Source organism: Armigeres subalbatus, chromosome 3, assembly GCF_024139115.2.
Source record: "Armigeres subalbatus isolate Guangzhou_Male chromosome 3, GZ_Asu_2, whole genome shotgun sequence".
Taxonomy (NCBI): Eukaryota; Metazoa; Arthropoda; class Insecta; order Diptera; family Culicidae; genus Armigeres; species Armigeres subalbatus.
Genome location: NC_085141.1, coordinates 396,127,023 through 396,196,574, shown reverse-complemented (window position 1 = coordinate 396,196,574; position 69,552 = coordinate 396,127,023). Strand labels below are relative to the sequence as shown.

Genomic DNA, 69,552 nt, shown 5'->3' with positions numbered 1-69,552 from the left:
TTCCGGTCAAGATATTTTTCACTTTTCAGCATTTTCTACCGGGAAAATACAGGCAACAATTTGGTAATAAGCTATAATGTTACCAGTTTGGTCTTGTTATGCTACTGTGTTTGAAATCCAGGGCAAATTTTCACTTAAAAAGGCTTAAATATTATGACAGACGTTCTTAGCAAGTGAGTTAATAAAAACAGTCAAAATGGCGCTCGTAGTGACGACCAACAAATTTTGTTTAACAATTAATTGCATATTATTCGGCAACTCGGCCGTACGAAAACCATTTTTTTGTTAAATATCTTGGCTGTGCATATGCACAGCATATGTTTCGAAATGGACAAATTGATATGAAATTTGCGAAAAAGAATCCACGTGTCTTGGAGGGACTCGAACCCTCAACCTCCTACTCTCTAGATAGGCGTGATAACCCCTACACAACAAGACCACTTAAAGGTCACGTTTGCGGAAAAGCCATCAGAATCCGAGTACCAACCTCCACCGCGGTTAGCTCTCTTTTTTGCAAATTGAGCACAGCCAAGATATTTAACAAAAAAATGGTTTTCGTACGGCCGAGTTGCCGAATAATATGCAATTAATTGTAATCAAGTGTCGGTCTTTCACCGTCATTAGTCGTCTGAGTACACGCGACCGTTTACGTAAAGGCAATCAAACTCATCAAATGCTTTAGCCAAGCAAGCCTTTGGCACAGCAGAGTGCGATTGAATTCGCATTCTATACCGTCCCGCCCAGTCCGTTGCTGGGGGCATGGAGTGCGATCCTCTCGTTTAATAAACAATGTGCACTCGCTTGGCTGTGGATATACAACAGTAAAGCAAATGTGGAGATTGGGCAAATCAAGCATCCGAAAGATATTCAATTTGCAAAAAGAGAGCTAACCGCGGTGGAGGTTGGTACTCGGATTCTGATGGCTTTTCCGCAAACGTGACCTTTAAGTGGTCTTGTTGTGTAGGGGTTATCACGCCTATCTAGAGAGTAGGAGGTTGAGGGTTCGAGTCCCTCCAAGACACGTGGATTCTTTTTCGCAAATTTCATATCAATTTGTCCATTTCGAAACATATGCTGTGCATATGCACAGCCAAGATATTTAACAAAAATGGTTTTCGTACGGCCGAGTTGCCGAATAATATGCAATTAATTGTAATCAAGTGTCGGTCTTTCACCGTCATTAGTCGTCTGAGTACACGCGACCGTTTACGTAAAGGCAATCAAACTCATCAAATGCTTTAGCCAAGCAAGCCTTTGGCACAGCAGAGTGCGATTGAATTCGCATTCTATACCGTCCCGCCCAGTCCGTTGCTGGGGGCATGGAGTGCGATCCTCTCGTTTAATAAACAATGTGCACTCGCTTGGCTGTGGATATACAACAGTAAAGCAAATGTGGAGATTGGGCAAATCAAGCATCCGAAAGATATTCAATTTGCAAAAAGAGAGCTAACCGCGGTGGAGGTTGGTACTCGGATTCTGATGGCTTTTCCGCAAACGTGACCTTTAAGTGGTCTTGTTGTGTAGGGGTTATCACGCCTATCTAGAGTAGGAGGTTGAGGTTCGAGTCCTCCAAGACACGTGGATTCTTTTTCGCAAATTTCATATCAATTTGTCCATTTCGAAACATATGCTGTGCATATGCACAGCCACGATATTTAACAAAAAAATGGTTTTCGTACGGCCGAGTTGCCGAATAATATGCAATTAATTGTAATCAAGTGTCGGTCTTTCACCGTCATTAGTCGTCTGAGTACACGCGACCGTTTACGTAAAGGCAATCAAACTCATCAAATGCTTTAGCCAAGCAAGCCTTTGGCACAGCAGAGTGCGATTGAATTCGCATTCTATACCGTCCCTGCCCAGTCCGTTGCTGGGGGCATGGAGTGCGATTCTCTCGTTTAATAAAGAATGTGTACGCGCTTGGCTGTGGATATACAACAGTATTGCAAATGTGGTGATTGGGCAATTCAAGCATCTGAAAGATATTCAATTTGCAAAAAGAGAGCTAACCGCGGTGGAGGTTGGTACTCGGATTCTGATGGCTTTTCCGCAAACGTGACCTTTAAGTGGTCTTGTTGTGTAGGGGTTATCACGCCTATCTAGAGAGTAGGAGGTTGAGGGTTCGAGTCCCTCCAAGACACGTGGATTCTTTTTCGCAAATTTCATATCAATTTGTCCATTTCGAAACATATGCTGTGCATATGCACAGCCAAGATATTTAACAAAAATGGTTTTCGTACGGCCGAGTTGCCGAATAATATGCAATTAATTGTAATCAAGTGTCGGTCTTTCACCGTCATTAGTCGTCTGAGTACACGCGACCGTTTACGTAAAGGCAATCAAACTCATCAAATGCTTTAGCCAAGCAAGCCTTTGGCACAGCAGAGTGCGATTGAATTCGCATTCTATACCGTCCCGCCCAGTCCGTTGCTGGGGGCATGGAGTGCGATCCTCTCGTTTAATAAACAATGTGCACTCGCTTGGCTGTGGATATACAACAGTAAAGCAAATGTGGAGATTGGGCAAATCAAGCATCCGAAAGATATTCAATTTGCAAAAGAGAGCTAACCGCGGTGGAGGTTGGTACTCGGATTCTGATGGCTTTTCCGCAAACGTGACCTTTAAGTGGTCTTGTTGTGTAGGGGTTATCACGCCTATCTAGAGAGTAGGAGGTTGAGGGTTCGAGTCCCTCCAAGACACGTGGATTCTTTTTCGCAAATTTCATATCAATTTGTCCATTTCGAAACATATGCTGTGCATATGCACAGCCAAGATATTTGAAAAAAGGGTTTTCGTACGGCCGAGTTGCCGAATAATATGCAATTAATTGTAATCAAGTGTCGGTCTTTCACCGTCATTAGTCGTCTGAGTACACGCGACCGTTTACGTAAAGGCAATCAAACTCATCAAATGCTTTAGCCAAGCAAGCCTTTGGCACAGCAGAGTGCGATTGAATTCGCATTCTATACCGTCCCGCCCAGTCCGTTGCTGGGGGCATGGAGTGCGATCCTCTCGTTTAATAAACAATGTGCACTCGCTTGGCTGTGGATATACAACAGTAAAGCAAATGTGGAGATTGGGCAAATCAAGCATCCGAAAGATATTCAATTTGCAAAAAGAGAGCTAACCGCGGTGGAGGTTGGTACTCGGATTCTGATGGCTTTTCCGCAAACGTGACCTTTAAGTGGTCTTGTTGTGTAGGGGTTATCACGCCTATCTAGAGAGTAGGAGGTTGAGGGTTCGAGTCCCTCCAAGACACGTGGATTCTTTTTCGCAAATTTCATATCAATTTGTCCATTTCGAAACATATGCTGTGCATATGCACAGCCAAGATATTTAACAAAAAAATTTTGTTTAAATTTTCACTATTAATCGCTAAAAATGACGCTGGTTTTTATTTCATTTCATGCAGACATAACCATAGAAAAGTACAAGGATATTTTTCTGTTGTTTTTAGACAAAAACTCTTTATTATTTATCATTTTGTCTTGCGTGAACGGAATTAGGCGCTGATTGGAATAAGGGCACAGCACGGTACCTGGAAATCGCCACAGTGCTCGATACGTTCATTGATTGAAGCTGTTAATCACCACACATTAATGCTAAACTCACGCACTTCAATCTTTACTATTTTTTCGTATCACTAGAACTTATATAAATACAGTCCCATCCCAATTTTGACAACACCCGTTTTTGTCTACCCGCGATTTTGGCAACATTTTCTTCCCGATTTTGGCAACAACCTCGAAAATATTTTTTTTGCAAACAATTTCTATTAAAACTTTTCTGCTCTTTTTATTCACGTTTTCCATGTCCCTATTCACACTACCCTAATCTAACCAGTCCACCGTAGAATGTCGTATTTTTTGGCGTTCTCACTGATTTTGTCGTCGACAAGCTGACTCACACCGTTGAATATAGTACAAATACAACACCTATTAAGCGAAGCACTTTTTACATCACAATGCAAACGTTACTACATGAGTGATCCAGGAGCAAGGAAGTCCCAGTATGTTTAATTGCTAGTGATTAGCAAATTCGATTTTCTAAATATATAGCCACAAACAGATACAATTAAAAAAATAATATAAATAATATTAAAATTAAAAATTCTAAACTTAATAATGTACATAATAAATGAATCATTTGTTTGAGAAACTGCATAAGTCCATTTTACACTATTTCGAGAAAACAACAAAAAACTGTTTTTGAACAAATTTGCACCGAATCTTTCGATTTCTTCGATACAGATCAATAGTTTTTGGCAAAACTCAACATCCTGGGGCACTTTCAGTGCAAAAAATGTAAGCAGTACTCCACAATTGCTTTTCAAAGTACGTGGACATATGTAGTTTCTCAAACAAACGAAAAAAATTTCATACATTCCTGAACAAAAAATTTTTTTTCGTATTTTTTGCCAGAATATGTATTTTTGGACGAGGATTCAGAATATATAAAAATCTCATTTTGGCCAAAAATGTCACATATGCAGTTTCTCAAACAAACGGTTCAAATGCTTTCAACTAAAACATCAAGTCGTTTTGCTTATTATGCGTCTCTTTTCTGGTATCAGACGAGAAACGGCCATTTTATCATGGATACCTCACCACGGCTTGGCTTGTTAGACGGTGGTGCTCATTGTTTATCACAGCAACGATCGCTCCTACTCGTTGTTTGGCATCCATCTGAGCGAGGCAGTTCACTCATTGGTTATGGATGTTACGATTGCAATAGAACAAGGCTCACTCACATTTTCAATGCCTGCTCTCGATTGTTCTGTTTGTGATGGCAAAGTATCAGAAGTGAAGTACCTCCTGTGAAGTTCCCATGAGATCGCTGGTGTAATTCTAGCTGCTTCGATAGGCGAGTGATGCGTCACAAACTACGTTTAAAATCAACTACGTTACGAAATCATGTGAGATTTGTAACGTTAATAGGTTCTTTATCTTTCGTTAGATTTTAAAGATTTGTATATCAATCGATTCGCAAACTCTCCACCAATTTGCCAGTAGTATTTAAATTTTTGTTTATCAACGTTGAACTATTGAAAATTTTAGTTATTTTATGCATCATTCCCCTACACAGCGCGTTCCAATCCTTGATAATTGCCTTCTTTCAGGGAATTATCAATTATTGAACTGAGGTGGTCCATCCGCTAGACAGTAGGGTTCCTAGTCCCTCAAAGAGTGGAAGGTGCTGCTTAAACTGGGTAGTAGTTTCGGTGGAATGGTACCCCTTTCTATATAGAGCGGAATAATTGGTTCAGTGTACTATATTTGGTTTTATGTAATTTACGTCGAGCGGTCGTACCTTGTATACATTTTTTTCTTTTAAATTATGTACTTGCCCGGAATAAGATGGGAGAGTAAATGTCACCTTTTTTTAAAGCACCTGCTTGTCCGGAATAATGCAAAAGAGTGAATACTTCCTTCTTTTAACGAACGCATCTGCCCGGAAAAAATAGGGAATACAAACGACCTTCTTTGAAAGCACGCGCTTCACTATGGGGGATCCCCATACAAGCGAGCGGTCAAAAATAAAATTGGACTTTTAAAGTGATTTTCCACTTAGTTTTAGCTGTGTATGGTCGAAATAGCATGAATATACAATTTCAACCCCCCCTTTGGGGATCGTCTATGAATTACGTAATTATTTTTTCATAGGTTCGATTAACGTGACAAAGCAAACCTATTTGGGAAGTTGAAATTTCGTGCGTTTTCTTAAGGAGAAGGAAGGGGCTGTACAAAACTAAGTTCAGCAATTTATGGACATTATGGCGGCGATCATGTTAAATGACATTAATTTCATGACATTCCGTGATATTTTTTGTTCTCACTCTCATGCCTCACAATTTGTATTTAGAACAATTTGTTTGACAAAGTACTAGGATCTGAAGGATCATAAAGCATTAAATGTTAATCAAATAATCAGAATTGAAAATAACTTTTGAAAAAGGGTATTAGCAAATTAGAAATCGCAATCCCATGACATTTTTACGTGTACAAGTTATTCAAAAAATGAGATTAATATATTCTCAAAAATGTGGACATTCATTGTGGAATGTAAGAATGCTCCATTCTTCCGAAAAGCAAAATTCTTTTAATTTAAATAACAACACTATTTGAATTACTTTTGATTTGTTTTCATGATTTCTACAAGTTATATACAGCATCATTCTTTTCTGTGTCAAGGTTTAAGTCTTCAATGATATTTTCTTCAATTCCATCAACGATGGAAGATGAGATAAATTCATCTAAAGTATTAGAAGATAAAGAACTTTTGAAAATCTTCAAATATTACAAAATTACGCATGGCATAAGAATAACTAAGTGAAAAATTTTTTCCAACGTCTCCTCGTTATCCAAATCGAGCTTAAAATGGATCTGATTCATGTAAGGCACGAAGGAAAATGTCAACATGTGCCTCTCTTGATCATTTTCTTGCATTATGAGTTCTAAATTTCTTCAACTGTTTATATTGACTTTCCGCTGGTTGTTCAGCCAGTGAACCTCAAAGTGTAGATGAGTGAATAAATATTTCCTACCATTAGCCAGACATTCATGAACACTAGCAGGAATTTCATACGCTCCGTTCTAACTAAGATATTGTTCGTCTTTACTTTTGCAATAAACATGTCGGGAATTATTGATTCCAGGAGATTTATAAATATTTACATATTATGAAATCTCATATTTAGTTCTCCATCAGTAGCTAATGAATAGCTCAGAAAATTAGGTTTAGAGAATGACTCAAACCACTCAAGCCCCAAACGCATTTCAGCGGAATGGCGACGGAAACGGTAAAATTTGACAGGAAATATATGAGCGAACTGTTAAATCCTTCCGTTACCGTTGTGCTGCATTGCATTGGGGGTTTTATTCATTTACTCCTTTGAAAAGTTAATTAAATGAGCTCAAATGGTTATAAATAAAGTCGAAGTTATTACCAATAAATGTATTTTGACCATACCCTTTGAGCGCATAGTTCAGTCTGACCCATTTTCAATAGGAAACGATGGGACTAGATTTCCCGTCGAATGAAACTTGTTGCGAGAAAATCGGACACAAATAAGTGTCTAAATGGCGATTGCGTTCTTTTGCGCACATACATACAGACGCGCATGCACACACATACAGACATCACCTCAATTCTTCGCGCTGAGTTAGTTGATATATACCACTAGGGGTCTCCGGGCCTTCTATCAAACATTCGTTTTTGGAATGAGCATTAACCTTGGAGTACGAGAGAGGCAAAACACGGTAAAAAACAAATGAAAAAAAATCAGAGTGACTTAACTCTGTTAATTGCAAATACTGGCAAGAAATTCTTTCGGGACATTTTAGTCGAAGCTTTGTCCTTGATGTGTATCATAAAAGAACCCGGGGATTCCTGAGGAAAAAAGTTCTTCACTATCAAAGTTGAAAATAGCGTCGTTTTTGAAAAATATTGCTTCCGCATTTGTAACCATTAGTTTTTGCACACCATTTAAAAGCTTATACAATAACCTTTGTAATGATGTATTAACATTGAAGAAAAAACATTTAAAAATATTTCAATAAATAGTTGAAAATAAAATATTTTTTCAGAAAATTTGCTAACTTTTTTACCCATTTCTGACTTTGCCACCTTATATCTTTGGAACTAGTGCACCTAGAGACTTCAAATTCAGAATTTCTCTTAATTAGAGTATTGACAATGGAGAGAAAATATTTTAAAATAATTCGGAAGACATGACATTTTCGATTAATGACCGCCCGAAATCCTATAGTGGCTTGCCCGGAATAAACCTCCCATGGGAAATGTGTCTGACGCAACGCAAACGTATCCTATGTGCGGGGCTCTTAATGCGAAACAGTGAATGCCTCTTCCGTTCAAAGCACGCATTTGCCCGAACTAATGTGAAAGAATAAATCAATACCAAATTTTCAAAACGACTTATCTGCTTTTGTAAGCAAAAATGCGAACGTCGATTTGACGAATCTGAGAGCACGCCCACGCAAACCAACACCATTCATACGTAGGTGGAGGCTTCTGTTAGCTGTTGATGGTGTTGCTTTGCGTGGGAGTGCTCTCAGATTCGTCAAATCGACGTTTGAATCTTTGTTTACAAAGGCAGATAATTCGTTTTGAAAATTTGGAAAATGACACCTTCTTTTAAAGCATCCGCTTCTCCGGAATAATGCAAGACCAAATACTCCCTTATTTAAAAGCACGCATCTGCCCGGAATAAGGCGAGAGAGAGTAAATGACGCCTTCTTTTAAAGCACGCGCTTGCCCGGAATAATGCGAAAGAGTGAATGCCTCCTTTTTTTAAAGCATTATTTATGCCCGGGATGAGGCGAAAAAGTAAATGTTTCCTTCTTTTTCGGTAGGTCTTCGGTAGCGCGGAATAAGACCTGTGAGTAAATGACTCCTACTTTAGTTATTTTGAATATGTTATTTTTGAAAGTGAAAGTGAGTGAGGAAGTGATTACAAGTTTTTTTTTTACATTTTTGACATATTCGGGGTAATGGGTTATTCGGGGCAATAGCCTTTCGGGGTACTGTCGTTCGGGTTAGTGACATTCGGGGCAGTGTCATAGAATCGACTGGGAGATGTGCGGTAGATATTTCGAAAAGTGGTAGCGAAGAAGATCAATGCAAAAGATAGAAACAGCCATCTGCAGCATGAAATCGTGCAGGTCGTTGCAAGGTCAAAGCCCATTAAGACAAATTAATCTCGATTGAAATGCCTTTGTATTGAAAACCGATACCATTTAGTTCTAATAAATATGTTAAGCCAAAAAATAGGAATAAACCAAAAAATATTTACTCAACTTCTAGGCCTGTAAGAAATTTCTTTTCTGTTCTACATTATCCAAAACCCTTCAAAAATTATTCTTACGCATCTATTCGCATATTTCATTCAATACTCTAAAGTACTAAAAAAATGAACTGTTTGTACCTTCTAACTTTTAGCTAAACCTTTTTTACCTTGATGCCAACAAAATCACCGTCCGGCAGCTTTCGACTTGGCGTGCGCAACATTGACCGTCCTCGTAACACCGGACATTCCGTCGATAAACTTGGTTCGGAACAGCACGTTTGCGTTGTTGAACATACCGTCCTTAAGTGACACGATAACGAACTGGGAATTGGTGAAATGGGCCTTCAACATGTTGCCAATGTTCTGCGTGTGGGACAGATCCAACGCAGCATCCACCTCATCCAGGATGTAGAGCGGAGCCGGTTTGTATTTCAACATGGCTAGAATAAGGGATAGGGCAACCAGGGACCGTTGGCCACCGCTCAGTTCCGTGAGCGATTCCTTCCACATTCCGTTGAAGCCGACCTTCACCTCGAGACCCTTCATGAAGTCAACGCCGTCGGGGGGTTTCAGCTGAGCTTGCGTTCCCGGGAGCAGAGTGCTGAAAATGCTTCCAAAGTTTTCGTTCACCTCGGTCCATGCCACTTTGAGTTGTTTCTTTTTCTCCTCGTCGAGATCGGTGATGATTTTCTGGATCTTTTTCTTATCATCTTCGACAACCTGTTTGCGACGCATCACCTCCTTGTATTGTTCCTCTTCACGTTCGAGCAGCACCATCGCTTTCTGGTTGATGTTTCTGCTCATCTTTTCTTTCGAGTCCTGCAGTTTGTTTAGCTTTCGACCTGCCTCCTGGGGGTCTTCTTTATTATAATCGTAGCGGGTGTTCTTCACCCCGAAAAATTCTTTGTCTTCGCTGATCCAGGGATATTTTTCTTCGAGCGCGCTGATCTTGTTGTATCCATCCTTGTTCTCGTTTCGAACTTTTTGGATTTCGTTTTCCTTCTTCTTGATATCCAACTCCATTTCTTCGTTTTGCTTCAACAGTTTGTCCCTGTGGTGATATTTCGCTTTCAGCTCTTTATTCTGACTGTTGATTTTGTCTTTGTGTTCTTTGATCTTCTGTTTAACGGCAGCTACAGCCTTGGTCATTTCTGCACTATTTTCGTTTGCACCTTGAAGCTTCTGCTGCAATTCCGCTATCGTTTCTCCCAGTTTGGTGGCTTGTTCTTTCGCTGTCGCAATACCTTTCTGCAGTTCTTCGATTTCTAGCCGAAGCGTTTCAAAACTTTGCTCGTGCTTTTTCCAATTCTTTCGACTTTCATCGCTCTTTTTCTTTGCCCGTTTTAACTCATCTTCTGCGGCTTTCAATTCGCGTTCGCGATGCCCTTTACTGTCGGCAATTTTCGCCGTTAAGTCCTTCACTTTAGCATTTGCTGCTGTCTGTGCTTGGCGGGCGTCCACCATGGTTTGCTTCAAAGTTTCTGTTTACAGAAAAATAAAATTGTTCTTGTTATAATTTTAATACTCATCAGCTACAATTATAATTTACATCCCCTGAATCATGATTGATATTGACAATAGAAAAACTAATTACCGGATACTGAAATAACATAAACAACCCAGAAGAAGATGCTCCGCTTCACGGAACTTCAGTGGAATACTTACCAATTTTTGTTTTCAGCTCTTCAATTTCTTGTTGAGCTTGTTGATACGAGGTTTGAGCCAGACGCTGCTGTAGTGTCTTCAATTCGTAATTCATCATATCCAACTGCTCCTTCAACTGATTATATCGATGAGCAATGCGTTCCAATTTGCTGAAATCAAAATTCGATCGATAAAACATGATATTCAAAGATTTTAAAAATCACCCACCTTATCTCGGCACAAACTTGCTGATATTCAGCCTCCTTCTGCGCCAACAGCTTCTGAATCTGATTAATCTCTTCGACCTCGAGCAGTACGGCTGCTCCTTTCTGTCTGGCACCTCCGGATAATGTTCCACTGGGATCAACAACGTCACCGTCCAAAGTTACCGTTCGCGACATAATCTGGGGATGGTAGGTCACCTGCTTCGCCACATTCATATCGTCCGCTAGGAAGGAGTACCCAAAAACGAACTTCATTGCCGGTTCCAGCTGGCGGTCGTAGTTTACGCATGACAGAGCAGTGACTGCCCGACCTTTGCCAACCAAATTGTCCGCAACCCGAACAGTATTGTTATCGATCGCACGGTTCGTGATCTTGTTCAACGGGATCATGGTGGTTCGGCTTTGTAACTGACCTTTTTGGAGTAACTTCTTACCGATTGTGTCCGTGTCGACGACAACACTGTATAAGCTACCTCCAGCTGCCGTGCCCAAACTGAGTGCATATTTCTTGTCCCGGATCGACACCAGTTTAGCGACCATTCCATGCACTGCCGAGCGGTCAAAGTTTGGTTCTGGGTCACGATACTGGAACTCCCACCGATAGGCATTTTTTCGATCCAACTCACCTTTGAGATTGCGGATTTCGTGGGACAATACTTGCTTTCGCTCGTGCAGCTGTTCGATCGTACCCTCTTCGTAGTCGATCTTCTGCAGTTCCGCTGTGATGGATTGGATTTGAGATTCGGTTTTGGTCAACTTTTTCTTATCTTCCAGATAAGCAGCGTCACTGGAGTTCATATCACCCTGTTTTGTTTTTAAAAGTTGTTGACAATGCTTCAACTCCATCTCACTTTGCTTGATAGATGTAGCAGATTCGGCAGCTTTCTGTTTCGCGGATATCAATTGGTCCTGCAATGTTGCAGCTTCACCGTCTTCATTTGTTGACAAGCCGGCGCTGACCGCCTCGAAACGCTTCTGAGCGTCAGCGAAAGCTTTTGCATCCGCTTCATCTGCATCCTTCAAACTTTGAAACATATCTCCTGTTTTTTGCATTTCCGCTTCTTTCTTCTGTAAGGCATTTTCGTCATCTTTAATACTCTTTTGGAGGTTTTTAAGTTTCCTCTGTTCAGCTCCTATATTTTCCTTAGTGCTGTCTCTTTCTGCCGAAGCAGTAGCCTCCTTCTTACTCTCAGCGCTCAACTCCGATTCCAATTCCGACAGAATACCACCTCCTTCGGTATCTATCAATTCCTGCAAAGCTTTTGCACTATCCTCGATCTCTTTGCTCTCCGTAATATGTGATTCGATCTTTTTCCGATGACCATCAATCACGCCATTCAAACCCGCGATAGCTTTTTCAGAGTTTTCTACGGATTTCACGTGTTGAATGTACTTGTGCGAAATGTACAATCTCGTCAGATACTCAATATCGCGGCATATCTTCTGAAACTCTATATAATGCGCTCGTTCCTTCCGTAGCTTTTCCAATTTCGGTTCAATTTCTTCGCGCAGAACTGTGTAAAGTTCATTCAGTTTGGCGTCTTTCTTCTCGATCAGTTTGATCGAGTGCTCTCGCTTGGCCTCATATACGCTCGTCCCAGCCGCCTCCTCAATCATAGACAGAATCTCTTGCGGTTTCATATTCAACACTTTGGTGATACGACCCTGCATAATTAGAAAGTTTGGGTTGTTCACGTTCAGCTGCACCGAACAGAACAGATCTTGCACTTTCTTGTTCTGAACTGTCTTGCCATTGATGAGATACTTGTTCTTTCCGCCGACGACAATTTGGCGCGTGATGGAAATTTCATTGCATTTCTCGTACCCGAGCGGACACTGCTCTTTATCGGTGTTATCAAATACGAGCGTGACCGTTGCCTTTGTGACTCCCGCTTGACCGCTCTTGTAGACCAACTCCTGGAGAGACGTTGCTCGTACCTATGGAAATGGAATTTTAAAACTTAGGAACTATCAACACCGACCGCTTCGAAGCATTAACTTCTTTGAAATTATTATTAGAATAAATTGTCCATCCTTGTCAATCTTTGTTGTAGAGCGGTTTACGTTTCACTTATAAATTGTAATTGTAATTTTTAAATTACGTTATAGACCTTTTTATAATGTTACTCTAGATTATTAGGAAAAAAATATAATCGCATTTACCAGCCCTGTAATTGATAATTAGAAACAAAATTTAATTTCATACTCACATGAACCAAATTGGAGATACCGAGCACAAAACAGATTGAATCAAGGATATTACTCTTCCCGGTCCCGTTCAGTCCGGTGATGGCGTTGAATTCCGGATCGAAGCCATGGATTTCGGTACGCTTGCCGTACGATTTGAAACCGTCGATGATGATGGATTTGATGTACATTTCTGGATGGTTTCACTTACCAGCGGTTCATTGTCACGAGATCTTTCTGACAAATCAATCAAATTCACTGCCAATCCACCGTAAAATCACATAAATTAAATTCGGCACAACGAAAGCGTCGTTCACTGCTTGCGATTGAATTTTGTTTGCGTGATTGACAGCAACGGCGGTTGGAGAAAACGGGAAAACAATCAACAATGCGAATGTAGTGGTGTGGCAGCGGCGTTTTCAACCGCTGTCATTTTCAAGTTAAACCCACGTGCACACGGCGGTCATCGGGATTAGGTCGATTTCACTGTTAGGTCAACAAGATTTAAAAAGACAGTTTATGCTTTGCACCTCGCTTTGCACAGTGGTTAAAATCCCGAAAAACGTGATCGTCAGCTTTTTCGGTATGAAATCGTGTTTTAAATGGCATAGTATGTTCAGCAAGTATGTTGCATACATCAAGGAGTATCATTTGAGAAAATGTTATTTTTGATTCATTCACCTAAAAGTGAGATAGAAATTTTATTTTTTTTCAAAATTTGTTGAAACAAAATGGCGTTCTTGGGAAAGTTGTCAGAAATAATGTACAGAAAAACTTTGTCAAAGACACTATGGGTCTACATCTATTGAAACGAACAAAATATGACTCAATTTTAGATAATAGGTCATTTAACCCAACAAAAAACTGGTACACAATGAATAACTTTGCATGGTCGAATTTTTGAGTTTAACAATGTTCTAGAAACATATTCAGCACATAAAAATACAGCATTCAACTACTAAATCATAACAATATTTTCAGTTGTAAGAAGGAAATTCGAGATTTACGAACAAAATTACACATTTTTCGCACCAAAATTTCTCGCAAGGTGGCAAAAAGTGGCAGCTAAATCAATGCACAACAAAATTACACATTTTTCACACCAAAATTTCTCGCAAGGTGGCAAAAATTGGCATTCAGACATTTGTTATTGAAAATAACAATTTTTTTTAACATGTTTGAGTCATTCTTAGATATAAGATAAATATTTATAATAAAAAAATCAACTGGTCTTAATTACTATGTCTGAAACACGATTTATGCATATGCGCAACATGTGATAGATTTATTTCGAAAAATGTATTGGAGGGTAACCACTTTCTTCGGTGGGGTTTCATCCCACGAAACCAGTACCCCAGAAAAAAAAATAGGTAGGGGAAATGACGGCTTTTGCAGGTTTTGTTGTATTATTGTCAGGGTGGCTTTCTATAACTAATTATGCTCGAATGTGGTCTTAACATTCTTTGCATAACATTCAAAGAATATTGTGGCCAAATTTAATAAAATTTGGTCAACAAAAACCCCCCTGACAATAATACAGTGAACTCTCCCTAACTCGATATTGAAGGGACCATCGAGTTAGGGAGGTATCGAGATAGAGAACACATTTATATTTTTTTTCCAAAAGTTTCCATAACGTGTAGAAATATAGTTTAGGGTAATTTGGTAGAATTTTTGGACGAAAGGGTCATTTGGTCGAACGCCGTTTGGCCGAATAGTTTAAATTCCTTTCCTTATTCAGTGAAATCAGAAGTGACATACAGAGTAGTGAGAAGTGAGAAATGAGATGTTTGAAGTGAGAACAGAGTAGTGAGAAGTGAGTAGTGAGAATGAGAAACGAGAAGTGAAAAGTGAGTAGTGAGAATGATAAATGAGAAGTGACAAGTTAATGGTGAGAAGTGAGATGTGTTAGTTATGAAGTGAGAAGTTGGAAGTGAGTAGTGAGGAAAACAGAAGCAAGAGATGAGAAGTGAAAGATGATAATTGGGATATAGAAAGCGAGATGTTCCGAAGTGAGACGTGAATAGTGAGATATAAGACAGAAGAAAGAAGACAAAATAAGAAAGAAGAAAGAAGAAAAACCCAGATTAATCCACCTAACGGTGATGGCGCTTTCTCGTGCATTTAAAATTAGTTTTTTGGCCACTTTCAATCCCATAGTCCGATCCGGCCAATTTTCAATAGGAAAATGGGATAGAAGTCTGCGTCGAATACAACTTGTTGCGAGCAAATCGGTTAAGGATAAGTGCCCGAAAAATGAGTGACACTTTTTAACACGATTATTCCGTAAAATTTTTTTTTGTCCATAACTTCCGAGCCCATAGTCCGATCCGATCAATTTTCAATAGGAAGCAATCGGAAAGAAGTCTGCGTCGAATACAACTTATTGCGAAGTTGAGGATAAGTTTCCGAAAAATGAGTGACACTTTTTTACGCGATTATTCCGAAAAGTATTCGAAAAAGTATTTTGGCCATAACTTCCGATCTCATAGTCCGATCTGACCAATTTTCAATAGGAAACAATGGGATAGATCCCATAGTTCGATCCGGCCAAATTTCAATAGGAAATAATGGGATAGAAGTCTGCGTCGAATGCAACTTGTTGCGAGGAAATTGGTTGAGGATAAGTGCCCGAAAAATGAGTGACACTTTTGCTACATTTTGGTACGTGGGTCGCACACATACACACAGACATCACCTCAATCCGTCGAACTGAGTCGATCGGTACATAACACTATGGGTCTCCGGGTCTTCTAAAAAAGTTTGTTTTTGGAGCGATCATATAATTTTTACGTATACTTAGGCTGTGAACCATTCCACCGATTCGTTTAACTTTTAGTTAAAATTTGACAGTTCGATGGTTATTTCGCCGTGGTTAAAAATAACCCTGCTCCGGAGCATGGTTAGATTTGACAGTTCAATAGTTAAACTTTGTTCGCGAGAAAATTGGCGCCAAATCCATTTCGTTCCGAATAACTATCAATCTGTCAAAACTCAAATGGGTCGGCTCCGGAGTAAAATTTTAACCACGATGGGAAAATAACCATCGAAGTGTCAAATTTTAACTAAAAGTTAAACGAATCGGTGGAATGGTTCACAGCCTTAGTATACGAGAAAGGCTAAAGGATAAAAAATTAGAAGAGAAAGAATAAAAAAGAAAGAAAAAGAAAAGAGGAAGAATAAAGAAAAAGAAGAAATGAAGAAGAAAGGCCGAAAAATGTAGTAAAAAGAAGGAAGAGAAGAACAATGATAAAGGAAAAAAAGGAAGAGCAAGAATAAGGATGGAAGAAATAAGAAGAAAGAGGGGGAAAAACAAAAGAAAGAAGGGAAAAAGGGAGAAGGAAGTTGGAAGGAATAAATGTTGGGCTGAAAATTTTCAATTTTAACCTCAGTTTTCACTTCTCATTTCCCACTTCAACATTCTCACTGTTCACTTCTCATTTTTCACTACTCACTTCTCACTTCGCAATTCTTCCTTCTCACTATTCACTTCACACTTTGCTCCTCACATTTCACTCTTCACTTCTCATCTCGAATTTCTCATTTATAACTTCTCACTTCTCGCTTCTAACTTCTCACTTTTTACCTTTTACTATTCACTTTTCACTTCTCACTTTTCATTTCTAACTTATCACATCTCAAATTTTTCACTTTTAACTGCTCACCTCTCACTTCATACTTCTTACTTCTCACTTTTCGCTTCTCATTTCACACTATTCACTTCGAATTTCTCACTTTTCACTTCTAACTACTCAAATCTTACTTCTCACTTCTTACTTTTCACTTCTCATTTTGAATTTCTCACTTCTCACTGCACAGTTCTCATTTCTCAAATTTCTTTCTTTTCACTTCTATTTCTCAATTCTTACCTCTCACTTCTTACTTCTCACTTCTCACTTTTCTCTGCTCACGTCTCACATATTACTTCTCACTTTTAAATCTCTATTCACTTCCTATTTCTCACGTCTTATTTCTTTTAAGATGTGCGAAATCTAATTCTTTCTACTCACTTCTCATTAATCACTTTTCACTACTCACAATATAAGTTTTTCAACTTTTCGGCCAAATGACATTCGACCAAACGGCATTCGTCCTAATGGCCCGACATCATATATGTTGTGCATGTGAACTAATTCTGACAACATCGAGTTAAGGTTGGTATCGTGTTCAAAAGAAATTTCTTTTTCTATCTCAATCACATGTTAAATTCCGTTCACTGAATTGGAAAAGTAAAGAATCGAAACAAAATTCTTACAACAGTATCCACATGAAAAGAACAAAAAACAAAATTGGCATTTGTAAGGTTCCCACGCAAAGTAATGGAAGCTGTCACTTTACTTTCGGAAAAATATTCTGCTCGATTATTCCGTAAGTAAAAGTGACAATTTTCTCCATGCAGATCAGTTGTCAAAATTCCTCTTGGTAATATTGAACAAAATTCCGTAACCTCTCTACTTTTTAAGTCGATACTGGCCTAAAAGAACAAAAAACAGAATTGGCATTTGTAAGGTTCCCACGCAAAGTAATGGAAGCTGTCACTTTACTTTCGGAAAAATATTCTGCTCGATTATTCCGTAAGTAAAAGTGACAATTTACTCCTTGCAGATCAGTTGTCAAAATTCCTCTTGGTAATATTGAACAAAATTCCGTAACCTCTCTACTTTTTAAGTCGATACTGGCCTTTAGCGAGGTGAAAATGCTTTGGGAAATTACTTCGACTTAGAGAATATCGAGTATAAGGGAGGTATCGACTTACGGAGGTAACGCAGTATGTTAAATTCAAGGGACTTTGTATTTCATCGAGTAAGGGAAAATATCGAGTTACAGAACATCGAGTTAGGGAGAGTTCACTGTAAATTAAATTTTAGGCCATATGTAACCATAAAATAGTAGATTACTTGAAAAAAAATTAGAATTATTTAATTCAATTCTTCAGGAACTCTAGAAACTCGTTTTTTTTAGGCTCGTTTATTTGGAAAGCTCAGGCGTGTATAACACTTCACGGAGCCACGATTCTTTTTCGATAGTCTAGGAACTCGTTATACAAGAATTGTGGAATATTCCTACATTAGAATTTTTGTAGAATTTCTCCTTCAGAAGCTTCAGATTTTAATCCATCACCAGCTGCTCTACAACTACTTTTCGCAGAACTTTTCGAGGTACCAATTAACACAAAAAACTGAAGATTGCTAAGTCCTGTATTATTGCATTGATGTATTTCTTATGTATTCTGATTGCTGTATTATGAGTATATTTTATCCATGTTTGTATAATAATTAGATTAAGGTGACATTTTTATCCTTATAGTCATTGAGACATCAGATGTCAGATGACGATTAATCTTTCATTAATATTTCACCTACAAGAATTCCTTCTACAGAAATTCTCTGGAATACTCATTCAGGAATTTTGGGGAATTGCCCCGCAGAACGATCAGGGAAATTCCTCTCGCACGAATTCTGTGGAATCCCTCCCCCAAAAATTAAGATGAATTCCTCCTTAAGGAATTTGGAGGAATTTATCCTTCGAGAATCCTAGCAAATTACTCACATCTCGACTCACATTATCCTAGAAATTCTAGATCATTCTCTCTCTAATGACTGTGGGGAATTTCTCCCTCGTGAATTATGAGAAACTCTTCTCCTATGAATTATAGGAAATTTATTCCCCTTGTATTCTAGGGAATTCTTTCGATAGGACTTCTAAAAGTTCCTTCTACAAGAATTCCTGTGAAATTGTGGAGGGAGGGTGGTTTATACTTCCAGTTGCTCAATTCACTCCAAGAATTCCTTATCTATAAATTTTAGGAATTCTCTTATCCAGAAGTTCTGAGGATTGAATAATACGTGTCCTAGAATTTCTGAATGAGAAACTCCTGGAAAATTTCTTTCATCAGTTCCCGTAAATTTGTGTATGGTTTTCACTATTTTCAAATGCGCGTTCCAAACGAACAGGAGACCTGTCAAACGTGGAATATGACGTTACTCTTCTTATAGGACTCTAGTGCTCACATATGTCCTGCAAGAATTCTCTCATCTGATCTTTTTTGTAGGCATTACATCTCCATTTGAATATTGCCATATCGCAGCTTGGTGTTCATCATGCACTTCTACAGTTTTTATCACTACTTTTGCATTCCTGTGTCATAACACCAACACGATGATGCTCATAGCCATAGGGAAGTACGAAAAACTTACAGTGTACCGTGAAATTGATCCAGTTACCTTCTGCATGGCCTTGCTTTTTGGTCACCAGGATAAGGAAGGCGTAATTCAGGATTTTTGATAGTATTTTCATTAGAAATTATAAACCCTCCCGGACGAACTGTTGAAGAAATTCATGAAGAAATTTCAAAAAGAATTCCTGGAGAAATCACTGGATCAGATAGTAAAGTAATCCCTGAAGAAATTTTTAAAGTAATCTTTGGTGAATTTTCTCAAGGTATTCCTGAAGGATTATTTAACAGCATACAATATAAATTATGCTTATTCCCATTAATGCACGATACGTGCAAATAATATTTATAAAAATGTATTGTTTGACGAAATGATAATTTTGAATCGCGCCGGTCCGAGCCGCCGCCGCCGCCGCCGAGAACAACCGCGGCGTGGCGCCGGCTAAGCCGCCGCCGCCGTTAGAAAATTGCGCTCACGCCGCCGCCGGTTCAAAGTGCGTCGGCACTACGCGCAGCAGCTGGAAGTGGCACTCCCAACGGAAGAGCAGCTAGGCGCAGCGTCTCTTGGAGATGGCTGGAGAGATATTCGATCCGCCATTGGAAGCACCGCAACCGCTGCACTAGGCACGGTGGCTCCGGACCAGAGAAACGACTGGTATGACGGCGAATGTGAGCAGTTAGTTGAGGAGAAGAATGCAGCATGGGCGAGATTGCTGCAACACCGCACGAGGGCCAACGAGGCACGATACAAACGGGCGCGGAACAGACAAAACTCGATTTTCCGGAGGAAAAAGCGCCAACAAGAAGATCGAGACCGTGAAGAGACGGAGGAACTGTACCGCGCTAATAACGCACGAAAATTCTATGAGAAGTTGAACCGTTCACGTAAGGGCCACGTGCCACAGCCCCAGGAACCTTCTTACAAACGAGCGTGAGGTGATCCAAAGGTGGCGGCAGCACTACGAAGAGCACCTGAATGGCGATATGGCAGACAACGGTGGCGGTATGGTAATGAACCTAAGAGCACGCGCACAGGACATGCGACTTCCGGCTCCAAATCTACAGGAAATCCAGGAAGAGATCGGCCGACTGAAAAACAACAAAGCCCCTGGAGTTGACCAACTACCAGGAGAGCTGTTTAAACACGGTGGTGAGGCACTGGCTAGAGCACTGCACTGGGTGATTACCAAGGTTTGGGAGGATGAGGTTCTGCCGCAGGAGTGGATGGAAGGTGTCGTGTGTCCCATCTACGAAAAGGGCGATAAGCTGGATTGTAGCAACTACCGTGCAATCACATTGCTGAACGCCGCCTACAAGGTACTCTCCCAAATTTTATTCCCCCGACAAAATCTTCCACCTACCGCAAAAATAGTATTACTCTCTATGGTAAGTAAACCGGAACCAGTCAAGCATTTTGAGTGGCGGCTCAGCTACGTCATTCTTATATCTAAAATAGTAGGAAACACGTAGATCTAATTTCTCTGAATATATTTAGAAGGCATACTAAGTACGCGAGGAATCAAAAGTTGTGTTGGTGGTGGATGCGTCAAAGACCCAGGACACTCTAGCCTAGCCAGATACTTCTTCTTCTTCTTATTGGCTTTACATCCCCACACTAGGACAGAGCCGCCTTGCAACTTAGTGTTCATTAAGTACTTCCACAGTTATTAACTGCGAGGTTTCTAAGCCAGGTTACCATTTTTGCATTCGTATATGATGAGCACGATGATACTTTTATGCCCAGGGAAGTCGAGACAATTTCCAATCCGAAAATTGCCTAGACCGGCACCGGGAATCGAACCCAGCCACCCTCAGCATGGTCTTGCTTTGTAGCCACGTGTCTTACCGCGGCACGTCTTACCACGCTAAGGAGGGCCCCTCTAGCCAGATACATATTCTTTAATTTAAACCTCGCAATCGCAGCCTTATTTCGATGACTATTCCACTTGAGTAAACCCCATAGTTGGGATAAGTTGAAGTTTTAACTGCATGACATCGTATATCAAAGTTGAAAGGGTGTCTTGGTACAGTTGTAATTAGTTTGTCACCCGTTAGTGTGAGAATTTAAAGCAAAAGAGTGTGCCGAATTAGTTGTGATTTGGTCATGGAGTATGTTCAAACATGAAAAGATTAATGTGTGATATCATATACCTACATATATAGAAATCGAATAAATGAATCATTACTATTAAAAAAAACCGCTTTGTCCAACAAACTTTATTTTTTTAATACTGAATCGATAGGATATTCCTTGCAATCACCATCGTCAGTCACTTCGGCGGTAATCGCATCCTGGGCCAGTTCAACAGCTTCTCTTTCTTTCTCGAGCAACGCCTGTTCCACGTCCAGCTTCAAGGTGACCATCTCACGTTCATTACCTTCGGTATTCCAGGGTTGAAGTGTTGCATCCGCAAACATTGTGTAGAGGATTCCGCCTACTATGAGCATCCCGGCTGAGATCAGGAACACATATTCCCATTGTTTTACTGTTTGCTGCTCGACATGAAATAAAAAATAAACTCATGAAGGCGTTGAGAAATATTAAAAGAGTAGATGCTTACGTTTCCCAGAGTAAGAATTCCAACCAAAATTGGTGAAACAAATCCAGGAACGACGCTTATCATTCCACTGATTCCGAGAAGGATGCCGGCATATTTGGGACTTATATCGATGATGTTTGCTAGCGGTCCTGTGGATACGGCTCCGTGAACCATCGTAGCCAATGTGAGGAATACGATTGCGGATGTTGAGTTACATCCACTGTAAGCCAACGCTACCACGAATAGTCCGTTGACTAGACAACAGAATACTCCGCCCATTTTGCGTACGTTAGTTCGGGACATGAGGTTATGCCGTAAAAGGTAATCTCCAATTATGGAGAAGAAGTACGCGAAAAGCATTCGACAGAGATGTGGAATTCCGGATAGAATTCCTGTCTGAAATGTGGAATGTTTGTAGAATTTTCAGGAAGATCATATTTAAAGAATATTACCATTTTGACGTTCCACCCATGGATATAATTAAAGTAGCTTGGAGCTTGGGTCATCACGGTAAAAAGCCCCCAAATCCCAGCCCATTGGGCAAGTACTGTCATCCACATTGGTTTGGAAAGGATCAGTTTCATCCAAGGTGTTTTCTCCTCACGTGCCTGTTCCTTAGACTTCTCCGTAATACCTAAAGAATTTTCAATGTACTCCCGCTCTTTTGGATGGATTCGTGGGTGTTCAGCGGGTGAGTCGTACACGAAGTACAGCCATGCAAGATACCAAACTGTACCGAAAATTCCACAAAAGTGGAACACATACTCCCACGAAGTCCATGAAATGATATACCCGAATAGAGGAAAGAACAGGGCAACTCCAATGGAGCTACCTAAATAAGCAGTTACAAACTTGCTTCGCTCGTTCGGTGGAATCCACTGGCCCGCCATGTGATGCATTGCTGGCCATGATACTCCCTAGATGAAAAAAAAATTAACTGTTAAAATACTATCTTAATATTTAAGTAATTAATATTCTGGATACCTACACATATCACTCCTTGGAGAACACGGAGAAAAATAAGTATCCGATAGTCCAAATAGGCCGCCAATGGCATTAGAAAGCACAGCCAACATCCGATGGCGTTGGCCACTCCAAATACTAGTTTAGTGCCGTATTTGCGTGCTAATACCCCACCGGGCACTTGAGTCAACCAGTGCAGCCAGAAGAAGGCTCCCAACACTAGTCCTTGCTGATATTCGTTCCATTCGAAGCCATCTTCCTTAGTGTCGAGCTGTGAATGGGAGAAAGGAATTTTTTAATAAACACATTTTATCTTAATACATGTGCTGAAAAACGCAATTTAGTTTTATCATAAAAAATCCGGTGCTGGAATATGATAGAAATTTTGTTATCAATTAGTAGGGGAGACTGGGTAGACTTGATCCCCTTTTCTGATTTCCGATGTATCACAACCAAAAATAAATAAACATACGCGATTTCCACACCGACTCTCTAAGAAGTATTATAGTATTTAACTTTATTGATGTATGACAGTCCTTAAATTATTGTTGTTATTGATACACAATCGATTGTTTGGAGTGCTGTCAAAAATCGACTTTTAAAATATTCTGGGGAAATTGATCCCTCTCCAAAAACTTGCTTTGATAAAATTAGAAAGGTGCCCTCAGATTTTTTAAATATTTTCCCTTCAAAATACGTAGAATTATCGAATTGCTGTGCGTATACATGAACGCACAATGGTCGGATTCGTCAAATTTCACGACATAAATCGATAACTCAAAAACCATCAGTGCTAGAGTTTTGACGCCTTCAGAAGAAATGATCTACAAGAAGAGATCTATTTTTGGTATATGTTGTCATTAGGGTGGCCCTTCGGTGAAATTTTTTTGTTAATGTATTTTTTTACCCTTTTGAGTTAGGAGTTTATATAATTCTACAAAGTTGTAGAGAATTTAATTCTGAGCATTTTTGTTTAACAAACATTTATTTTATCTCATATGGGTGATGTTGTATGACAAAATTACTAAATTTAGATAGGGTGGTCCCGAAAAAAATAGTTTTTAGCTTCCACTTTCATCAATTCAGAATATTTTCAAAAACTGTCTTAGCATCGCTTCACGGTCTTTGGATGGCGCATCTTTTGGTTACATAAGATGGTTGATAGCTTCATTTTCAAGCATATTATAAGCGTTTTTTCATGAAAAAGTGATATTTTTCTGAGCATTCTACTGCAGCTAGTAGCAAATATTAGCAAAAATTTCAATCGTTATCTGAAAATATACAAGCAGGCCCATCAAATCCATGGTATTTTATTTGTCCATGTTTGTCCACTTTTGTTTGATAATCATATTAGTTTTTGTATGAAAAATCAGCTATTCGATGGGACACACATATACCATATCTCTGATTTTCGCAATATTTGGTAGAATCATTCTTTTTCTGAAATAAATAAACTCACTTTTTAATTTTGTCCGATTTCGATCCAGGGTGGTCGAAAAAATCAACATTTTTGAAAAAAAAAATTTTTAAAACATGATTTTTGAACTACTGGACCAAATATCAATGTTCATGGAATCTCATGTAGTCATTGGCGACCCTCACTTAGAAACTGTGAAAATGAAATTATTCTGCGAATTAGCCATGAAAAACCAACTTGAATTTTATGATTTTGTATTTCGCTACAAAAGTAGCGCTCTTAAGCATTTATTTCATGAGAACACCTTGAAAATCGTTCCAGTAGTTAAAATGTCAAAATGATTTTTTCGACTTCTTTTTCACACGAGTTGATTTAAATATTTTAGATAAAGATCGGTTCCTTGTGGGCTTTGTGGCCGTGCGATTAGCGCCATCAATCGTCTAGTGGCAAGGACTATGGAGCGTGGGCTCGATTCCCGCCTCGGTAAGAAGGAAACTTTTCGTGATCGAAAAATTCTCCACCGGTCCACTGGCTATTATGTGTCCTGTCAGGTGTCTAGGTGTTAAGTGTTCAGTCTGTACGACCCCCGGTCGAAGACGGTGTTCTTGTATTTTATTCTACCAAATATTGCGAAAATCCAAAAGATGATATATGTGTTTCACCCTAATTTTTCGTACAAAAATAATACTAATATACTATATATACTATATAATGAAATACCATGGATTTGATGGGCCTGCTTGTATATTTTCAGATAACGATTGAAATTTTTGCTAATATTTGCTACTAGCTGCAGTAGAATGCTCAGAAAAATATCACTTTTTCATGAAAAAACGCTTATAATATGCTTGAAAATGAAGCTATCAACCATCTTATGTAACCAAAAGATGCGCCATCCAAAGACCGTGAAGCGATGCTAAGACAGTTTTTGAAAATATTCTGAATTGATGAAAGTGGAAGCTAAAAACTATTTTTTCGGGACCACCCTATCTAAATTTAGCAATTTTGTCATAAAACATCACCTATATGAGATAAAATTAATGTTAATTAAACAAAAATGCTTAGAATTAAATTCTCTATAACTTTGTAGAACTATATGAACTCCTAATTCAAAAGGGTAAAAAAATACATTTCCAAAAAAAAAAATACTGGAGAGCCACCCTAATGACAACTTACACCAAAAAGAGATATCTTGTTGTAGATCATTTCTTCTGAAGACGTCAAAACGCTAACACTGATGGTTTTCGAGTTATTGATTTATGTCGTGAAATTTGACGAATCCGACCATTGTGGAACGGGGAGACTTGATCCCCTTTCTATGAGATCTACGCAATAAATAATTTTTCCTGCCAACCCTTCATCAAATCCGTCAAATCTACAAAATATTAGAAGCCTAAGAACAGATTTATATTTTTTTGAATTTTTTCACCAAATTTTGTATGGGTGACTAACGGGGATCAAGTGTCCCCATATTGAGCCAATAACTTCAAATCCAAATATCCTAAAACTTTGATGGAATGTTGACATTTTCATCAGTTCAGATCAATAAGCATATTTATGGCTTGTTGCTGTGAAAAAAACGAAAGACTTTGGTCATTGTTATGAAAAGTTGTTCAAATTTTGCGTGGTCAATTAAAACATCTTTAGGAAGGTAAAAACATACAAACCGCCCTGCAGAATAAATAAGGTTGTCAATCAAAAAATAACTCACCATATAATGGTCATTTGTCTAGAGGATCTATACAAAAAAATACGCTAGAACAAAACTACTTTAGTTCTCGATAAAACAGGGGGTGATCAAGTCTCTTTCCCGTAACGCTGGGTAGATACCTCTTCGTGGTGTGTTACGGGGTAAGTTCTACCATGGTCACATTGCCAGCTACAGGCACATCCTGACCCAACGAATACCTTCCCAATATCCAACTCCGTGGTACTTATTCCTTCTCTTCCTAGTGACGGTACAGATAAGCGTGGCCAGGAATAGTTATTCTAATGCTTTTGTCATTTTTGTCATAGATTGAAATTAAGGACTACACCCACCTTGATTTCTGATAGCAATCTGGACAGAGATTTCAAAGGAAACATGAGTATCACTAGTGTCCAGTCCACGAAATAATTTATAGTAGTTTATTTATTTTCCATATTTCATTATACCTATTTTTCATATTTCACTCTATTTATTTTTCATATTTTTACATTTTATTTTTTTAAGTTTCCATATTTTTATAATTTTATATTTTTACATTGCATATTTTTTTAGTTACGTATTTTATACCTTCCAAATCTTACACTTTTATGTATATTATTTTTCTGTATTAAAAGTTTTATTTTATTATGTTTTTATATTATCATATTTTCATATTTCTTTAAATTCAACATTACACCTTTTTATTTGATATTTGATGTTTTAATATTTTTAAACTTGTAGATTTTGTATTTTTGTATTGTCATATTTTTATAATTTTATCATATTATATTATTTTTATGTTTTCCATATTCTTATCTTTTATATGCTCACATTATGATGCTTTTATATTTTTATATTTTCACGCTTCAAATTTGTTATTCTTGTATATGATCATATTTTTATACTTTTGTATTTTTTAATTTCAAATTCCATATTTTAATCTTTTGTATTTTTATATATTTATTTTTTTTTCAGTATATTTTGTATTTTGTAATTCATATATAATTTGCATATTTACATATTTCCATATTTTCAAATTTCCGTTTCATATGTTTTTATACTTTCATATTTCCATGCTATATATTTTTGTGTTTTAATATTTTTATATTATCTTATTTTCAAATCTTCATATCGCCAAATTTTCAAAATTTTATTCTTCTATATCACTTTTTATATTTCAAATTTTCAATATTTTCATACATATGTTTTTTTTGTACTCATATTTTTGAATCTTAATTTTTTAATTTCATGTTTTCATATTTTTATATTTTCATATAGCAATTTTTATTCTCTTATTACATTATATTTTTATGTTTCGTATTTTCATTTTAAAAAATTTGCATATTTCCATGCTTTTATATATTTATATTACTGTATTATGTACCTTCATATTTTCATGATTTAACACTTTCCTAGTACACTACAAAACATCCCAGGAATGAAAGCTTCACATCCTGCCATGTAACATTTATGCAGACGACGTTCTGGCACATGACCTGCTATCTGATACACATAACATTCTAAATAATAATTAAATTTTTTAAAATTAAATTTAAAATCTCCCCGGGGATCAAGTCTACCCACCTTCCCCTATAGGTTCTTGCAACTCATGGTTGTTACGACTACGCGGACTCTGCGATTTTCGCGGATTTGGCACGGATTTACATAACAATTTTTTAGCTTCGCGTGGATTTGGCGCGGATTTAATTTTAGGTGAAAATTGAACAAATAAAATGCTATATCTAAAAACGTTTAGGAGAAGTGGGGGTAGCACGCCCATAGGGGTTAAAACGCGCCACCCCTGAATACGGTTAAATATCCCCATTTTGATTATTTTCAATAGTCTATACGATAAAGCAATGAAAAATATTGCCATTGGATACATATATTTCATGATTTTTCTCTAGTTATACATGAAAAACTCGAAAAAACGATTTTTGCGTGTTTTGATGCAATTCTAGCTCGGTGGAATTTAGTCTTTCTGTCGCTGTTATACATTGATAAATTAATAATTGAGCCATGAGCCATGCTGCTTACTCGTGTTCTTTATGTTCCACACGAAATCGTCGTCAAAATGGTTTTAAAACGATTTTATGGGCCTTCAAACTTCTGAGGTCGGTGTGGGGCATTACGCCCATGCTCATTTCGTATGACCGAAACAGCTGAAACATTCGGTTAATTGCCTTAATGTAGGCAATTAAAATGAAAATCAGTACGATAAGCACATGCGCGTTTTAACCCATCCACTGGCGCATCTCACCCCGCATGGTTTCAAAATCATTTTTTCGGGTGCTTTTTAAAAATCAAATTTCTGTGCAATAAAATGGACAATTAGATATCTGTTATCGGTAGTCAGTCGCAGATATGCTGTTCTTCAGTATGCGCTGATGAAAACTGGCTGAAATGGTGGTTTTCATTGATAAAAATGGCATTTTCCTTAACGTGGGCGTCCTACCCCCAGTTCCCCTATTTGGAAATTAGTTGTATTTGTAAGTCTGTCTAGATGGGCTTTATTTTCGTTAGGAAATGTTCTTGAGAGCAAAATAATGTTTGGTGTTAATTACTCACATTGTTTTAACAAGCCCTGTTTGAATTTCATGATTACACTCTGTTATGAGTTATGATGTTATGAGGAGAGTGGCCCCACTTGTAGACATTTTTGAACCATTCTGAAATATGACGCATACAAAACATGTCTGTTGAAGGGCATGAACATCCGTTTTTTCCTGGCAACTTCGTCGTAATTCCGAGATATTTTACAGTTTCTGATAGATTATTCTTTTTACGATGAACCATGACGATGAAGAAAGAATTCTCATATATGTATTGTTGAACATTTTATATTTTGCAGTGATTCCCAGAGAAATTTCCACAATTCACGTTGCAATTTCCTTCAAAGTTCTTGATCACAAGAGTATCTATAAAAAATCCTCAAAAACTGCGCCTTGAATTTGACGAAGGATTTTATTTCCGCCGGAAGACACCAATCAATTACTGCAAGAATTTTCAAAGCAATTTCCACAGGAATACATTAGGGCAGAGGTTCCCAAACTTTTGGATATGCGACCCACCTAGCTGAATCCCATATTGCTTGCGACCCACCAGCACCAGGTACCAAATCCATTGATTTTGTGAAATTGGATAAAAATGAGTTCGCGTTAGATTGGACAAATTGTAATAAATTGCTTTATATCCCATCATAGTAATTGTCAAAAACCCGCCAATTTTTTGGATTGGATGTAGATTGAATTTGAATAGAATTTGAATTGAATTTGGATTGAATTTGAAATTTATTCAAATTGAATTTGAATTGGATTTCGATTTGATGAGGATTGAATTTGAATTGGATTTGAATTAGATTTGGATTGGATTTTAAATAGATTGGATTTGATTTAGATCGGATTCGAATTGGATTAGGATTAGTTTTGGATTGGGTTCGGGGCTTATATTTGGATTGTATAAGACTTCTTTCTACTTGCCCAAATATCGTATAACAAAAAAAGGCCGTTGACCTCGTCAGGTTTGTTGTTCATCCAATTATTAGTTAGATCCTAATTCAAAATATGGAATAGATTTGTGGGACAAAATAGTAACAAAATTATGAATTAAAATTTGTCTTTCGCGACCCACCACTGAACAGCCCACGACCCCCCTGGGGGTCGCGACCCACAGTTTGGGAACCCCTGCATTAGGGCTTTCTACATGAAATATGTATCTGAAAATTTCCCGCAGGTAGTTTTTAAATAATTGTTATAAGTACAGAAGATTTCTTGATACAATGTAGTAGTATGGTCTAATCCCTAATAAATACGGTTTAAATACGTACTAACTTTTTAATGGTAAGTATTGGTAGTTTGAGGAACACACGGTAATTCTGTTACTCAACAGATTCTTTAGATTGAAATGGTCTTATACTGCCGCTAATCGCAAGTCGAGCACATCTGTATATGGAAGCCCATATACAGATGTGCTCGACTTGCGGTTAGCGGCAGAATAGATAGAGCCAAATTCAGGCTTTCAGCGTTTGCAGGGCCAAATAACAGTATTACCACGTATTACTGTTTTGATTTTTTTTTTCATAAAAGGAGTAAATTATGATTGATAAGGGGCTCGCCTTTGATGAGATAACTCTAAGCGAAGCTTTGAAACCGATACTGCATTGTTTCTCAATAACAATGGAGTAAAGGTTCCCCCAAACACACGCGATACGACAGTCGCGACGCGATTTTATCGCTTGGCGACAGCGATTCTGTCGTCGGTAATATGGAAGCGTAAATACCTGCCTGCAGCGACCCAACGATAGAATCGCAGCGACTAGTTGTCACCGTCGCGGCGATGAAATCGCTTAGGTCTGGGGGAGCCTTAAATCGACAGTGGCACACCCGAACAGGAAAAAAAACCTGTCCTGAATGATGTTCCCGTTTATCGCTATATGTTCCAGCTGTTCAATTGAGCTAATTGGATTCTAATAATTATTTTTACAAAATACAACAGACCTTTGCGGACCTTCAGGATTCTCTGGAGCTCAGATCATGCGATTTACCCGATCAACGCAGTCCTGATTAGTGTATCCGTGCATCACTGAATATCTAATTGAATTGAGCTAATTGATTATTATTCATTACTTCTACCAAGCACAATAGACTTTTTCGGTACCCAAAAACGTCCTTAGAGTTTAGAACATGCTCTCTACCCGATCAACCAAGTCTTGAGTTATGTATCCGTGCGTCACTTTACATCCCAGCATGTCCATTGAGCTTATTGGATTCTTCTCATTACTTTTACAAAACACAACAGATCTTTTCGATCCTCCAAAACGTCTTGAAGTTCAGAACATGCGATCTACCCGATCAACCAAAGGAGAAAATTTCACTCATTACTTTTACAAAATTCAACAGACTTTTTCGGTTCTCCAAAATGTTCTGGAGCTCAACCTGTGCTATCGACCCGATCAGCACAGTTCCAAATATTGTATCCTTGCATCGTAAAACATCCCGACATGTTTATTGGGATGATGGGATTGTCGTAATCTGTCGGTTCGATTGAGGAGCGGAGCTACCGCAAACTCGCGTCGGGACCGAATTGTTCCACCAGCCCACGCGACTTCTACGCTTCGACTGAAGGGGGCGGTGCCACCCGCTTACCCGGATCGAAGCGGAACCGGTCCTCCAAAGGGCTCCCACGCTCAAGTAATATAGCGGAGCTGTGACTGCTTTTCTTTGTGTCCGCCGGAAAAGTGACGAGTTCACTGTCATACATGCGCTTTTATTCTAGAAGAGCTTGTAATGGGGACGGTTCCGGTGCTGCCACCTGGAAAAGTCTCGAGGAAAAGTAGAATCATGGAAATTTGACATGGTATGATATAGAAAATTAGAAATAAAATGCCTCTAGAACGTTATAAAAAAAATAAAAATTAAATTTTTTAAACTGCCGTGTGAAATTCCAATGATTTTGTCTCTCTCTTCCAATCTTTTTCTCTCGATGACAGCTGGCGGTCTTCTCCTCCCCTATGTTAGCGATGCGGGAAGACTACCGAAGCATACCAAATATCACATTTTCGAACTCCGAAAACCAGTCTACAATTAATTTCAGTAAAGCAATCATGAACAGAACTTATCAGGCTCTAAAACGACAATCTTGCATCCGAATCAGAAAAAGCATTAATGATCTTCTACGGATATCAAATCTTACTTTTCGAAATCTTACTGAATCAGAAATATCATTAGGGAATGATCCTCGCATATCAAATCTAACACTTTCGAACTCCGAAAACCAGCCTACAATTGACTTCGGTTACCCAATCGTGAATAGAACTTGTCAGGTTCTACAACGCCAATCTTGCATTCTAATCAGAAAAGGCATTAATAATCTTCTTCGTATATCAAATCTCACCGAATGAACCACGAGTTGCATCAGCTGTTGGGAGAAACATCCATCGTTCACACCGCGAAAATCGGAAGACTGCCGTGGGCCGGGTACGTAACCAGAATGTCGGACAGTAATGTGAAAATGGTTCTCGGATGGATCGATCTCTCCCTCCGCAGACTGCGTGGTTGGCAAAGTGCAGCCATGGACCGAGCTGAATGGAGAAGACTTTTTATGTACAGCACAGGCCACTCCGGCCTGATAATAAATAAATAAATATCAAATCTTACAGTTTTGAACTCCAGAAAACACCCTATAATTGATTTCGGTCATGCAATTATGAATAGCACAGGCTCTTCAACGCCAAACTTGCATCTGTATTAGAAACGCGCCAATGACCTTCGTATATAAAAAAAGCCTAATCATATTATATATATATATATATTGGCATTACATCCCCACCTGGGACAGAGCCGCCTCGCAGCTTAGTGTTCATTAAGCACTTCCACAGTTCTTAACTGGCATAATTCTGGCTGAGGGTATTGATTGCTACCATAGAAGGGACATTAGAGGTGTGAGGAAAACAGTGAGAATAGAACCAATGGCCAAGTGGCAACATGAGTGGGATAACTCGGATAAAGGAATGCCTCATTCCAAACTTGACGAGTTGGGTAAACAGAAAGCACGGCGAAATAGATGTTCATCTGACGCAGTTCCTGTCGGGACACGGATGTTTTAGGAAGTATCTACATCGCTTTGGTCACGCACGTTCACCATGCTGCCCGGTGTGCGATGATGCGGAGGAAACGCCTGAACACGTCCTATTCGAATGCCCTAGGTTCGAGACCATACGAAGAGAAATATCAGCTTTGAGCGTGGAGAACATAGTCGGTGAGATGTGTCGCGATGAAGCCACTTGGGATGTCGTCAAGAATGTAATATCGCACATTCTTACGGAGTTGCAAAGAACTTGGAGACGGGACCAGCGAATGAATTGACAGCGACAGCGACCACTCGAAGATAGGGAGAGAGTGATACAATCGGTAACTAGGAAGGTTCCACCGTCGCAACGCGTCGGGAAGCCTCTTGTCGCAAAAGAATAGATCCGCCGCCGAGGACTATTCGAGTGGTCCGCGATTAAGCTGGGAGCTTAATGGCTCAAGGTTATTGATAATCAATCTCAGAATAACTTTCGCTGCCGGGGAGGTGCGTCGGTGTAAGCTAGATCCACCGTCGGGGACTAAGCCGAGTAGACCGTAACGCGTAAGAGTACCGGTTTCGGGTCGTCGAGGCGCCTTTGAACCGGACGTTATGTTGTGATAGACTTCGGCACTCGACCGGTCACTCGCTGAAGTGAGAAAGGACTGAAGATTGTAGAAGACAGATTAGATGTTAAGAGTAGTTCAGGCTACGCAACAGCCTTCCACAGAACGGGTCGTCAAGACTTTTGTGTGCTTACTGGTACAAACAAGGGAGCCAAATGGCTCAGAAGAACATCGAAGAGAGGTGCCGTGACACGTGTCATTTTTGGAGGAGTACATTTAGTACTGCCTTCTTCTTCTTCTTCTTCTTCTTGGCATTACATCCCCATACTGGGACAGAGCCGCCTCGCAGCTTAGTGTTCATTAAGCACTTTCACAGTTATTAACTGCGAGGTTTCTAAGCCAGGTTACCATTTTTGCATTCGTATATCATGAGGCTAACACGATGATACTTTTATGCCCAGGGAAGTCGAGACAATTTCCATTCCGAAAATTGTCTAGACCGGCACCGGGAATTGAATCCAGCCACCCTCAGCATGGTTTTGCTTTGTAGCTGCGCGTCTTACCGCACGGCTAAGGTACTGCCTATCCCCCAGAAGTAATACTGGAAGGTAGTCCTGGGGGGTTCAGGGTATTAGGGGAGAGGGTACCTCTGTTACTTGGGTGGGTTTAGTGGGTCCGGCGGTTTGGCCTTCTGCCTAACGCGTCAACCCCACTCCCTGAGTGATAATTTCAGGTGTCTGTATGCAGATTTGCCTCCATCTCTCTATATTGAAAAAAAAAAAACAGTTGTTAACTGCGAGGTTTCTAAGCCAGGTTACCATTTTTGCATTCTTATATCATGAGTCTAGCATGATGATACTTTTAAGCCCAGGGAAGTCCAATCCGAAAATTGCCTAGACCGGCACCGGGAATCGAACGCAGCCACCTTCAGCATGGTCTTAACTTGTAGCCGCGCTTCTTACTACTGGGCTAAGGAGGGCTCCGCCCAATCATATGCTCCTCTGCTAATCTTCAGTTTCTATTCATTTCACACTTGCCGCTCGCATCCGTTTCTTCATTACTTTCACCACTTTCAGTAGTATAATTATCACCGAAAAAGCCAATAGATTAATTTCGATAAAGTCACGCGGTGATCAAAACTATCCTAATTATTCTCTTATAATGCACGAGAAAGATAACATTAGCGCTAGGGATTCCCATAGCGTTTTTTGGAACACTTCTTTTTTTTTTCAAATTTCATCTGAGTTACTTAATAATAATGAGAAGTTCAGTACCGCGATGCACTTTAATAATGACACTTTAATTTAGTTTAGCTTTAGTCGTGATTGGCCGAGAAACAACAAATAATGCACAGTTGAATAGTTTTCTCGGGACTAGAAAGCTATTCTCATTGTACATGCTTCGGAGTTTCTTTAAATCAAGACCAATAACGGCCACGTCCTCACAATCAACTAGGATAAGGGAGGACAATTAATTCGACACTCATTTTTATAAGAGACTGAGGAATCCTCTGCATCTACATGAGCGCACTGGAAAGGAATAGTATGTTAGTTGGGAAGGAAATATATTGGAAATATCCTTGGTAAGCAACTAATTATTTCATTTGAACGACGCCATATTCACGATGATACAAAAAACGGAAAAGCAACACGTGTCTTACGTATTTTCCCGAAGACTGATTCGATATCTTAACTACTTCGCAACGACTAAAACATGCACTGCACAACGCTTGCTCGATAGCTACTCCGAAAAAAACGCGCTGAACTGATTAACTTTATTACCGGCCGCACAATGCAGAACGATCATGTGATCTTTCTGCTGTCCGAAACAAGAGAAAACACACACTCTAATGACACTTTAATTTAATTTGGGGACGAACACAATTTACGTAATATGTTGAGGGGGAGGATCATATCTTAACGTTGCACCTAATTCAAGAAAACATCTTTCATACAAAAAGCGTTACTCAGTGAGAAGGGAAAAATTTACAATTTAGACATTACTAAATAATAGAAGCGAATTATAGATTTAATCAATAACATGCTGAATGAATAATGTGTTGAATAACTCTTTGCCACAATACATATAAAAAAAATCTTAACGAAATATCAAACTAATTAAATCATATTTCGTTGATGTTAAAACATGACAGCTTAATGAATCAATTCTACCTTCCTTGTTAGTTTAAGAAGTTTTTTTAAAGTGAATTTTCAACACCAGAAACTAATGATGCTCTGATCGTTTTATCAAATCTGTGTTGCGTCAATGTCTGTGATTTGAATATACTGTTTAAACTTTCAAACGAACATTGTTATTTATTTTATCCAGCATTAAACAGGCAAAAAGTGATCAATTCAAATTATTGGTCCCATACTCCATTGAAGCTACTGATTTTTTTTCTTCTTATCTATCTATGTTTTTTATGGTACATGCCACCATTGCAGGATTCATAATTTTGGCCAAAAACACCTCCTTTTTTCTATTGTGGACGGTGGAGATCAAATTTTTATGGATTCTACGTTATTATATGCTAATTAAACCGGATTGGGTGTATACCGAGTATGACGACATTTGCAAAGACTGATTTGGTAGATACCTTGAGCTGAACTCGAGAACGTTTGGAAGAATTTTGAACATCTCGTATTCAATAAAGTTGGGTTTATATCATGTGCATATGTTTGTTGCGCCGGATTGGATATATACCTACGATGAGCACATTGTAAAGGCCTTGGTTGATGTGGTAGATACCTTGGGTTGAACTCGAGAACGTTTTGGAGGACCTTGAACATCTCATATTGCAGACAATTTGGTTGCCATGATGCGCATATGCTTTTTGGGCCGGATTGGGTTCATACCGATGATAAGGACAGTACAAAGGCTTTGATTGATCTGGTAGATACCTTGTTGAACTCCAGATCGGTTTGGAGAACCTTGAGCATCTCGTATTCAATAAAATTGGGTTTACATGATGCGTATATGCTTCATATAGAATCTCGCGACTTTCTTTCCAAGGTAGAGATAATAATATTTTGCAAGAAAAATCATTGCGCTGAGTTACCTTCAACGATTATGGCCGTATCACGATGTTATCCTGGATAATAAAATGGACAACGCACAACGTGTAGTGGGGCTTAAAGAATCGATCGTCTAGGGTAAGATGTTTTCACCCATATAAAATAATCTCCAAGCAGCCAAGAACTAATAAATCATTATAATTAGCCCGTTTGTTCATGAGCCGTGTAATTGGAACGGTCAAAAGAAACGCTGATAGCAAAAGTGTGCTGTTGGACGTAACAATTTTATGATCCCATTTGAAAATAAAACATTTTGGTTGCTTCTGAAATTTTGTCCTGCTGGTTGTTTTTAGCTGATAATATGGATTTTGTACCCGGGCAGTAACTGTTCAAATACACTACAAATAAATCATAGCATTCATACAAGGTACACTCTAGACGATAAGGCTCGCTTTATGGACATTGTCTATAGACATGATCACCAGCCTTATTAAGATAACGCCATGGTCGAGTACAGGCTGTTGTTCTGAGCACGTGAGGACATCATATCCAGCTTTCTAAGCTCGCCTTAATGGCGTCAACTATGAATAAATTACTGAACTCTGATTTCCGTTCTCACCATTGAAATGCAGTCGAAAATTTGTTTATTTTTAAAGAAGCTAAACTTAGCGAGGGCATGGATCCTACTATGTATCGCGTAGCGTATCAGTCTACTACATTTTTGAAAATTGATCCATACAAATGACTGGAGAAACCAATTCAATTGTTCTCTTTTGTCTGTTGGTCTGAATTCCTTAAATTGAGACCTCGAGAAATTCTTATTGTCGTTGCATATAGAGTGCTTCCTTATCATCATCAATGCTTCCGGAGTATGGGCTGCATGTGAATCTTCTTTTTTGTTGGAAATACCAACCCACAAGGACATTGTCACCTCGCTGCTTAGTTTATTATGCATTTCCACAGTTATTAATTTCGATGTTTTTAAGACATAGTGACATGTCTTCCCTCATGTCAAGGGAAGCCGAAATGATTTCTAAATCGAATACATTAGCATGATCTTGCTATGCAGATATGCATTCGACCATTAATTCCTAACCCACTCGTCCTTTCTATAACCAACCTTTCCGGTCACGTGGTTCCGCATGACGCTCATCACTGTGCGTGTTTTCAAGATGTCGTCCAATAATGTGTTTTCACAATTCTGGTCCTCCAATGCATCGGAGTGCCCAATATCGTTTGAAGTACAACTTGTTCTGAGTTTCCAATACTTTTATTTCTCACTTTGATTAAGATATGCAACGTATGATAATTTGGGTATTTTAAAGTCGATCTGAATGTTTTTCATAAAAGCTCCGTTAAATCTTTTTCACGTGAGTTTTCTAAAGAAAAAACATCGTAAAAAAGGGTTTATGCTATTACATAAATTAATTAAATGGAGGAATCTGTTGCTCTCATTGGCTCGTCTTAAACTTAATAAATAGGCACTATATTTTGAAGAACTATAAATCTTTTTTCCATATATCTATGTAGGAAAATCATTATCCTACCTGCAATGTCCTGAGTAACCATTTCTCTGGTGACACCCAGTTAGGCTCACTTTGCGCGTTTGCTGCTGCTCGGGTGTTTTCCATTCCCCCCGTGGCAAGATCGGATTCGTTCTTCTCCACGTAGCAAGCATACATCCTCGGTTTGTTCTGTGGAGGACTCATTGCCGAACTTGTATCCAAGTCCTGATTGAGCTGTACCTTTTTTGCGCTGCTCGACCTGACCATGGTCACTATTGTGATATTGGAATTGATGCGCACCATATAGTTCACCGCAAATCCGACAAACACCAAGTACCATAGCACTGTACGCGCATTAACTTCCGGCTCTTTGCTCATTTTGAGTGATATTCCGTTCCGATTCGATCGGCAACACTCGCTCACTAATTTTTAAATGCCACTGATTTAGTCACTTCATGCAGCGAGCATACTCGAAACGGCAAATACCGAATCTGAGTGTCGATAGACCGCTTATTCGGTTTGCGACTAAGTCAAGCCACCGCCACTGCAGAGCATCTATAGGGCTCGAGCATCTGCCTGACTTGAAAACGTTCTAGCATCAGTCCGGTTGACTGATGCGCCTGGATCTTATCAACGATTAAGCTACTGAAGCTGGCCGAACCATAAGAAATACTTGGTCTTTCTCCTCAGATAGTCGGGAGATAGCGGCTTTGCGCGAGAGAACGCGTACAGCGTTACAATTAACATGATAATGCCACTCATAATTCATTTCTTCCTTTCGCGGATCGTGCGTCGGAATCAGTGCAAGCTGAATTTATTTTTTCTTGATACCTACATTATTTAATAAAAATGTGTCCACTGAATGTGCGCGTGGTTGACGAAGAAAACGTTATCTATGAAATGATAAAAGTGTTTCTGGAGTTCCGATACCGACAAATATTTATCAATTAGGGCACACATAATTCCAACAACTACGCATCTTGACTGGCAACCCTTGATTATGAATTTGCAAAGTATGAGCTAGAGATTTATGAGAGCTTGATCTATTTAGCAGCAAACAGTCAGCAAACAGTGAATGTGCGATTTCATCCATCTACTAACACGTCAGTTCAACTAGAGATTTTGGTAGCATAAATGTCAGCTGTTTACCGAGACAAGTGCCTAATTTTTATAAAGATTGTTCAACATTAGCATATTAAGCAAATTTGTTCAAATAGTCCTACTAACTCAATCGGGGTGGAATGCATACTACTTTTCAGAAAATAACAAGATAAAAGATGTTTATTGATGATGATACCGTGATGTAATAGATAACTATCCTCCAATTTTGATTTCTGGAATAACCTGTAAATAAGATAAACATTGGCAAATATGTACGCCTTCATGAAAAAAAAAAAACAAAATAATTCACCTAGTAGCGAAACACAAGCCAACTATAAGATTCAGCTGTAAAGAGATAGTTCGTTGAAGCAGTGGAACTCGGGCAGCAGATGTCCCGCAAGGTAGCATGTCATCGTTGAAGGGCAGTTATCAAGGTAATCAAGAATGCTTTTATCGAAACCAGCGAGATTAACCTGGGTGAACTGTGTAGTGTTGATTACAGATGCGCCCCGGCGGAAGATTGAGGAACGTAGATGAGCAATAAAGGGAGCGATAGATCGGGCAAGAACCCGAGCAACCAAATATGAGTCTCGTCAACGGTATTCGGCTCTAGAGAAGAAAGTTGAACGCTAGCAGAAAGAAAGTTGCAACAACTGATGATATTCGCTACCTCTACGATATCTCACAATGCCTGAGTCACGGAAATCTATGGTCCGGACAAAATCGAAGGACTCATCAAAGCGCAGTGTGAAGTTTTTACGTGCAGAGTTCTGCATAACAGAACTTTGTCTGAGCCCATCCGGGTAGTCACTGGAGTGATGCTATGATGTATTTTATGTCCGCTACTATTCCTATCGTTATCGACGAGATCATGGTCCGAATGACCGTGTACCAAATCGTGCGCTGCTCTGGGACGCTATTACTATTGAGCATTAATGACTTCGATTTGGCTTATGGTATTGCTTTACTAGCACAACGGCAGAGTAACGTGAAATTTGTGTTGCTATACGCCAGTGAGGCTTGGTGTGTATCAGCAGAGATCACACAGAAAATGCAAGTATTCATCAACCGATGATTGCGTTTTATAATTCGGGCGTGGTGGTGTCACAACTGGATCTCGAATATTGAGCTACATACATTGGCGATGCCATCAAAAACCAACAGAAATTCTAGAGCGTATATGACGGTGGGTCGGACAAACAGATGGCGGAGACGAAATCTGCAAGCATGCTCTTGTCTTGAATCTGGCAATACATCGCAACAGAGGCCAGGAGTTCGTGGCGACCACGGCATACAAAAAACAAGGCAGGCTCATCACGTATGTAAACATTCAGTTTGAATGTAAACATGTGACGTCACTGCTATCTTCGCACAAGCTGGACCGAGACAATGCTCTACGGTCACAGCATGCTTACTTTTGTACTCCAACATGTGGGGATAAAACATGCGTCACATTCGAAGTGTCATTTTTCTAACGAGCCTACCTTGTTTTCTGCATACCGTGGTGGCGACGAAGCCTCAACACTGAAGAGCTATTTTTCAAGAGAAAGAAAAACGGCTACCTAAGATGACATTTTTTCTTGTAAAATTTAAAAATTCAGAAGTCAACCGTCTAAGACGAGTTAAGTAGCTCCATTTAATTCCACCAATTATTTCGATATCTTTGCAGATACGTGACGACCACACAGTCGAGTCAAGTACGAGACACTGAAGACGACAGTTGTGGTCGAAATACGTATCTGCAAAGATATCGAAATTATTTGTTGGAATTAAATGGAGTTACTTAACTCGTCTTAGACGGTTGAATACATTCCACTAAAAAGAGCTTAAAATATTTTTTCTAATTAAGAAGTCGTTCAAATCGGAAGAGCCGTTTTTAAGTTAGGTATGATATCCGCATTGGAAATGCTGGGTAATGCTTTTTTTTTTGTTTTTTGACTATTTTTGTGTCGTCTGCGAATAAGTAGCGGCATCCAGGAGGTAGCAACAGGGAGGCGTCATTTATGAAAATAGAAAATAGAAGAGGCCCAAGATTGCTGCCTTGCGGGACCCAGAATTATTGACAAACAGTTGGGATTCCGAACAACCTATTTTTACGCTGACTGAACGGTTTCGCAAGTAGGATCCAAACCAGTCTACGCTCCTTGAGGATGCTCCGAGTCTCTCCAGTTTGGCAAGCAGAATTCCGTGGTCAACTGTGTCGAACGCCGCCTTCAAATCCATGTATGCAGCATCAACCTGCCAACCTAAGTCCATGCTCCGTAAGCACGAGCGTGGATACAGAACGCTTCGGGTAGAATCCGTGCTGATCTTTGTCGATGTAGTTTTTGCAACACCTAAACAGGCAATCGTTCACTATTATTTCAAATAATTTGGAGCAAGAGCACAAGGAAGTAATACCCCGATAGTTTGTAATATCACGTTCGTCTTTTTTTGTGAATCGGAGACATGAAGGCAAATTTCCAGTATGTCGGGAACTGACTATGCTGAACTGATAGGTTGAATAGCATTGCTAATGTGTGGCTTAAAACGTCTTTGCATAGCTTTAGCACGGATGCTGGTATTCCGTCGGGACCTGGTGCGAACGATAGCTTCAATTTCTGCGTTGCTGCTATCACCATGTCGGCTGTAAAGTGGGCAAGTACGAAGTTGAAGGCTTCGCCTGGCATATCAACGATTGCATCGTCGACTTGCGCTTCAGATGCGGATAATTCGCCTAAAAAACGTCGGAAATGAAGTGCAAATAGATTGCATTTCTCGCGTTCATTGTTGGCCGTCGTGTCTCCTAGAAACACTGAGCATGGCAGTCCTGATTCTTTTCTCATTTTTCGTTTCGTTTCGTTTCCTCATTTTTTCAAGAGATTCGTTCACGAATGACCAGAATCTCTTGGGATTAGCGAAGACTAGCTTCGTTCGCTTCACGTACCGATTGTACAAGCAATGGTTATAGTTACGGTAGCGCTGGCTAGCAACATTGAATAGTCGTTTGTAATAAGTTGATCGTGAATTACTGTATTTTCGGAGAGCAGCTGATCGTTCTCGCTTTAGTGTCCGTAAACGAGAGTTAGACCATGACGGTTTTTGTAGAGGTCTGTGAGCTGGTGCAACATGGAAAATCGCCTCTTCTACCTTGTTGCAAAAGTGATCCGCCGCGTCGTTGATATGACTGGATGTTTGAATAACTTGCCAATCCATTTCATAAAGCTCGGTGCACTGTAGTCGGTCCGGAGAAAATCCAATTATTAGTTTTCGGGAGACTGCTCAAACACTATAGGCGAAGGCAAATTTAATGACAAAGTTAGGGCGGGGTGGTCAGCGTCAAGATCAACCAACGACTCAAGCGGCAAGGGAACAGTTGAGCTCGGCAAAGCGTAGTCGTTCACTAAGACGAGATCCAGTAAGCGATAAGGCGATTCAAGTTGGTATTGATTTGGAAGAACCCGTGACGAATTTCGCGCCAACTCGACCAGCGGTTGGCAGCACCATCTCAGAATCGAATGAAACTTGGTGGGCATAAAGATATGGTATTTCTAAGCCACTCTGCATACTTGGTTTTTCAAAAATTGTCAAGAGTAACATTTGATAAGGGCCTAATTTTTTTTCATGGATTTTTTATAAATCGATGTAACTCTAAAATGACAAGACCTACAAAAAAGTGTTGTATGGCGGACTGTCGTGAAATTCCCAGAAGTTTTTTGGAAAAATATAATATAATAAAAAAAAAACCGATTTCTACACTGAAAAAAATTAGTTTTAAAAAATAAAATCAATATTACAAAAAAACCTCATCTCAGAAATCGATGGAATTTTTTCTGCAGATAGGTATTTTAATTATCTAACTTTTCTGGGAATAATGTTCCTGTGACATATTTAAGGAAAAAAAAAATTTTCTAACAAAAACTTTTTTCATGTCCATATTGAGTGAAAATTTATCAGCGTGTTTTATGCCTACAGCGCCAATTATAGGTTCAGCAGCCTATCATCAACCAACGACACATTTTGGACGTATAAAAATTTGTTTGGGGAGCAATTTAGCATAATCTAACATTAATGTGGACCAACATTTGGAAAGGGCGTACATTTTCCAAGATTTCTTATATCAATGCTACACACAAATGACCTGATTTACAAAATTGTGTTGTTTGATGGACTATTGTAAATTTGTCTAAACTATGAAGTCTGAAATATAAAAGAGCGTTTCGTTCATTGAGGAAATAAATTAATGAATGTAAAGATTAAAATTGGTTTAGTGGTCGATTTTTTTAATCAGATAAACATTTTTCTTCAATTTTATTTGTTACTACATTTAATTCTTATTTCTACTTGAATACTCATTAATTTGTAAACTTAGTCGAACAATTCAAAGAATTTTGGGTCTTCATCTGAGTTGGAATATTTTTAGCCAGGATTTTATCATGAGCGTTTGGTATAAAAGAATGAAGCTTTTGTGCCAATTATAGTTTTTGCTTTTTTGAAAAGTTCATCAAACTCTTGTTGAGTACTGTCGTCGGGGGTGACAATGGGTCAAATGGGGGTGAGAATGGGTCACTGTTTCAACTACTTAGAATGCTTGTAGAATGGATGTATCTGAGGACAAGAAGACAAAAAGAGACCTTTTTAAACGAATTTTCTCTACGCCCTCCATGCTCGCGGTGAGAGTGATGACTCATTCTCACCCCCAGACCCATTGACACCCCCGATGGCGGTATTGCTCATTCGTAATATAACAGAAATGTAATATAGTGATATTTTTGTTTGATTGAAAACGTATTCGTACAACTTCCGAGGAGTCTTTTTAGTATTTCCATAATCTTTGGCAAGAGTTGCTCGTTTTGCCATTCGTTTGAGAGTGCCACCAATAGCTTCGCAAGGTCCTTTTCCGTGCGATGTTGTAAAAAAAAGTGCCATTCTGCTTCTAAGCCATGTTTTGAATTTAAATTACACAGACTTGCAAAGTTCCTTTTATTTTTATAATGTGCTGCAGCTCACCCAGACACAAAAGTAATTTTTGTAAAATCGATCGACTGTTTCAAAAAGTCAATTAATTTTGAAATGTATAAGTGAACAGCTTTTGTGTCATGGGTCATTACTTCTGATTAATAAAGCTAATGTTTTCTAATTAACCGTTTCTTTTAAAGTAAACTTCGAATGGATGTATTGTTGCCTGGGAATTATTCCAACCTTGAGCAGCATTTTGGATAATAAATAAATAATTTTCAGAGAAATCTAACAGTACAAGTGTATTGCTGTTTAGAAATAATGTCATAAGTTATAAGTTTATCAATTTTTTCAATAAAATACGATACAAAATCATCTACAGGGTTTATAACGGTTTCTTAATTACACCGTTCAGTGGCTAGCCTTTGCTGAAAAACAACATCTTCTTTTCCACTATTACAATTAAATATCACTTCAGTTTCGTTTCGGCAACATTGCCCGTTTCCAAAGTAATTATTTTTTGTAATTGTTTTTAAGTTACTTCGATACAAAAGTTAAATAAAACATAAACCCTTTTCAAATGTTGGTCCACAATTATGTTGGATTATGCTAAATTACTTCCCAAACAAATTTTCATACGTCCAAAATGTGTCGTTGATTGATGATAGGATGCTGAACCTATAATTGGCGCTGTAGGCATAAAACACGCTGATAAATTTTTATTCAATATGAACATGAAAAAGTTTTTGTTAGAATTTTTTTCCTTAAATATGTCACAGAAACATTATTCCCAGAAAAGTTAATAAAAATATCTATCTGCAGAAAAAATTTCATCGATTTCTGAGATGAGGTTTTTTTTGTAACATCGATTTTAATTTTAAAACCTAATTTTTTTCAGTGTAGAAATCGGTATTTTATTTTATGGATATTTTTCCAAAAAACTTCTGGGAATTTCACGACAGTCCGCCATACAACACTTTTTTGTAGGTCTTGTCATTTTAGAGTTACATCGATTTATAAAAAATCCGTGAAAAAAAATTAGGCCCTCATCAAATGTTACTCTTAACAATTTTTGAAAAACTAAGTATGCAGAGTGGCTTAGAAATACCATATCTTCATGCCCACCAAGTTTCATTCGATTCTGAGATGGTGCTGCCAGCCCCATAGAAGGCGGTTGGCGCGAAATTCGTCCCGTGCAAGTTGAATCCGTCAAGAAGTGCACAGCAGGCTGCGGGCATGTGCGATAGCATTGGGTCGATGAAAGGTGTACCATTATTGGGAAAGCACCAATGAAGACCCGCTTGATTGTAGTCACCGAACAGAAGAGCAAGAGACTGGAAATCTATTCGAGATGAGATGGATCTCAGCGACTCGATGTGCGAGTTGATAATCGTGCAATCGTTCTTTCGGTCGGGAGGCAGGTAAACTACACCGACACTTAATTTTTTTTGAGGAATTTCAACAACAACCTACAGCTGCTCGAGCGTTTCGGAGATAGGCGTCGGGTCGATGTAGCTGGCCATTTTATTGGAGACAGCAATCAATACTCCTCCATCACGTGACTTGTTACTGTTCAGGCTAGATCGGTCGGTCATGTAGACGGTGTAGAAGTAGAGTGAACCGAAAAGTTGTGTAGAGTAAATACGATCGTCAAGCCAGGTTTCTGTCAGGACGATCAAATCGTACACTGCCTCCGATACAGACAAAAAGAAGGTATCAATTTTTGTCCTTAGTCCACGCACATTCTGGTAGTAGACTCGAAGAATATTAGATGAGCTTTCGAGTGAGTCGGTAGAAGTTGCAGACTGGAGAGCTTCATAACGGTTGTCAACCGGAAATAAGAGTGGGTTGAGAGACTGATTAACTACCTAACTACCTAACTACCTTAACTACCTGATTAACTACCTGGCACGAGTGCTCTTGGATTAGATGTACACGCAATAGTCGGCGATTCAGCAGGGCGTCCAAAACTGGAACGTGGAGTAATTTGAAGTACCGGATGGTCAATATCACAAATGCACTTGCCTGACGTTGGAGATCGGAAGCCCCCTATACCATTACCAACTTCAGGACTGGGACGATGAACAAAGGTGTCTGTGGAGAGCGCGACTGAGTTGGCTGGAGTGGGGGCTTCTTTAGTGCAAGATGGAGTGTGTCCCGGATTCATTAAAGTTGCTGCAATACCAGGAACAGTAGTATACTGCATGTTGTCGGCGGTGGTAATACTGGAGCAGCTGAAACTTGTCGAAGAATTACACGAAGTGATGGTTCTAAAGGACGCATACTTGCCTGTAAGATGTAGTCGGGAGATCCCGTCACCAACCACGACCGAAGGACCAGGACGACTCAGATGACATGAATTTACGGGAAGCATGACTTGGTCGGGTGGCTCAAGGACTCCCTCAGTACTGTTGGCAATACGTCCTGGATGTGTACGTACAGCGTGTGGTCGATACAGCAGGAGAGTCTTCCTCAGGCTTAGGTCAGGCTTCAACTATGGTCGTATGCTGACAGGGATGGGGGATTTGCTCTTCTCCGGAGGTGCAACAGTTGTCTGTTAGCAAATTCCCCTCTCGGTCACATGGCGAGCTTTGGCGCAGTCTTATGCCGCGCGCTATTGACAGTTGCGTAAAACCTTCGCATATCGTTTCTATCCATGTTCTCGTACGCTTCAGCTATCACACTCTCTACGTGTTGCCTTTCCCAACAAACAATTTATGCTAAAATAATGGTGTATTAAGGAGCATGATCGACATAATCGGCGACGGTCAAACTGTGGAACCACCAACGCTGGACGGGGTGAAGAAGGCTCTAAACGAACTTAAAAATAGTAAAGCTGCTGGGAAGAACGAGATCCCGATCGAGCTTCCCAAACACGGAAGTGAGCAGCTACATAAATCCATCCACCACATTATCCAGAAAATATGGGAGGATGAAGAACTGCCAACGAATAAAGGACAACGATTGGAAAGTAGGATCTTGGATCGTGAGAACTTTCAATGAACTCGCACATGTTGGGCTCCAGGCTGAGCTGCACAAGGTCGCCGTGAGTGTGGCAGCAATCCAGGAAATACGATGGCCCAGTACTAGAGAACGTGAATTCCGGGCGGTAGATCCCATAGCTAACATTTCATTCAAGTATCACATCTATTACTTCTTTTCTTTTTTTTTTCTGAAATTGAAATTTGAAATTTTTCCAAGATTTTTTTAAAAATTTCAACGGGAAATTTTTCAAAACTTTCACACGATGTTTCTTCGGAATTTGCTCGTAAAGTTTTTTGGAATGTACATGGGCTATATTTCAGAATTTATTCAGCAAACTCGTGGGAATTTTCACTTCACACCTTCTATTTTTTGCGTGAAGTTCCTCGAAAATTCCATAGAAAATTGTACGGGATTGTCAAGAAAACGATTTACATTTCAACGGGAAGTTTCTACTGAAATCCAATAAAAATGCTGTGCATTGTAAAGCGTATTTTATTATTCCAAAAACGTTACTGCAAGATGGATCAATGTGGACTTTGCCTCAAATTGAAACTTGTACTCCAAAATAGATAATTAGAAAATGCTTTCGTTTATTTCTCATAATCGCTGGTTGCTCATTTCGTCAACGGGAAGGTTTTTGGAATTTCCAAGGAAAATTGTTTGGCATTTCCATGGAAAATTCTCCGGAATTCACATGAGAAAATCTATAGGATATATTCCTATATTGAATTGTTTAAAATATGCACGGAAAGATTTTTGGAATTTCGAATTTTCCGCGGGAAAAAATTTCATGAGAGACTCTCTGTAATTTTTATGAATTTTCCACAGAAAATCAAGAACTCAAAATGGGGATTTCAACACAAAATTCTGTTGAACGGAACATAATTCGGAATTTCGATACTAAAATCTTTGAATTTTGTACGAATTATTTTTCATATTCCTTCGGAATTTCCACGGGGATTTTTCCGGAAGTTCTACTAAAACTTCAGAATTTCTACGTGAAATTCTAAAATTTTCACGGAAAACTTTTCGGTATTTGAACGGAGTTTTTATTGTCCATGAGATTTTTTTGCAATTCTACGGGAAATTATTAAATAGAAGGAAGGGTCACTTGACAACATCTTTCGATGGAAAGCCATTTCATTGAATTACGTGTTAAACCGAAAGTCATCGACCCAAAATGAACGTTCGTACGAAACGGTTATTAAACCGATAACGGTTTGGCTGAAAGCGTTTACCCTAACTGATCATTTGGCCAAAATGGTAGTTTGACCGAATAAGTCATCTGGCCAAAATGCCGTTCGGCTGAAATGGTTGATTGACAGAAAAGGCCATTTGGCGAAAATGACATTTGTTCGAATGAGTAACGTCATAACGTCGGAAGCAACATTTTTCACTCCAATGAAAACTTGTTTGAACTAGCTGTTTTTAGTGGTTGTGTAGTTCTTAACGTGGAATAAAAACGTTTTCTCATAATACGGGATCAATGTATCACTTCAGAATTTAATTGAATTGTCTTTATGTTTTAGGGGCTTTCAGCCCTTGGCTAGCTCACCTCTCGTCACTTAAGAAATATAGGTATGTTGATTTGAATTTAAATGATTGTCAATTTTACAACAAGAGTAAAGTGACCTGATTATTTTTTGAACCAATCCGGGACATCTTATGCATTACAAATTTTGAAAGCATATCAAATTGTTACAAAAATCTGCTATAATCCTACATCATCTAGTATGACACCAATTATTCGATTTCATAGGAACAAATGAATCATTTGTTTGAGAAACTGCATCTCAAATCACATCTCAAACAAACAAACAAAATTTCATACATTCCTAAACAAAAAATTTGTTTTGTATTTTTGGATCTCAAAAATCTCATTTTGGTAAAAAATCTCTGTCGAACAATGAGTTCAAATGCCTTACAATCGTTGGATGTTCTAAATATTTTTAAATGGAGAAATGTTTTACAGTCTAGACCTCGTGGCCATGCGGTTAGCGGCACCTCGGTTGTTCAAGCGTTTTTTTTAAATTGTATGTTGTGATTATCGCTACAGTTGTTTTTTTTATACTTTATTATAATGGTTTTCTCGATAAACGAAGTTCATCACTTACGCATCAGTTGTGGAAACCCTTCAATAAGCAAAAATGTTCTTATGCTATGTGTTCAGTCTTATCACAAAGATAAAGTTTAAAGAAAAAGCGTTCAGAATGACCAACTGATTTCGTTTTTTTTTGGGTTTTTTAGGCGTTTTCTTCATTTTACAGATTGTTAGATCTTTGCAGATTTAAGAATGCTTCAGATTTTACACATTTTTTTATATCCCATTTATTCCAGATCCTGGAGCGGACTTGGATATTTTCGATTCAGATCATTTTGATGCTGAAAATTATATAAACCCTTAAAGTTAAAGTTGGAATCTTTCTGCGTTATCCAGAGTCTGGACAAACCAACTCAATTTGCTGACCTTCAGAAATTTTTGATTATTTATTATTCAAGGAAATTGTCTAGGTCCTTAAAATTTTGCCTATTTTTATTCTCCAAATTCAGTATACCCTCTAGACTGCCCAAGTTGACCCTTTTTCTTTTGATTACTCTGATCTGTTACAGATTTTCTTCTTCTTCTTCTTATTGGCATTACATCCCCACACTGGGACAGAGCCGCCTCGCAGCTTAGTGTATATTAAGCACTTCCACAGTTATTAACTGCGAGGTTTCTAAGCCAGGTTACCATTTTTGCATTCGTATATCATGAGGCTAACACGATGATACTTTTATGCCCAGGGATGTCAAGACAATTTCCAATCCGAAAATTGCCTAGACCGGCACCGGGAATCGAACCCAGCCACCCTCAGCATGGTCTTGCTTTGTAGCCGCGCGTCTTACCGCACGGCTAAGGAGGGCCCCATAAGATTTTCTAGAAATTTCATTTTCTACGGATTCCATAACACCTGACTTTTCAGATTCATCATGGAATGCGGGACATTTTCCGGGACACCTGACTATGCGGGACAAGTAGGCTGAATCCGGGACTGGCCCGCATAATCCGGGACGTCTGGCGCCCGTTTCGCATTTCTTCGTGCGCTTTCTATTCCATTGTAACACAGCAAACTATTTCATACAAGATGTACGCCATATGGTGGCGGAGTAACTGATTAAAGATTATGTATTTACCTTAGATAAGAAAATTTGAAAATTTTCAAATGTTATTCAGTCAAAATATATGTGTCGAGGTTGAGGGACCGCGATAAATCATATCCATATGATTATATAGTCTTGTGTCACTATGTACATTTAGCGCTTGATAAATGTTTTATAGAATTAGTATCCAAAACAAAGATCAGGCTCAGTATTAGTGTATTCAGTATGCTTCAGCTTTTTCAAGGAAGTTTTTCCGCTACCAATTTCTCGGTATAAAACATATCCTGGTTCGACGGCCTAACATAAATCAACCACAATTCTCAAAGCGATAATTACTTTGCGGGATTCGCCTAGCGTATAAAAACAAGCAATTCGGATACAGGAAAACTTCTCTTTAGCTCTGCCCAGCTAAAGCGCACTCTGCAACACAAACAAATCAATTATACTGTTTGATATTTGATTTATACCTCGATGATACTACATTATTCATACGTGCAGAATCGTCCCAACAGATCTCGGCGAATGGAGGACTGGAAAAAATAACCCCAAACTCGATGCCCTCAGAACGGAAGGGACACGCCGCCGAAAAAATCGAGCCCGGTTCACAGATCGCTACCGGAGGTTATGAATACGAATGAATATCAACCAAATTTGTAACCATATTAAATTTTATTTCAGCCATAATTCGCATCCGCAGTCACCACTCCCTTTATAAATGCGTATTGAAATATGCAAACGGTAGTTGGGACATTGTTACAATACCCACACTCGGCTCCGGCCGACTAGGTACTGGCTCTCTGTGTGCGGACGTAAATATCCCAGAGGAACTCCAAATTTTGTGTATTTTAAGTGAATAAAAAAAATCCGGAAGCCCTACTCCAATTTGCGGACGGACTCCCGTGACTCTTCTGAATATATATGTTTGTTTCGCAACTCGTGTCTGCTTGTTTGCCTACATGTGTGGTTATAGATTTGCATGAATGGTGTTTGGCTTTGTTTCCACCCTCTACAGCGGGTTGGTTTAGAGCTGGAAAATTGTATACCCAAGCTGTACCGAATATGGATTCCAAATGGGGGAAGGTGCGTTCGACGATGGGAAAATTTGGAAACCACGTGAAAATCGACGTAAGGTGTGTGTGCTGAAGATGGTTTTGAATTTATTGGAATTTTCTTCAACACACTTCAGGATACGGTTCACTAAGGAGAAGAAAAAGTTCAATTTATATGTTTTAAACAATGTTGAAAAGATGCTTTCAGCGCAGTTGGAAAGGTCTGATACAAGGATGTTTAAGGAGAAATGTGGAAAGACGTTTGAGCTTTGATCAGATATCGTTGCGAGGGTGAAGACAGACATTCGGAAGCAGGGAAGTATATCACTATAAAAGCGATACTCAAGGCAAGAAAAATAAGGAAAAATAAGGTTACATGGTTATTATTCTCTTATGGAACATAATACGCAAAACAAGGAAAATTATTTAATAACAACTATTTATATTTTTTCCAATACTTCTATACTACTCTTCAATATAAGTTCTGATTATTGCTACAAATCTTCCAATAAATGTTTTTAATATTGGAAGAATATTTATTTGCCAATAATATTATTTTCAAGGTTTGATTTTTTGTATCACTTAACCAAGTAGAACCGATATCGTACCACAAACGGAACGCACCAACGAAAATCATCTTCCTATGCATATGCAATGGAACTGATGTACATACATCCATGCATAATAAATGTCCCGTAAGTGTATGTCCATAATTTTACCGGATGCCACCGCAAGTCTAAGGAAAACTCCTTTTCCCTCATCTTTCAAACAAAGATGCCTTCGCATACTCACCTTACGTACAATCAAACTAGCGAGATATACCATTGCAAAGTATCTCCGCATACGGCTGATAAAATATTCAAATGCAGTAAAAGACACTTTTATACCTATCATACATTGCGGAAATTTATGTTTATTTGATTTCAATACATTTCCCAGCGAGTTATCTGATCACCTTCACTCTCCCCCTCACCACCCATCCTTGTCACGGTATGCATTGGGTGATACGATGTCGAAGACCGCCAAATCCCAACACAGTTTGACATCCTTTGAAATTACCGCATTTCCGGTGAATAAATAAAGCCGACGGCATCGATTCGGAGTCATCTGAGGCTCTAACGCCTCTGCAATTCGCGAATTTCCGCTACGTTTGCTCTCTTCAATGGAAGAAAATAAATTTGGATTAATCTCTCTTCAGTGTGGGATGTTCTTCTTTTCCATAAAAAAAACCTTGATATTATACTATTGATGTTTTCGGTCCTTGGATTACCAATACATTACGAGGTAAGCTCGGTTATTAGTCCAGAAAGTGCTCGGGTGGATTCTCGGAATGACCTATTATGTGCATCCATAAATTACGTAACGCTCTGAGTGGGGGGGGGGGGTATTTGCCTGAAGTGTGACAATCCATATATTTTTTAAGTACTTCATACGAAAAGTGTGATATAGGGGGGAGGGAATTGGAGCTTGTAAGGTGGGTCTTGTTAGGGGTCCTAAAAATTCTCAGCTTTAGCGCCAGACGACGGAGTCGTCTGCCAAGAACCCAAGTTCAATATCGCCCAGCTAGCAGTGTTTCCACCTTCTAACAAAAACCGCCTCCACTTTTTCCCAACAACCGATCCCGACTCCTAAAATTCCACAAATTTCCCCAAAATAATCCCTCCCGATTCAAGAGTTGTTTTCTTATTCATAAACTAGTCCAAAGGTTTTAAGATGCAATGAGAAAAATTTATTTAAAAGCATTTTAGCTTATCTCTTAAAAGCGAGGATGAATAAAAGTTTGCTTATTCGTATAATTGAATTTAACGACGTAAATTTTTGGTGGTTTCTCATTATTATTTTGTTTGTTCTTTTCTTTGTCATCTACAAACCCTGCTCTGCTTCCTGCAAGAGCTAGCTGACCACTGAACGATCATCGGCTGTTCTCCCGGAGCAAATAGCTAGCCTACGGTACCGAACTGGCCGATGGGCACTCAGTCCCTGCTCGTGACGTCACTCCCCTCTATGTATTCCTTACGTGAGTCCTCCTATCCTCTACTATGATTTTTCCCCTACTAATACAATCAGTGGTTCCCTACTGCTCCGTGGTACTATGCGTGTGTTGTTGTGTTTTCGGTTCCGGTACTTACAGTTTTGACGACGTGTGTGGTTACCTGTATACCACTACCTGTTGATGGGCCGATCGATGACCAGCGGTGAGCGAACTAGTGGCTGGCGAGAGAGATGATCGGCTGAGCAGAAATCGAGCAGTGGGCTGATGATTTTCCGCCCGTTCGCGAAAGGATATATGGTCGGGCCGCGAATATACTCGATCGGGAACTGCTGCCTAGCAGTAGTGCGTTGGTTGACGTGCTGCTTCGACCAATACTGTCGACGATCGTTGTCGCTGCAGGGTACCGTACGGAGGGCCTCCGATTATCGGGACGTGAGTCGAGGCGGGCAAGCTGGCGTTGGGATTCTTTCCCCTTGATGGACAAATTCCCACGGTCTACGGGCGATCACGTGTAGCGGGTGATGCACGTGGGGCCAAGTCTTCCACTCGATGGCCAACGCGCTCTGGGTGCACCTATAGTGGTACGCAACCACGAGACGATAGGTGCACTCAGGATGCCTCGCCTGGTACCACCTGCGTTTGATCGTGTCCTGGGTAGATTGTGGACCGATCTAGCGTTCACACTCGCACTCGGCCGTGAATGGCCGTCACTGGAAATTCCCAACGAGGCACAGCCCTTATAAGCGGGCGGCTTTTTTTTTCTTTCCTCGAATATTCCCTCTTTTTTTACGACTCACTTCCTACGGCTAACTTCAATATTTTCTTATACAATCCAATGCACGACTCACGATTTCTTCAGTGCTTTTTTTATCAAATTGAAAACAAATCTAAAACAAAAATAATATTCATTTCGTTAAATTTAATTTTACTCTGAAATTTTTTTAGGTATTTTTTTCTCACTTGAGTTTTACAAATTTTTTCTCACTGCACTACTAAAATTTACTTTAACTTCAATCACAACTTAACGACTTGGCGGTCCAAAAGGGAAAGAACCCGTAGTCTTTCATTACCTGCCAAGAAACTTTCTTTTTATTCCCATCTCTGTTATTAAGGGTTTCCGGATTTTGTCTTGATAACCATTTTCGTTCTAACAATTTTCCTGAATTCATTTGGTCATTCTGGTTGGGGTTTCCTGTTTTCCCTGTTTTCACCCACTCATTCCAAACTAAATTACTACCACTTATATATTATTGATTCGAGCACTCTCATTGCCTATATCGGCCTGGCTAAATTGGTAGCTAACGCTACTTTTTGAAACGACAGATTCAAATCTGATCTGCTCGTTTCATGCTCTGGTATTGATTTGCCGCCAACAGCAAGAACTATATTGGAGAGGTTAATCAGTTAGGCGATTAATCAGTTGAAACGCTTTGAGGCATTTTCAAATATTACGAAATTTAAATTGTATTTTGTCTTAAAATGGTTTAGTAACTTATAGTAAAATCCTCTGGCAATTCTTTGACATGATTCTTCAGACATTACCAATTTCTGGAAATATTAATTTATTCAGAAATTTACCCAAAAAAAATTTCGATTTTTTTCCGGAAATTTAATTTTGTAAAAACTTGAGAGATTTTTTGAAATATCTATAGGAAATCCTGCGGAAATATTTCCAGAAATTCCAATCAAATTTTGATTAAGAAATCGAAATTCCTCAAGGGATCACAAAATCATCCGAAAATTATTACAGAAAATCCTTAAGATCCAACTCCGTGAATTCTTTCGAACATTCCTTCAAGAATTCTCTCAGAAAAACCTAAAATCCCTCATAAATTTTTCCAGTGATTTAATACGGAATTTTTTTTTTTCAAAATTTCTAGAACAATAATCTAGGAATTTTGATATTCTTAAATTTCTCTAAGAATTCCTTCGGACATTCCACCAAGTAATCCACCAGAATTTAATTCAAAAATACATTCAAAAATTATTTCAAAGAAGGAATACAAACCATAAAAAAGTATACGTACATTGAAAAATATGTTTTAGGATGTTCTAGAACTTCCAATTTTTTTTAAATGATATTGATGTTCTACATGACTAGCAAAGCGTTTTTGTGGTCTCGGTGGTTATATGAAGTTGCTCCTTTGCACAAAACAACATGATTATATACAAATTTCAGTATTCGCAGAACATAAGCATTCAACCAATACTCCAAATTATCCTTCAGTTCTGATCTTTGTTGTCTATATGATCAATAAAGCGTTTTATCGAGTTTCTGTTCCTGAGCTCAGATCTTGATATTCTAGGGGCAGCAGGGACTGTGTCGAAGGGCTTGACGACTCCTCCCCATGGCCACTGCGAGTTATGGGCCTGTCTAGGATGTGTTGGGGTTTGACAGTGGGCTCTGTTAACCCCAGCAGCACAATCCACGTTGATTTGGTTGTAATAACTCATATATGACCAAATTTGGTCATATATGAGTATCATCAACTGATTTACAACATGTGTGTTGCTCGGGAAACCTCTTCAAAAAGCTGCATGTATCTATAAGCAGGCCGTACTAAACCCAGTCAACACATGAACGTATATGGTGTCGTGTAGGATGCTGAAGTGCAGGCGATATAGGTACTTTTCGACACAACATGTATGTCTCCAATTTGGCATCTTGTATTGCACCATGTGCGATATTATGTTGACTGGGAAGCGACCCTGTGCCGCTCAAAGCGCACAAGCCCAAAACGAGTGCCAACCGGCAAATCAGGATTAATACCAGTTAGATCCTGATTACGGTATACTGGTCACGGCAAGCGACAGAACCGCGCGAAATTAATGTAAAATATAAGACATGTATGATAAACGTAAATTTAACGTAATAAATTAACATTTCGATTACTATCAATGTGGTTGAACAGTCGTGAATATTACTTTATTTTCAATTTTATTCCCCTTTCTTTTTTACTTTCTTTATGTTAAAGAAATGATGACGCGAGCGCCTAATCCGAAATTCAAATGAACAATCGCTCACTTTGAGCGATTGATTGTTTATTTTCGCGAAGGATAAATAATTGAATAAATTAAGGAAATGCCAATATGTACTGTTGTGTAAAAGTTGCATAGGTCACATCACTTTCCATGGTGCATCCCAATCTATGTTACTGATTACCCCACCTTCCTTCCCGTGGTAATTGTGGAGATGCAGAGGTATTCTCGGTCTCTAGTAGCAACAATAACCACACACTCACTTTCCCTCCCTTTCCCAACTGATTGTAAGGACTTGGTCAGCGCCGTTTTTTATCTACATTTGAGTACTGCTGCAACGTGTACTTCGAGAATAGTTGGTAAATCCCAACCACTATCCACTTGGATCGTAGTGTAATTTGCACCAGTTCTGATCAATCACGGAGCAGCAACCATTGCCATTGACATGTACAGTCAGTCTAAGCTAAGCTAAGCTTGAGCTCAGATCTTGAAATTCTGTATGGTCATTGAAGTGAGCTACCTACCTCTATTTTTGAATTGACATAGGTCTTTGCGTCATAAATGTGCCATTGTATTCCCAAAATATCAACGGCACTCCAAACTATTCCAAACATATCATACATACACATCACAGTATTGATTGATTTGCTTATGTAGGGATTGGTTATGAACAAACGCTAATGAAAGATCGGAGAAGAAAGTACGCAAGGCAGAACAAGACTGAAATTAATTTCAAAAATATAGCTAGAGAAAAATGATTTAATTGATGCCAGTTTTTTTTTGCCAAATGTCCTGGATTGGAATTTTTTTGAACGGCTCGGACAACGTTCCATACATACATACTTTTCAGTCGAAAAAATCGATTAGACGTCATTTGTCTATCATAAACAGGTAATAATTTTTCCAGAATCATACTACAATTAATTTTTGAATCATGGATGTTTTGAGAATAGTGTAATGTGTCTATAATGATGTGAAGATGCCTCCGCTAATCCTACCCATAAGAATGAAGACATCGCATATCTTCTTGTTGATTGCTAAGAATATAATTATCTGAACTTGAGGACTGTTTGAATTTTCGTAAATATCATGATAGTGCTATAAAGTCTCAATAATGGTATTATGTTATCCCTAGGAGCTAATACAACTCATGACAATGGTGAGGCCATCGCATATTGTCATTTTGGTTATTTGGAATATCAAAATCTAACAGTTTGGACTGTTGTATATATTCTAATAATACTGCTTAGTGTCCAAAATGGTACTTATTATGACGTCCCTAGGAGGTAATCCAAAGCACAACAAGGGATCGTCAATATCTGAACTTAAGGACATTTTGGATTGGCGTTGATTAAATGATGTTCTATTGAACCAATACAACTCGTACGAATGTTGGTTGTGCAGAGCATCACTAAATGAACTAGAGGGCAGTTTTGTCATAGATATTCTGGTAAAATGCCCATGAAGGTGTAATAATGTTCATAGGAGCTAATTCAAGTCATACGGATGGTGGGGACATCGTACATCTTATCGTTGATTGCTTAGAACTCCAAGATCTGAACTTGGGGACAGTTTGGATTGTCGTAAATGTTCTGATAATACTGCAACTAATGGGGCAGCCTTTGGCACACATGAGACTCCCCTCTTCAACACCTCAGGGTCGGCATACGCGCTTGACTCTTCGCGACCAAGAAAACACTTGAATAACGATTAGCAACTTTACCCACTTTATTCAAATCTGCATACAGGTACATTTTCTTCCCACTTTCAATACAGTCTACTTCCTACCTTCTCCACACTTCTTGGTTACGATCAATTGTTGTCGGGGCCCTTCACCGTTCCGCTACAGCAACTTTCCGGCTCCTTCGGTCTGGTTCGGTGCACTGATCCGTTGACTTGATTTCCCAGTCGCCTGGTTCTCCACGCCGAGCGAATCGTGGAACAGATTGACGGCGTCGCGGAGTTCAGGGCAAAATGGCGGCGCCCATGGGAAACTTTAACTGTGACGGTCGGAACAAATCTTTCTAGGGTGTTCTTGAACAGCGACTCCTACAGCTGACGTAGTTAGGAACTTGTGGCCGGAACGACGGTCGGAACAAATCTTTCTAGGGTGTTCTTGAACAGCGACTCCTACCTCTCACATAGTTAGGAACTCGTGACCGGAACGTTGGATGGTTACTCGACGTTCACTGGCTTGGCGCAACCGAAACGATCACGGTCAACAACGAAGGTAAACCCACGATAAAAATTAGCACATTAGGGGAAGTAGGTAGCGTTTCCCGACCAGTTAGTCATAACAAAATTTTATCACAATTATATCAATATGTGTTACAAATAACAAAACATGCAATAATTTTGTTATAAATTCTCTGCCAAAGATGAAGGAAAGAAAATTTCATGATCGTCATAACATGATTATAACATAATGTGTTATGTTTATTTCAACCGAAAAAAAATTGCCTACATTTTTGGTAGATAGCAATTGGAAAAAACGAAGGTACCACCTACAGTATAACTTGAACTTATATTCAAAGTAGAAACAGCTGGACGAAGTTAATTGCCTACATTATGGATAATCATTAGAACATAATTTGTTATAGTATAAGCTATTTTCACCCCTTTTTATGTAACACAACGAGTTATAATTTTGTTCAAAAAATAACATATTCAGTAATATTTTTGTTAAAACTAGAAGAGATTTTGTTACAATTTTTGTTATTTTAACTACTAATGGTACATGTTTTATAACAACCGCTGTTATAAGAAACTGCTGTAACAGAATAACAAGGCCTGATATAAATCTGTTACTATCTACTGGTCGGGTTAGTTTTCAATTGAACCGTTTGTTTGAGAAACTGCATATGTAACATTTTTGGCCAAAATGAAATTTTTATTTATTCTGAATCCTCGTCGAAAAATACGTATCCTGGCAAATAATACGAATAAAAAAAATTTGTTAAGGGATGTATGAATTTTTATTCGTTTGTTTGAGAAACTATATATGTGTACGCAAAGCACTTTGAAGAGCAATTATGGAGTACTGCTTACAGTTTTTGCACTGGCAGCGCCCCAGGGTGTTGAGTTTTGCTAAAAAACTATTGATCTGTATCGAATAATTCGAAAGATTCGGTTCCAATTTGTTTAAAAACAGTTTTTTGTTGTTTTATCTAAATTGTGTGAAATGGATATACTGTAGAGCCCCGCACATACGACACCATTTAATTCGACAATTTTTAATTCGTGCCCCGGTAATTCGACACTTGTCGAATTAAAAAGTGCTGGAGCACATGCTCAGCTGTCACATTTCGCTCTCACCGAACCAACACTTTCTCAACAGGCGCAAAACGCACTACAATATAATGGGAAGAACCAAAACAAAAAAGCAAATAGAGTTGCAAAACACATATGAAACGCATAAGTGTAGGGTAGCCAGTTTGTCGTATTGCAGTTTCTGCAGTTTCTCAAACAAATGATTCTATTAGGGTTCTGATGGAGGGTTTTACCTGGATGATCTCCTTCCTTACACAACTTCCACTGTCTCAGGTTTCTTTATATCTTTGTATAAACTGATTTCGATTTTAATTATACGTCTGTCTTACTTGACGCCTTTAAAGCGGCTCGTAAGCTTCCTTTCAAGAGCTTCGGAAGCCTCCTTTCAAAAGGCCTTCCACGAGGTTTCGTTGGCTTTTTTAAACAGGCTCGGAAGCCCCTTTTCAAGAGACTCGGAAGCCTTCTTTTAAGAGGTTCGGAAGCCTCCTTTTGAGAGACTCGGAAGCCTCTTTTCAAGAGGCTCGGAAGCCACCTTTCAAGAGGCTCGGAAACTTTCTTCCAAACGGCTCGGAAGCCTCATTTCAAGAGCCTCAGAGACGTCCTTTTAGGAGTATCACAAGACTTCTTCCAAAAAGCTCGGAAACTCCTTTCAAGAAGCTCGGAGCCCCATTGTAAGGGAATGGTACGCCTTTTCTTAAAAGGCTTGGAAGCCTCTATTCAAGATTCTCAGAAGAAGAAGAAGAACAAAAACCTCCTTTCAAAAGGCTACAAAGCATCCTATGAAGAATATCAAGAGCCTTCTTTCACGAGGCTCGGATTCTTCTTCTTCTTCTTATAGGCATTACATCCCCAAACTGGGACAGAGCCGCCTCGCAGCTTAGTGTTCATTGAGCACTTACACAGTTATTAACAGCGAAGTTTCTAAGCCAAGTTACCATTTTTGCATTCGTATATCATGAGGCTAATACGATGATACTTTTATGCCCAGGGAAGTCGATACAATTTCCAATCCGAAAATTGCCTAGACTGGCACCAGGAATCGAACCCAGCCACCCTCAGCATGGTCTTGCTTTGTAGCAGCGCGTCTTACCGCACGGCTAAGGAGGGCCCCTCCTCGGATGGAGGCTCGGATGATTCTCTCTTATAAAGACTCAGAGGTCTCCTTGCAAGATCCCTAGACTTACTTACTTACTTACGGATCCTGTACACCTCCGGTGGTGCAAAGGGCCGACTTGAAAGATCTCCATCCTGAGCGTTGCCCGGCTATCGCTTTAACCTGTTGCCAGGTTAGATTTCGGTCGACTTCTTTCTTTATTGAGGCTTCGCCGCCATGAGCCTCTGGGTCTGCCTCTGCTGCGATGTCCCGCTGGGTTCCAGTCTAATGCTTGTTTACAGATTTCGTTTCCGCCCCTACGTAGAGTGTGGCCGACCCAGCCCCACTTCCGATCCCGAATTTCTGTTGCTATCGGCCTCTGGTGACAACGACGATGGAGCTCATTGTTTGAGATCCAGTTGTGAGGCCACCAGGCCCGAATTATATACCGCAGGCATCTGTTAATGAACACCTGCAGCCGTTGAGTGTTCTCCACTGATACACACCATGTTTCGCTAGCGTATAACAGCACAGATTTCACGTTAGAGTTGAAAATTCGTATTTTGGTGCGTTCACTTATCTGCCTGTTTTTCCAGATATTTCTTAAACTCGCAAAGGCAGCCCTTGCTTTCTTGATCCGTGCGCCTATGTCGATCTTGGTACCGCCGTCCGACGCCATTTGGCTACCAAGATATTGGAAGCTTTCAACATTCTCCACTGGTTGCCCGGCTACTGTGAAACTGGAAGGAGTCGCCGTGTTTACATCCAACGATTTGGTTTTGTTGACGTTGATGACTAAACCTGCCGAAGAGGAGCGCTCGGCAAGGTCGTTGAGCTTACTCTGCATATCAGAGCGCCGTTGCGCGAGGAGTGCAACGTCATCAGCCAATTCGAAGTCGTTTAGATGCTCCATGGTTATAGGCTGCCATAACAGCCCGCGGTTTGATTCACAATCAATCGCACCTACCAGAATCTCGTCGATTACCATAAGGAACAGTAACGGTGATAGGATACATCCTTGCCTCACACCAACTACGACCCGGATAGGGTCGGACAGGACCCCATTGTGCAGCACTCTACACGAAAAGGCCTCGTACTGTGCTTCGATGAGGCCGATGATTTTCTCAGGAACTCCCTTGCGTCTCAGGGCGCCCCACATATTCTCGTGATTGAGACGGTCGAAAGCTTTTTCGTAGTCAACGAATACCAAGTAAAGGGACTCTTGGAATTCGTTGACCTGCTCCAGAATGATGCGGAGCGTGACAATATGGTCCAGGATCTTCAGGCACGGAATCCGGCTTGCTGCCGCCGGAGAGTCGCATCGATCTTCTCCTGAATCCGGGCTAGGATAATTTTGCACAGAACTTTGAGAACGGTACACAGCAACATAATGCCTCGCCAGTTATCGCATACAGTCAGGTCACCCTTTTTGGGCACCTTTACTAAGATACCTTGCATCCAGTCGACCGGGAAAGTTGCGGTGTCCCAGATATTATGAAATAAACGATGCAGTAGTTGAGCGGAGGTCATGGGGTCAGCTTTGAGCATCTCGGCTGATATGCGGTCAACCCTGGGGCTTTGTTCGATTTCATGCTTTGGATGGCTGTTTGAATCTCTAGCAGTGATGGAGCTTCGGTATTGACGCGTGTTATACGTCGGATCCTGGGCAGATCATGCCGAGGTGGTGATGGCCTGGCTGGCACTTGAAAAGTTGTTCGAAGTGCCCAAACCAGCGTTTCAGCTGGTCAGTTGGGTCGGTCAATAACTGATCATTCGCGTCTTTCACAGACATCGTTGCATTCATCTTCGCCCGCTGAGGCGTCGTGAGATATCGTAGAGGAGGCGAATGTCCCCTTTGCGGCGGCTCTCTCTCCTTCGTCGGCAAGAGAGTCTGCCCACGCTCGCTTGTCCCGTCGACATGAGCGTTTTACTTCCTTCTCAAGAGCCGCGTATCGTTGGCGGACCTCTTTTCAAGAGATTCGGAAGCCTTCTTTCAAGAGTCTCAGAAGCCTTTTCAAACCCCTTTCAAGAAGCTCGGAAGCATACTTTCAAAAGGGTCGAAAACCTCCTTTCAAGATACTCAGAAGCCTTCTTCAAGAGCCTTAGAGGCCCATTCCAAATGGTTCAGAGGCCTCCTTTCAAAAGGCTTGGAAGCCTTTTTTCAAGAGTGTAAATAGTCTTTTTTCAAGATGGGGAGTCCTTTTAAAAAATCTTGAAAGCCTCTTTTCAAAAGGGCATCCACATGGCCATGGGCATGGAAGCCACATTTTAAGATTCTCAGAAGCCTTTTTTTCGAGAAGCTCGGAAGCATCCTTTCAAGAGGTTTTAAAGCCTTTTTCGGGAGGTTCGACAGCCTTCTTTCAAGAGAATCGGAAGCCTCTAAGAGCCTTAGAGGCCTCCTTCTGAATGATTTAGAGGTCTTCTTTCAAGAGTCTCGGAAGCCACTTTATAAGAGGTTGGAAGCCTTCTTTCAAGATTCTCAGAAGCCTTCTTTCAAGAGGCTCGGAAGCCTCTTTTAAAGAGCTTTAGAGACCTCATTCCAAAGGGTTCAGAGGCTTCTTTCCAAGAGGTTCGGAAGCCTTCTTTCAAAAGACTCGGAAGCTGTGCGAATCTCGGTAAAAGTTCAATATTTTGCTGAGATCCCGGTAAAAAAAATTAAGTGTGTACGACGATAAAAATACCTCAATGAATCCAAAAGGTTGAGAAGGTTGAGAACCGCTGCTCTAGATCATCGTTTTACCCATAACAGCCCATAACCATACATGTTCAATATTTTTCTTAACTTTGCTGAAGGAAGTTCTGATGTATCTTATAAAACCGAATGTTGACAGTCAATTTCATTCTTTGGTCATATATATGACCCATCCGTATTGAATCGGTTAAGGAATTCTTCCGCAAGTTCCTTCAGAAATTTCTGTAAAGATTCCTTTGATTTCTTCGAAAATAGTTTTAGAAGCTCCTTTGGGGCAATTCCTTTTTGAGTTCTTTCGTAAATTCCAAGAATCCCTTCGGAATTTCCTTTAGGGGTTTGTGGGGTTTGGGTAGATAACCTTCAGCGTGTGTTTATAAATTCAAACAGCAGCATGTCAATCGGTAAGCAGTAAGCCATGATTCGGCCTATTCTTGTAAGGCCATTTGGGGTCACGCATTTTGGCGATCCTGTCAGGTTATTTTTTGGATCCTGACGCTGATTTCAAAAGGTGAGCTGAATTCAAGTAGTTAATAAACGAAGAATAAAATATATGGTTGATGAAAAAATAACAAGGCCATGTGGTTTGGATTACTAAAATGCGCGTCAGGAAGACCGTCAGAAAATGTTTTGGAAGTACGTCTGGGAGACTGCCGAGATAAGGGTTGACGATCTAGAAAATCCCAAGGTGCATCCTCGAAGCATCCGTGCACACGCACACGTCGCATTTCGCCCCGACCATTTGGGGTCACGAAGGGTTCTTCAAAAAATCCTTAAAAAATACCTTCGCATAATGCTTTGGAAATTTCTTTAGGAAATTGCTTCAGGAATTCTTTGGAAAATCCTTCGAAAATCGTTTCAGAAAATCCTTAAGAGATTTCTCTGAAAATTTTGTTAAGAATATTTATAGAAACTCCTTTAGGAAATTCATCGGACTTGTTTTTAGAAATTCACTTTGAAAATTTCTTTAGGAGTTTCATCTGAAATTTCTTAAAAAATTCCTTCGTCTGCAAAAATTCATTTGAGAATAACATGCATTGTACTTTTTTCAAAGGAATTCTTATAGATTCTTTTAGGATTTCATCCGGTAATTTTTGTAGGAATCAGGACCGGATTTAGCCGGAAGGGGGCCCCGGGGCCGACGGTATGTGGGGGCCCCAAAATGTACAAAAAAGGTGGGTTTTGGTACATAAGATTTGTGGGGGCCCGGGGCCATGGCCCCCTGGCCCCCATAAATCCGGCCCTGGTAGGAATTCATTCAGAAATTTCTCCACTAAAGCTGAGTATCTTATTTGAGATTTTCTCAGGAATTTCCTTCAAAAATTTCTTCAAAAATTCCTGCAGGAATTTTTCCAGAAAAATCTTTAGAAATTTCACTGGAAATTCTTAGGAGTTCTTCGAAAATTCTTTGAGATATTCCTTTAGAAATTTATTCAGGAATTTCTTTAGGAAAACTATAGAAAACTTCCTGAGAAATTGCTTCGGAAATTCATTAAGAAATTCTTCTATAGGTTCTCTATTTCTCTATGATTTTCTTTGGAAATTCATTTGGGAATTACTTCGGAAATGCTTCTAGAAATTCATTTGAAAGTTACTTGAAGGAACTTCCGCAAATTCCTTCAAGAGCTCCCTCTAAAATTCTTTGAAGTATCTCTTCGGAAATACTTTCGCAAAACCTTCAAAAATTCCGTTACTTCCTTTTGAAATTCCTGTAAATGAAAATGATTTAGGATTTAAATAAAATTTCTGTTTCCTTTTAAAAGATTTTATTCCGAAATTTCTTCAGACGAACTTTAGGAAACTTCTTAAGGTATTGTTCTGAAAACTTCATTGGGTATTTTTTGTTAGGAATTTCCTACGATTTTGGAAATTCCTTTGGGAGCACATTTGAAAATTTCCTTACAGATTCCTCCGAAGATGCATTCGGAAAAAGCCGTCGGAATTTCCCTTAGAAATTCTTTCATCAGTTCTTTTGAAATTTACCCAAAAATTTCTTTGTAAATTTATTCAAACATTTCTTCGGTTGTTTTAGGTGTTCCCTTGGATTTTTTATAGTTCATTTGGAAGCTTTAAGAATTAACTAATTTCCGAGTTTAGGAATTTATTGAGGAATTGCTTTAGCTATTCCTTCAGAAATTCTTTGAGAAATTTCACTGGATTTTTTTTGGGAATTCTATTAGAAATTCCTTCGGGATAATTTCAGGAATTCTGTAATTTAATTACTACAGGCGCTACTTTGGAAATTCATCCAGTCATTTTATTGGAAATTTCTTCGGACATTTCTTGGGATTCCTTTTAGCAACTCTTGCAGACAAAATCAGACCTTTCTGCCTCCAGGATTTATCAAAATATTGTTTTAGAACAATTTTGGCGTACACCCAGTTTGTTTTTCAACGTGGCCTAATTTAAGTCAATTAAGACCTTTAGATTCAATGGAAAAATAAGAATGAAAACAAAAAAAAAATCACAAACATGTGGGCTTTGTGGCCGTGCGTTTATCGACGTCAATTGTAAAGACGCATATGCTATGGAATCTAGGTTCGATTACCCCCTACCCCCCCGAAAGCAGTGAATGTTTATGATAATTATTCATTTCCAACAATTAAGTAAGTAAGTAAGTAAGTAAGTAAGTAAGTAAGTAAGGTAAGTAAGTAAGGCAAGTAAGTAAGTAAGTAAGTAAGTAAGTAAGTAAGTAAGTAAGTAAGTAAGTAAGTAAGTAAGTAAGTAAGTAAGTAAGTAAGTAAGTAAGTAAGTAAGTAAGTAAATGAAGTGGTAAGTAGTAAAGTGGTAAGTAAGTAAGTGAGTGTAAGTAAGTAAGTAGTGGTGGGTGGTGAGTGGTGGTGGGTGGGTGAGTGGGTGGGTGGGTGGGGTGGGTGGGTGGTGGGTGGGTGGGTGGGTGGGTGGGTGTGGTGGTGGTGGTGGGTGGGGTGGGTGGGTGGGGTGGGTGGGTGGGGTGGGTGGGTGGGTGGGTGGGTGGTGGGTGGGTGGGTGGGTGGGGTGGGTGGGTGGTGGGGTGGGTGGGTGGGGTGGGGTGGTGGTGGGTGGGTGGGTGGGGTGGGTGGGTGGGTGGGGTGGGTGGGTGGGTGGGGTGGGGTGGGTGGGTGGGTGGGTGGGTGGGTGGGTGGGTGGGTGGGTGGGGTGGGTGGGTGGGGTGGGTGGGTGGGTGGGTGGGGTGGGGTGGGTGGGTGGGTGGGTGGGTGGGTGGGTGGTGGGTGGGTGGGTGGGTGGGGTGGGTGGGTGGGGTGGGGTGGGTGGGTGGGTGGGTGGGGTGGGTGGGGTGGGTGGGTGGGTGGGTGGGTGGGTGGTGGGTGGGTGGGTGGGGTGGGTGGGTGGGTGGGGTGGGGTGGGTGGGTGGGTGGGTGGGTGGGGTGGGTGGGTGGGTGGGTGGGTGGGTGGTGGTGGGGGGTGGTGGTGGGTGGTGGGTGGGTGGGGTGGGGTGGGTGGGTGGGTGGTGGGTGGGGTGGGGTAAGTGGGTGGGTGGGGGTGAGTAAGTGGGTAAGTGGGTGGGGTTGAGGTAAGTGGGTGGGGTAAGGGTGGGTGGGGTGGGGTAAGTAAGTGGGTGGGTGGGTAAAGTGGGTGGTAAGGTAAGTGGGGTAAGTAAGTAAATGAAGTAAGTGTAAAGTAAAGTAAGTAAGTAAGTAAGTAAGTAAGTAAGTAAGTAAGTAAGTAAGTAAGTAAGTAGTAAGTAAGTAAGTAAGTAAGTAAGTAAGTAAGTAAGTAAGTAAGTAAGTAAGTAAGTAAGTAAGTAAGTAAGTAAGTAAGTAAGTAAGTAAGTAAGTAAGTAAGTAAGTAAGTAAGTAAGTAAGTAAGTAAGTAAGTAAGTAAGTAAGTAAGTAAGTAAGTAAGTAAGTAAGTAAGAGTCAAATCGTGTCATTTACGAGACTGTTGAAGCCTAAATACGTATAGACAAAAATTATAAAATGGTGGAATTGAAATAAATGTTAAATATTCATTTAAGCGGAAATAATTAAAAAGAAAATCAATACTTATCCTATCGGAACCTGACAAACATTTCGAGTGCCATTTCGAATCATCCTCATCATCCACATCGCACCAGCAAAAGAACATGTGTCGAAAAAGTCGAAAAGAGCGATAAAATTGAAATTGGATCAACACGATAAAAGTGTCTTTATGCGCCCATCGAGAAGATGGGAAGCGAAATGGGAAAAGGTATTATCACGTGTGCCCCAATCGCATCATACGGGGTGCGAATCCTCCAGAAAGAACTTTCCCGCATTATTGTGTGTAGCTTCCGGGGGAACATGGATGCAGAAACCGAAGCATAAAACCGAAAAGTACCTGTGGTAAAGAAATAAAAGGATTCCGGAATGTCAGTTTGATTGGCTGTCGAATGGAGCTTTTATCATGGCTCAAATTGACGATTGCGAAGACGATGGGATCTTCATGCAGGAGAGGTTTATTTGAACGGCAAATTGCCTTGTAAGTGCATTTTCAATGAACTGATTGTGGGTTGGATTTATATTGTACTCGGATCAAATTTTAATGAATTCAATGAAAACTCTACGGGAGAATCCATTTGGACTTTTTCGAGGATCTCTGACTTACATTCAATATTCACGTTTCCGAGGTAAACTCGATATGAATGGGATTTAGTTAGCTTCTCTCAGGATCTATCTGTTCCACTGCAGGTGAAAAAGTTCATGTTTGTGAACTTTTGTATCCACCGAAAAGTAATGTTTGTCATACCAGAGGTATTCAATTCTTTCGCAAAAGAAAATAAAAATATGTGTTCATCTTTTTTATGTGTCTAAGAATAAAAACTAAAAATTTGAGATGAGGTCCAGTGAATCAAGATTTAAAATTTAATAATGTGGGCATTCAATCAAAGAATCCATATAGGTAGGATCCCACTCACTATTTTGTATGTGCATCAAAATTGATTTGAATGATTAAACTCGATCACAATTTTTAGGAGTATTTCATAAAATATATAAACTTTGTTGATGGCTTAGTTTGTGTTTTACAAATGATGCATCATCTTTTTATGGTTACTCAAATTGAAAAGCGAAGACTTTGTGTGCCAGTGGATAAGACTTTGCGGTGATGCTAACACATTGGACACATCTGAGTTGCACTAAAGGTTCGCCTTCGAAGCGACCCCGACTCCACCCGAGGCGAAACTTTTATTTTAAAATGTGTATATCGCATACTGGCGCGGTTAAAAGGACATTTTTCAAAACTCCCGTGAGGGGCATTTATTTGTTTATAATGTAAGTAAATGTTGTTTCCCGGATCATCGCCACCGACGAAGGACGGTCACCCCGTCCGGAAACTCTTGCCTCTCCGTTGCTGCTCGTTTCGTTGTTTTCTAAGCCAACCGTATGCATAGGTATTCGGGGGGAGAAAAAAAGGGTTCGCAAAAAGTTAAACCGGACCAAGTTTAGAGAGATACACACCGAGTATGTTGGGATGCTTTGTGAATATTTCAGTATTTGTGTTATCAACTGTTAAAGGGTATGGCCCTACTGTGTTTGTACAGAGTGCTTATTTTTTCGTTCTAATTTCGTTATACAAAAAGCGTATCATTTCCTACGATCTCTTTTTGTTTGTCATACTAGGTACAATCTCGTTTATGATTTTTTTTCTGATGATGTTTCGTGGCAATCCTTATTGTTTAATTTTTATTCCGTCAAAATCAGATTTGTTTCTAGTAATAATGTCTCTAGAGTAAAATATGTGTCGAGCACAACAATATGACATAACAATTCATAACACAATAATTGAAAGCACAACCATTAATAACACACTAATTTCCTGATTCATACCTAATAAGCGGATGGCAGATTTTTATACAGTTCTGCATAAGAACCGTACTTAAGGAAAAATGTTATGATGAAATTGGAAAGCTTTATAAATTAAATGATGAAATGGTTGTTCGTTCAATTTGCATTTGATTTTTAAATTTTGAGCATTTATATGTAAAAAAGTTGTAAAAAATTTGTGAGTGATTTTGAAGAACCGATTTGTTTTCTAGATGGATTGTATCAGAAAATTGATCAATTTTTGGCGAGACAAAGCTAGCCGGGTCAGCTAGTTTTTTAATATATTTCCTATGTTAACGTTAGTGTTGAACACTGTTAGAAGACGGTTCACGAAAGAGTCGAATGAACCACGAATTGCTGTTGGGATCCATTCATAGTTCGCACTTCACTCCAAAAGGTAGGCCGGGTACGTAGCCAGAATGTCGGACAATAATACGATGAAAATGGTTCTCGAAAGCAATCACATCAGTTGCAGGACGATTGTTGGACCCTACGTAGCCTGATTGAAGACGACTTCTATGTACTGCAGAAGTCACCCTGGCTTTAATATAAATAAATATAAATAATCACATTCATAACTGTTCATAATAATCAACATTTGTATAAATGATCCAAATCGACGAGTTCACTTCAAATAGTTTGCAATTTTTTGCAACATGTTCCATTTCTATCCATTTTCTGTCATATTTTGCAACGACATGTTTAGGTGGTGTTTTTACTTTACATATTTGAAAATAAAAATGAGAGACGACTCAAACCAAAAAACATTACAACAAAAAAAAAATCAATTTACACTTGCACACCTCGTTTTGCTGAGTACCGAAACCCTGTGGGTAAGCTACGAAGCAATAACATTTAGCGGTCGGAAAGAAGACTTTGTTTATTGTTTTCCATCCTGCGAGTCCATGCAAGCAACCTACAAAACACAGCCTGCATAGAAGCAACGACACTTTCCCCCACCTGAGGGTGGGTTTGCACCAATTTTTATTCTGCTACGGCACCAAATCATGGAAGTGTGCTGGAAGTGTTTTGCAGCTCGTGAAAATCCTCCATTATTTTTTTTCTGTATGCGTCGCTGGCGCTTTGTTCGTTTGATATTCTGCACACCATTTCTCTGGAGATTAGAAATTTATGTGTAGACTTGCATAAAACATGGATTCAGCCGGTTGTAGCTCAATGAAGGCGGCAACGTTTTTTTCACTCACAGCTCGCGCGACAGAAATATGGATTGAGTTGTAA

At 39.5% G+C, this 69,552-nt stretch overlaps 2 protein-coding genes across 2 annotated transcripts; both read right to left on the bottom strand.

Moving 5' to 3' along the window:
- Positions 1 to 8,874: 8,874 nt before the first annotated feature.
- LOC134226870 (structural maintenance of chromosomes protein 2) lies at positions 8,875 to 13,217 on the bottom strand. The gene is made up of 4 exons (XM_062707923.1): positions 12,885 to 13,217; positions 10,679 to 12,612; positions 10,472 to 10,620; positions 8,875 to 10,287 (listed from the first exon to the last, which is right to left on the bottom strand). The coding sequence occupies exons 1-4, from the start codon at positions 13,050 to 13,052 to the stop codon at positions 8,990 to 8,992; spliced, it is 3,549 nt and encodes a 1,182-aa protein (XP_062563907.1). The 5' UTR covers positions 13,053 to 13,217; the 3' UTR covers positions 8,875 to 8,989.
- Positions 13,218 to 21,224: 8,007 nt separating this feature from the next.
- LOC134223992 (sialin) lies at positions 21,225 to 37,963 on the bottom strand. Its single transcript, XM_062703214.1, has 5 exons — positions 37,335 to 37,963; positions 22,565 to 22,810; positions 22,029 to 22,493; positions 21,598 to 21,972; positions 21,225 to 21,529 (listed from the first exon to the last, which is right to left on the bottom strand). Exons 1-5 carry the CDS (start codon positions 37,668 to 37,670, stop codon positions 21,254 to 21,256), a joined length of 1,698 nt encoding a protein of 565 aa, XP_062559198.1. The 5' UTR covers positions 37,671 to 37,963; the 3' UTR covers positions 21,225 to 21,253.
- Positions 37,964 to 69,552: the final 31,589 nt, after the last annotated feature.

What these genes read in the sequence shown, in the direction of transcription:
- LOC134226870 (XM_062707923.1), bottom strand. Translation starts at nt 13,052, where the DNA reads ATGTACATCAAATCCATCATCATCGACGGTTTCAAATCGTACGGCAAG. An exon ending in GTATCTCCAATTTGGTTCAT is followed by an intron (nt 12,613 to 12,884) that starts GTGAGTATGAAA and finishes CCATTTCCATAG; the next exon opens with GTACGAGCAACGTCTCTCCA. An exon ending in AGAGCTGAAAACAAAAATTG is followed by an intron (nt 10,288 to 10,471) that starts GTAAGTATTCCA and finishes TTCTGTAAACAG; the next exon opens with AAACTTTGAAGCAAACCATG.
- LOC134223992 (XM_062703214.1), bottom strand. Translation starts at nt 37,670, where the DNA reads ATGAGCAAAGAGCCGGAAGTTAATGCGCGTACAGTGCTATGGTACTTG. An exon ending in TTCTCCAAGGAGTGATATGT is followed by an intron (nt 22,494 to 22,564) that starts GTAGGTATCCAG and finishes TTTTTCATCTAG; the next exon opens with GGAGTATCATGGCCAGCAAT. An exon ending in GAATTCTTACTCTGGGAAAC is followed by an intron (nt 21,530 to 21,597) that starts GTAAGCATCTAC and finishes CATGTCGAGCAG; the next exon opens with CAAACAGTAAAACAATGGGA.